Source organism: Musca autumnalis, unplaced genomic scaffold, assembly GCF_047663935.1.
Source record: "Musca autumnalis isolate F117 unplaced genomic scaffold, ASM4766393v1 scaffold_1, whole genome shotgun sequence".
Lineage (NCBI taxonomy): Eukaryota > Metazoa > Arthropoda > Insecta > Diptera > Muscidae > Musca > Musca autumnalis.
In genome coordinates, this window is record NW_027411644.1 from 281,994,770 (window position 1) to 282,051,124 (window position 56,355).

Sequence of the window (56,355 nt, forward strand, 5' to 3'; positions counted from 1 at the left end):
TGGATTTCGTAAATGTAAACCAAGCACTAGATCGAAATTGGATCGGCCTTCTAAAGGCCTGCGTACATAAGCTGCCTTGCCTGCTTACCTTGCTTACTTCTGATAAAAGAATAAAAAAGAAAAGGGCAACCCAGTTCGAAATTTCCTCGGCCTTCTTTATTCTTTTATTTTTATTATGTCAAAAATGAAGCAGGAAAGCAAGGCAATCAGGCAGAGCAGCTTATGTACGCAGGCCTTTATTCTTTTATTTTTATTACGTCATAAATGAAGCAGGCGAGGCAGCTTATATACCCAGGCCTTTCTTGCAAAAGAGAAAAAACTCCTTACTCTCTGAGAAAGTTTTTACTGGGAAAGTAGCCAGATAGACCTAATGTGGATGGTGCTTGTCGTAAGGTTGGAGAACACACCAACTGTTCCGTGGTAAAAATCGCTACAGCCACATACGCACCATAGGTCTGTAGCGATTTTTACCTAAAACGGTTGATTTTCCTGCTTAAGCAGTGGTTTTTGTACGTCAAAAATCACCACAAGTAGCGGGAAAACCACCAACATGGCACCCCTGAACACACATGTGTTTTCTTGAAAAATGCTTGTCTGTCACAGGAATCGTTCGTAATAAAATGTATACATTCTTCTAAAAATTTACGAACCATTCGCCTTTATCTAAAAGCTTTCGTTTATTTCGAAAAGGATTTTATATTTCAGAGTTTTTATGGAAAGGTGAAAAAAGTAAATGTCAAATGTTATGGTTAACAACAATTTCACAAATTGAAAGGAAATCAATGATTCTTTGTCGTTATTAATTCAAATATCAGTAGTGCGATTCTCTAACTCATTTTTTGAGTTACCGACAAATGTCGGTAAAATTAAAATGCTTATAATTTTTTTAGTTAACGATATTTTTCGGTAACTTAGCGACCAATAAAAAGTAGTCGTAAAGTTCTACCGATAGCAACAGTGTTGTCAACTTTTATTTGAACTTTTCATTCATAATTTTACGTTTTAATGTTACCGATTTTTGTCGGTAACTCGAAAAATGAGTTACAGAATTCCACTACAGGGTAGAACAAAATAAGGTAACAGCAATACCCAGCTGATTGAACTTGGCTGTAATGTTAAGGCCTAGGAACATAAGCAGCCTCGCCCGCTTGCTTCTGATAAAAGCAAGCAGGCGAGGCAGCTTATGTACCCAGGCCTTTAGTGTCAAATTTCATACGACATTTTATATTTTTATTTCTATTGTCGATGTATATAAGGGACAACGTGTCGCGCTCATTAACACCGCTTCATTAAACTGAATTTTATCATACTAACCATCAGACAAATAAATTCAAGTATCCAGTCATTAAGAATTAATCACCTTTCATTGATCTGAATCTCTTCATACTACCTCATGATTAACAACAAGCATCTATCATGCATGAATTATCAATCTCCATTGAATTGCAACTCATCATACTAACCCTGCGTTTACAAATGACAGGACAGTTGACTTCTTGTACTTCATGTATTGATTGTCAAAATCCCACAACTTGCCTGTGTGACGTAGGCGTCCGGACAACTGCAACAACATTTGTAAAATTTTGAATGAAAATCATCGATTTATTTTTGTTTTCCGTTCTCATATTTTGTTTTTGTTCATGTTCTTTTGTTTTCAACACATTTCAATTATTATCTCACTTATTTTTACAAAAATGCCAAAATGTTGTCTTCCTTGCTGTCTGTGAAGAAATGATGGACAGCTGAGAGACAAACGACCAATGTATGTATGTGTTAGTAAATCAGAGTTGCATTTGAAGACAAACTGTCTGGTGTAAACGCCTAGTAATAACTACCCGAAGACAACAACAATCATCTAACTAATAGCTATATTACATTACGTGTATTTCATGTGTATGTTTTGCATTTTTTTACATCGACATGTTGTACACATAGTGTGATCCATATAAAAAATTTCATCTATCGAAATGATGTGTGAACCCATGTGTAACTTTTTCGTTTTAGAGCCCTTCCTATTTTTGTATGTACAATAAATAGAAAACAGCTGATTTGTTTGTTTTGATGAAAGCAGAAATTTGCAGAATTTGCTGAAAGAAATAATTTCTTAAAGAAACTTGAATAAATCGATTTGATAAAGGATTTGTTTACATTTATAGGTTATGTCACACAAAAAACATATACTAGTGTAATAGCAAAAATTATAAATCATATGTAAAATTTCATTTTTCGCACACACAAAGAATTACACGAGGACAAACAAATTCAAAACATACACATGAAATACACGTAATGTAATATAGCTATAATGGGTACTTTACACGATATGTTTTTTACATATGAGTTGTCACTTTGCATATACATTTTGTATGGGAGAAGTGACAACTCATATGCAAAAAACATATCGTGTAAAGTACCCATAAGGAAGAATAATCATATGCATCGAACTGAAGCTCATCAAAGTAACCATCACATGGATAACAACAAGAATAATAATCTAGCACTGAATTTTGATCTCTCTTTTTGATTTATACCAAGGAATTACTCCGGATAAATAAACGTGTTCTTCACAGCAGAAGTTCACGTTGACGTCACTTGGCCACAGGCCTACAACATCACTTTAATTTACTATAGAAATCAACGCATGAGGAAAAACAAACAAGAGGAAAACATACAAACGTAGTTAGTCTACATATTATAACTTGGATCTTTACCATTAAATTTGCACCATTTTTGGCTTTATGGTGGTAGCGGTGTGATCTAAGAGTCGAAGAAGGAGTTAAAAGCCAAAAAAAAAAAACTTATTCACGAGCAAATTCTCGATCGAATTAATCACCTAAATGTGATCAGAAGATACATAATTCTAATAACTTTTCAAACAACTGCATGACCCTTTTTTGATTAAGCATTTTTCAATCTTCAGATGATCAAAATATGACAATAAATAGCGAAAAAATGGTCACATTTTAAACGCCTCATTGATTTATTTGTGATTGCTACACATTTGTTGTTGTATTTTAAATTGAACTCTTTTTTAATCTTTGTAGGGAGTCACTCTCGAGTCCCTTTCTGATCATACAAGTGACTAAATCAGTTTTTGATCACGAAAAGGAAATATTAAGAACTTTATTACATTAACACAAATTATGAAAATTCTCCATGGAATTCAATCGCAACCATGCGTGTTTCCTCCGCTCTCCATTTAATCCAAGCTGAACTGTTTTTGCTTCATCTGTCAAATGGGTTTGTTATTGTCTTCCTATCACCAGCTAAGATTTCGACATGTACTCCAAGAGCAATCCATTGGGAAATTTTCTTATCGTGAATTATAGCAAACATGTTCGCAATAATTTTATTTTATAACAAAATTTTGGAAATGTTAAACTTTTTGGAAATTTTATGCCGCTGCCTGTAGAGATGTACAAACTGATTTATGTACTTGTATGGATCTATAACTGCTAATAAAATGTAGCGAACGGAGTGCCTTTTTCACGACTCCGTTTGTTTGTGACGAATTGAGTGCCTTTTTCACGACTCCGTTTGAACTGCATCAAAACATGCCGTGAAAGAACTGGTCTACATTGCACTACTTCCAAATTATTTTGCTGGGATATTATTCAATCAGTACATGCACAGATTGTGTATATTGTTTTGAAGGATCACTGTTGTTCTTGCAGTTACTAATTGCAACATTCGTTCCATGACATCTATCATTATTGCATGTATTTTAGTTTGATGACTATCGGATATGTTCTGAGACACCCTTCACGCCTCAAGCATTTTGTTCGCCCCATTTACCTCCATTTTTTGCGAATTTCACCCTAGTCCGTCCATAAAATATTCGAAAAATGATCAAAATGCTTGAGGCGTGAATTGTGTCTCAGAACATACCCGTATAATTTTCGACTGTGACCACCCATTGATTAGGGAGTGCTAGAGGTCTATCTTCTCATTTTTAACAAAACAATATTTCACTCCCACTAATAATATTGACAATTTACAATTGAATCATATAACTGAAACGTTTATTATATTCGAATGACATTAAAATGGCGTGTAATAGGGTATAAAGACACCCTCCAAAGGGCTTCCAATGTATGTATGTATAAAACATTGAGTATATAATAGTGGAAAAATAATGTATTACAAAAACAACGAATTTTAACATAGAGACTTCTTTTGAAAACAAAAACAAATGTTTAAAAAATGCAAGGCAATGGATTGGAATAAAAAAATAAACGCCTAGACTAATTAAACAATTCCTAATAATTACTATGTACTGGTCGGCGTTCTCGCAGCTGTAACAATTCACGAGTTGAACTACGTTTAATATCGGTACGGAATAGAGCATTTTGTTTAAAATTATAACCACCGCTAGACTGGGAAAATTGTTGTTTTTTAAGAGCCGCTCGTGCAAAATGTGAGGATCGTGTGGCCCCTGGTATTTCTTCTTCAACAAACATTCCCGACTGGGTCCATTGTGGTTTGGGGAATGTTTTCTTTTCTTCAATATTTCGCTTACGTTTGCGATCTTTATTAGATGTTCCTCCTCCCATGGGAAATTGTGGTGTATCAAGTGCTGAAAATTCGATATTAAAACCATATGGTGTGGCTGGACTTTCATGGAATTCCATGCCATTACATGTAACAATGGTACGTTTGGTGGGTGTTAAAGGTTCAACACACACCTTTCCCGTTGGCAAATGTATAACTTTTGGTTTCTTCTTCTTTTCAGGTGTGCGTAATGTCTCAACGACATTACCAGCTGATGTGGTGTAATTGCGAAATTGTAGATGCTCATCATCGTGGGGAGCTGTAAAAAAAGATGGCAAATAAACATATTGACAAAAAATTAGAAATTGGTATCTCTCAATGTCCCGCCAAAAATACATACCCTTTTTCAATTTCTTTGATTTTCCCTTAATGTTTTCTGTTTTCATAATTGGTTTGCAATTATTATTGTTGTTTTCTTCTTGACTATCGTCTTCTTCAACCTGTAGGAAATACCATTTAAAAAAATATTTTTTTAAAGTTAATTTAACACAAACAAACTTACAACTTGTATTGGTTTGCCAATTATTATATTAGCAGAGGCTCGCAATGCTCTTGCCACAGCAGCTGCTCGTTTAACTTTATCTAAGGATAGAATAGAAAGAGAGACAAAATAAATACCACCCCTAGAACTCAAAGCCTTTGTCATACCAACCTTTTCTCTTGAAATCCCTGCTCAATGGAGCGAAAATACGTTCAGGTTTTTCATGTTTTGATTCTGGTGATGATGATGATACACGTTGCTTGGTCTTCTTCTTGTTCTTCTTGGGCATCCTAACCTTACTCTAAAAGATAAAAACAAAACAATAAAACCAGTAAGTAAGAAAGTATCAGCCGGTTTTGCCGTTAGAAATATAACCTCACTCTTTGGCTGGATGTTTTTATAACCTCCAATAAATATAGTATGGAGCAGGGTCTATACAAGGATGACGATTTTTGAAAAAGTTTCGTGGGCGCTGAAATCCTCAAGTTTTAAATTACATCTAGTTTGGTAAAAATTATAGCTAAAAATCGTCAAAATGCCGAAAAACGGGGGTTCCATTATATGGAGGCTATACCAAAACATGGACCTATGTGAACAATTTTTGGTGGAGAAGTTTCGGGACCTCAATGTCAAATCATAGCTTGGATCGGTCAAAAAATTTAGCTAAAATCCCCAAAAACCTTAAATCGGGTGGTACCATTGTATGGGGGCTATACCAAAACGTGAACCTATCATGAAAATTTTTTGTATAGAAGTTTTTTTGGTCATTGGGAACATCAAATGTCAAATTTCAGCTAATTCGGTAAACAAATGTAGCTAACATACTTTTAATTGGGAGGTACAGTTATATGGGGCCTATACCAAAACGTGGAACTATCTCCACCACTTTTTGGTGTAGAACTTTTTTGTCATCTTGAAACTCCAATTGCCAATTGGAGCCAATTTGTGAGGAAAATGTAGCTAAAATCCTCAAAATACCGAAAATCGCGGTTACCGTTATATTCCAAAACATGGACCTACATTGACGATTTTTGGTGGAGAATGTCAAATTAGCGCTAGTTCGGTCAAAGTTTTAGCTGAAATCCCCAAAAAACCTTAATTGCGAAGAACCGTTATATGGGGGCTATACCAAAACATGAACCTATGTTGACAATTTTTGGTGGAGAAGTTTCGTGACCACTGAAAACTTCAAGTGTCAATTTACAGCTAGTTCGGTTAAAATTGTAGCTATAATCCTCAAAATTCCGAAAATCGGGGGTACCGATATATGGGGGCTATTCCAAAACATGGACCTATATTGACGAATTTTGGTGGAAAGTTTCGGGATCACTCAAATGTCAAATTATCAATAGTTCGGTCAAAAATTTAGCTAAAATCCCCAAAAAAAAAACGTTAAATTGTGAAATACCGTTATATAGGGGCTATACAAAAACGTGGAACTATCTCCACCATTTCTGGTGTAGAAGTTTTTTGACCTATTGAAACTCCAAGTGCCAAATTGGAGCCAGTTTGGGCGGAAAATGTAGCTAAAATCTCCAAAATACCTTAAATCGGGAGGTACCGTAATATGAGGGCTATAAAAATACGTGGACTTTTTTTGATAATTTTAGTGGCGAAATTTCTTGGTCACTGGGAACCATCAATTGTCAAATTTCAAAAAAAAAAAAAAAAAAAAAAAAAAAAAAAAAAAAAACAATAATACCAACCTTTTTGTAGTTGAGTTTTGCTTCAAGTTTGGCACGATTGGCAGCTTCCAATATTTCATCACAACGATTCAAGATGCGCTTAATACTTGTGTCGCTCTTCTCTGCAGCTTCGCCGCCAGTTTTCTTTTTCTTCTCATGTGGTGTGGAACTGTGCTTAACTTTGGAGCTATTTGCTTTAGAACTGCTCAAATTCTCTAGAGAATCTACCAACAAACTGCTGTCAAGCGCCAACTTGGAGCGTTTGTGCAAGTGACGAACATCCAAATCAATGATGCTAGCATCAAGACCCTCGGAGGTGGCACAAAAACTTTTCGATAAACGTTTTCGTTTTGTTGATTGGTTTGATTCGGCTTTTCGCAATTCCAAACTATGGACAAATGATTGTGATGGATTGAATTCATTGCTGGAAAGGACAGCCAAACTTTTACGTTTGGGTTTTTTGGCTGGCATATTAATGCCCAGAGAAGAGTTACACAATTCCAGCTCTGGGTTAATTGGTAAGGCCAAAGATTGACGTCTGGTACGTACAAGAGGATTGCCCAAGGGCATGTGCTGGAAGTTTTCCAAGTAGCGTATATCCTCCGTGCTTAGGACACCACCCGTGGTATCATCAGTTTCCTCTTCATTGCCAGAAGATGATGAAGGATTTGTGGAAGCATTTGATTCTTCGGCACATGGTTTGGCTTCTATGACGGCAGTATCAACTTCACCACCGCTAATGCGCACTCCTATGGTAAATGAACGTTGCAATACTCTCTTCTGCAAAGAATCTTTCTTTTGTGGCTTAAAGTGGCCAAAGGAAAGACTTAAACCACGGTTATGGTGCTTAGCTTTGTTGGTGGCCGACGACTTTTTGTTGCTCTCATTTTCTTTGTCCTCATTATCAATTTCGGAATCATCATTGTCGCCTTCATCGGCCATTTCTTCATCGTTATCATCGGCATTAGTATCTTCATCATCATTGTCCTCCTCCCCATCGTCTTCTTCCTCGGATGTCACACGAATGCCATGAATACTTTCATTTTTGCCTTGGGCGTTTTCTGCCTCACTATCATCCTCCTCTTCCTCATTTTCTTCTTCTTCTTCGGCCTCAAGACGTTTTTTGTTAGAAACCTGTGAATTTTCTTTTTGGCGTTCTTCGTCTTCCTCTGAAGATTGTTGTTTATCGTGACTTACATCCTCCTCAGCCGTTTTATCAACTTCTGGTGAGGCCTCAACATCGGGATCTAAATCTCTTACCGATTTATTAAAACGATCTGATCGATTGAGCTTGCGCAGAATTTCTTTACGAGATTTGTTAATGTCAACATCATGGTCGGATGAAGATGATTCATCATCATTGCATTGCAAGCGCAAGGCGGAATCACTTAGTTTGGAGTTATTTAATGAATTCTTGTCAACATCTTCTTCATTGTCTTTGGTTGTGTTCTCAATATCTTTTTTGTTTAACTTTTCTTGTTTCTCTCCCTGCGCCTGTTCTTCCTCCTCCTCGTCGTCTGAAGAAGAGTCATCTGTTGGACGTTGTATGCGTTTATAGGTTTTCTTTTTATCGCGTTTTTTGCTCTCCTTGGCATGAACCTCAAGCTCCTCCTCATCTTCTTCTCCTTCGTCATCGCTATCAGTGTTGGCATCACTGTCCTCGGGTTCGTGTAGGCCGCCGCCATCTTCTTCTTCATCATCGGACACAATAAATGAATCATTTTCACTTTCCTCTTCTGCATCGCCATTATCTTCTTCATCGGTGGTGTGACTACCTATGGACTCACCATCAACAGGAATTTCATTTTCTAACATTTCACGTCTCTCCTCTGAATCCATTGAATCACCACTTTCATAGTCATCAACCACCATGGCTTCATCATCATGGAATGAATGTTTGCGGCGATATGGTGCTTCATTGTCTTCCTCCTCATCTTCATCCACTAAGGCCTCTTCTTCATCATCATCGTCTGCAGGAGCATCTTCATCATCGGAATTCCATTCTGATCGCTTAAGGTATTTTTGTTTTTTCTTTTTGGGGTTTTCCTGTGGAGATTCAACGACTTTTGTTTCCTTCTTTTCGGCCGTAATGGTATCAAGTTTGGCATTTGTTCCACTTATGTTGGTAACGCTAGGATTACACCACTTCAAGTTGGATTCCGATTCATCAACAACAGTGGAGGAGTTGAGAGAAGATGATTTCTTTTCTTTTGGCTCTTTTGAAGGAGTTGCAGTTTTCCGTATACTTGTGTTTGCCTTGGATGGTTTCGTGGAATTCTCTTCTTCCAATTTTTCTTCCTCTTCTTTGTGCTCCTGCTGCTGTTCATCTTCTGGTTGTTCCATTTCCACGTGCTCTTCTTCTTCAGTTTCCATTTCAACTTTGGGTTCAATAATTGCTTTTTCCTTTGTGGCCGAGAATGCCTTGTGTTTAGGTCCATCATCCAATTGTGGTTGGGTTTCTGGTATTTCCTCATCCTCACTTGCATCATCTACACTTACCACCGACTCATCATCACCACCACCATGAAAAGAGTTATCATCCGTTTCAATGAAACTCTTGCTCTTTGCACTTCCTGGTGTCTTGGGGTAAATACTTTTTTCACATTCATCATCTGAGCCTATAGAATTGAATGCAACTGATTTGGGTTTAGCCGAGCTTTGCATGGGTGTTGCAATTTGCACTTTTGACAAGGATTTGCGTTTTTTAGGAGAGGGGGTTTTGCAAACATCTTCTGCTTCTGGTTCATCCATATCCATGGGCTCATCTTCATTCGCATCAATTTGGCCTTTTTCAGAAACAATTTCATGATCATCTGGTAGTTCATCTTTAATGGAAACATTGATGGTGTTGTTTTTATCAACAGCTTTGTCTTTGTCATCCGTTTGAACATCATCTTCATGCATATCTGGAGCCTCTAGCTTAAGATCAACATCATCATTTTCGTCTGCCTCGTTGGCATCCTTGGAATTGTTGGCCTCTTCTTTTTCTATACCCGTAATCTGAGTTTCATTTACCATAATTATTGATTGATCCTCTTCTTCTTCGTTCATGTTTGTATCTTCGGAATTTATGTTCTGTTCTTTTGTAATATCTGTCTCTTGTGTTTCAGGAACCATAATTAACGATGGATCCTCTTCCTCTTCTTCGGGTGGCAAAACATTACATGATTTATCCAGCTTAGTCTTTATTGGGGAATCCTCCTGTGTTACTTCTAAGGGTTCAACAATTGTATTATTTTGCTCTGCTGCATTCTCTGGTGTTGAGGATTCCTCATTATTTGCTTCTGAGGATTCAACATTGGTATTATTTTGCTCATCTCCTTCGTTATTTTTTACTGAGGATCCCTCATTTGTTGGTTTAGAGGATTCATCACTTGGCACTTTTTCTTTGTTGGTTTCCATTTCTTTGGTTTCATCAATATCTTTTTTATCTGGTTTTTTGTTTGCTATTTCTTCGGAATCCGTAACATTTTTATCATTTTCTTTTTGCAAAGCTGATGGTTGTTCCTTCTCTCCTATAGCGGTTTCTTCAGTTCCAGTATTTTTGACAAATTCCATTTCATTTTCTTCCTTACCCTTTTCGGCATCTTCAGTTCCGGAAACTTCCATTTCGTTTTTGCCCTCGCCTTTGTCAGCTTCTTCAGTTTCGACAACTTCCATTTCATTTTGTTTTTCGCCCTCGTCTTTGCCGGTTCCGGTATTTTCAAGGACTTCCATTTTATTCTTCTCCTCGTCTTTTTCTGTTCCATTAGCTACTGGGGTTTCGCCGACTTCCATTTCTAATGGAGTAGCTTCCCCACTTTGCTTCTTTTCTTTATTTTCTGGTGGAACTGTTCCATCAGCTTGTTTCTTTTCTTTATTTTCAGACAGAGCTGTTTCCTCACTTAGCTTCTTTTCTTTATTTTCAGCCAGAGCTGCTTCCTCACTTTGCTTCTTTTCTTTATTTTCTTCTAGAGCTGTCTCCTCACTTTGCTCCTGCTGTTTGTTTTCTGACTTCTCGGATTTTTCTTTGTTTCTGTTGATGACAGCTGTTTCTTGCTTTTCAGCCAATGGATCAATATTTTCCTGTTGTTCAATATCAGTGGATTTTTTAGCTAATGTCATCTGCTTATCTTTTGGCACTGAAGCAGCTGAACTTTTTTGTGGTGTTGATTTGTTTTTAACACCACTCTTCTCGACAATCTCATTTTCCATTCTCACAACCGAAACCCTAAGGGATTTTCTTGTTGATGTTGGCACTCTTGACGCAGCACTTGTTGTGGGTTTCACTTGCGGTGGTGACTTTGATTTCGATCTTGTAACTCGACCTTGTGCTGTTTCTTGTTCCTCCGATAATGTATCAAAATTGGGAACTTTTGAGCCCATGGGTTGTAAGGGTCCATCATTTTCCACAGATGATGATGTGCTGCGACGCCGAGTTGTTCTCCTGGCTGGTGATGATGCGGTTTTAGCATCAGTTTCGGTTATCGTGGAGATGGCCGTACCACGTTTTGCTGGTGTTTTGACAGGAGTTGCAACACCCGATGTTGAATTTCGGCGTGTCATGCGTGGCTTTAAAGGCGAATCCGTTGACACCTCTAGTAAATGAAACAATATAAAAGTAAATATATAATATTCATGTGCTGTGGTACATAAGCATCACACACTAACACATACTTGCGCTTGCTGTGATTTTGCTTTGAACAGGAGTTCCAGGCCGGCTGGAGGAGTTATCACTATCGATAGATGTCAAACGTTTACGCAAAACACGGGTGCCTGTAGAAAATTAACAATAAAAATTGTGTTTTAACAATAAATTTGCAACAATTTAAGAAAATCTAGCCTATGATGGTTTTCATTTTAAACACAACGGTTCTTTTTTCACACACACACACAAACTTCTGCCAAAAATGTGCATTCCTTTGCAAAGAATAGCACCATTTCATGTTTCCATTTACTCACCTCGTCCTCCTGATTCTGTGGCGGTATCCATGGTAAAATATTTATTTCCAAACAAGGCTGTATTTATTTCGAAATTAGAAGACAATTATAATACTTTATTCAGTTCCAAATTGTTGCGAAATTCCAGATAAAATTGTTTCAAGCACGCCAAACAAACATCGAGCAATGTGTGTGCGAAATTCAAAAACCGAACATATCGAACACAGAGTCGAGACAATAGGGATTGTTAAGTTCGATTAATCGATTTTTTAGTTTCGAACAAGAACTAAAAATCGAAGTCTACTTTTGGTGACGGAGAAAATCCAAAAGTCGACTTTGAGGAGGAGTCACTAATAGTACATTTACATTGTACTAAATTTAGTAAAATCAGTGGATTAATTTTTGAAATGCATTATAGCTGCTTTACATTCGGCATCGTTTCGTGATTTCAAGCAAAATCAGACAAAAATTGCCATGATTTCGCATAAAAAATTTAACCCAGCGCCGAGAATTGTTTTGTGAGAAAATGTTTTAGGGTCTACTCATGAAATTTGAAACTTCGAAATTCTTTCATTGTAAACGTGTAAAAAAGGACCAACGACTATTCTGTATGCTTTATATTTACATTTTGATTCAAATTTGTTCTATTTTAGAGGATTTTCACAATGTATTTATATTTTTCCTGAGAAAATTTTTAGAACGACCCCATTATTGAATATTTTCTTTGACAATATATTTTCAATAACAACAATGATGTTTTCGTATATTTGTTAGTTGTTGTAATTCATGCATATACCTTATATAAATATGCCTTGGGACCTTCTTTCACAGCTATACCCAACCCATTTAGATATGACTTCATTAGCCGGATTTAGCACATTATCAGGTTTTATTTGCTAAATCCAGCCAAAATCTACCAGATTTCCTCCTATTGAGTGGATTTGTTTTAAATCTGGCATAAATCCTCGTATACAACTCTGTTTTTAGCAACATGTTGCTAGAAAATACAAAAGCTGGCACAAGAAACAAGGTAGATGCATCGGTGAATTGCTACACTAAAAATAATTTAAAATGTAAAAATTTGTAATAGCCTGTTTATATTGTTACGGAATTAGTGCCCGTAATTTTTACTCGTAGTTATCTATGAGTTCATAGATATCTCCCGTGTAAGCAAAATTTTATAATTTCAACTCATAGGTAACGTTATCGGGCCAAAAACGGCCGTGTTACTTACACCAAGGATTTTGCCTGGTTGGTCGTTGCCAATGTGTTAAAAATTGTAAAACACTTATATGTGGCAATGTTTTTACGAAATCATGAATGAAAATCACCAATGTTACCACTTGTTTTCAAAATTTACACGTCTCGGTAAATGGCACGTAGAAATTACCAAACGTGTAGGTAAAGATAACTAATAGGTAGCTACCTACCCGGTTACCTAGGGCTAGAAATTACGGGCATAGATTTAACTCATGGTACAATCATTTGGAAGGTAGGTCAGGTTCGAACAAATTGTGAAAAACAAGACCTGGGTGTATTTGCTTATTCTGTCAGAATTACCATGACTGAATATGCAACAGGTTGTACTGTTTATTTGATATTTTTGATCATTAATTAAAAACGCGAAAAATGAATGGAAGGCTAAGTTTTCTTTACAGAGTCAACTTCTGTATATGTTCAAGAGTTTGTTTCATCACAATCTTGTAACAAATATAAATAATAAATGTTGTAATAACAATTTCCATTTCGACTGAATTCTAATATGTATAAAATATTTTGTCATATTTTTCAAAACCATACACATACATACACTCTTTGTGTATACTAATTTGAAAGAATAAGCAAACCAATAGAAAAAATTGTAATCAGCTGTTTGCTATGCCCTACCTTGTAGTGATTCTACCATGATTTAACTAATCTCCGTGTAGACGTTGTTTTATTCCCCAGTACGATTTGTACCAAATAAAACAGGGTTCGTTTTAGATTACGTTTCTACAATGCTTTATTTACTTTATTACACTTATTCAGAACCGACTTTAATTACAAAGCACACAGCAAGTCTCTAGTTAGCACGCAGCTCTTATTTAACCGATCTGTTCAGTTCAACGCTTAAAACACAACTACTCCGTCATTGCCATTTCCCCGGTATTTATACCCCAAAGTCTCCCTGTTCTAGAGTCCTCCAGAACACATATGGCAACATCTCGAATCTGTGCAGCGAACACACAGACGCACATTCGCACTAAGCGAACAACCATACTCACATACATACATGGGGGAATACAATCGGACGACAAGCACAGTAATGACGTAACTACAACAACAAACAAGTGCAATAAAGAAGTAACAAACTAAACAATAATTACATGATTGTGGCAAAACAAAACAAAAGCACATTAATGAAAGGTAAAGAACATCTAGAATAATGAAGATAATTCTACATGATAATTGTTGTTGCTTAATTAGGCGTTTACACAAGACAGTCTGTCTGCAAATACAACTCTGATTTACTAATACATACATACATTTGTCGGCTGTCTCCCAGCTGTCTATCATTTTTTCACGGACAGTAGGGAAGACAAATTTTTGGCATTTTTGTACAAATAAGTGAGATAATAATTGAAATGTGTTGAAAACAAAAGAACATGAACAAAAACAAAACATGTGAACATAAATCAAAAAGAAATCGACGATTTTCATTCATAATTTTACAACTGTTTTTGCAGTTGTCTGGACGCCTACGTCACACAGACAAGTTTTGGGTTTTTGACAATCAATACATGTAGTCAACTGTCCTGTCATGTGTAAACGCAGGGTAAATAAAGTAACTGCGTAATAAAACTTTACGTTACAATTCAAATTTTTAAATTAACGGAAATTAAACTAAGCTAACTTAAACCTATCAGTTACATTCGTAACAATATTATAGGTTTTTGACGGGTTAACCTTCCTTATGAGGATTTAGTTGACGTATACCCAATGGAATTGACATTTAAAACCCAGTGGGTTTGTTAAATCCGTTTATATATAAACGTACTATAAACAAGGCGGAAAAATTAAATTTGTTTTGATGTACAAAGTTGATTTTAATCAACCAAGACTAATATTTATGATGTCTAAACGATAAAATAATTCGTTTATTTATTTGAGATGGGCAAACTGCGATAAAATAATAATATTTTATTTGCTCTTTAGTTAGCATTAGTAGCATAATGTGCTAACATTTTCAGTATTAAACAATACATTTGTAATTTGACGTATGTTTTTTGAGACGAATTCAATTTACAAAAAATTCTTTTGACGTTTCACATTCGTTCAGATGGGCTGATGCATCTTCCTTGGTAATTGTGCTATGAAGAAAAATCAGCTGACTGTCATTTAAATCCTCCAAAATGTATATCTAAATGCAATGAGATTTGTACTGGATTTATTAAATCCAGTCGAGGATTTATGGCTAGTCCAAGATCTATTTAACAGGTCACGTAAGTAGCACAACAACAACTCTATTTTGGCCGAAAATTCTTCAATATGTATAAATGTTTGTTTACGTTTTCATACAATTTATTCACAATAACAAAATATTTGACAGATTGAAACCAATCAGCTGGCCGTTTTACGCCACCTTATAATTTCATCATGTGGCTAGTCTAAATGAGCTGTAAACACCCCTTTACACCATGGGCCTAATGTAAATGGGGACTAATCAAACCGAAATGATGACGGAGTGTAAGACAATCACCCAGAAAAGATAGCCGGAAAACAGCGGCGTGTTTTTTTTTTGCATGTTACTTTGTAGTGTAATTTTTTCTCTCTCGATTTTTACACCAAATTAAATAATCGTTATCGTTTCCTTCCTACCAATTAGTCGATTTATAGATCTCTGCTATTGAGGTAACAAAAGAGAGACGACGAAGAAAAAATAAATAAATTATTTTGTATGAGATTTTGTTTGCTAAAAAATTGAATTAATTGCAATAAAAACGGCACGAAAGCGAAAAAGAACTCAACGAATACTTCACAAATGATAGTATGGCCACAGAGCAACGAATTTTAAAACCAGATGGTTATTTGGATGTCACTACCTCATCAAAATCGACCAATGCAAATTCTGAAAACACTGAAGCTGACGAAGAGGAAACCATTGAAACCCGCAGTATTGTATATCATCCCAATCTAAATGTGATATTGGTCTTTGACAGCATCAATCAGGTCAAAGTTCTCGATGTGCATTCTGGTGTTGTACTGCAAACATACCATTTAGGGAATGGTAAGTGTTTTTTTCATCACCTTTTTTTCGGTCGGTCGTCTGTTGTTCATACACGGTAGAGCAAGTGAAGAAGAATCTGAGAAAAAAGAAAGACCCTTTTCGTTGGGATGTGTCGTGTAAAGCCAGGAGGGGAACCGTGAGTCATAATGTGTGGTTGCAAGTAAAGTTAAAAATTGTTTTCTGTTTTGATCACGATTAAGCACGAGAAAAAAGAAAAACATTGTGAAATTACCTATATAGAAAAGAAAAAAAGTATTTTTTATTGGGTGTACAAACACACAAACCTCATGTGCTGCGAGGTGTCATACCGAAAAATCAGGTGCTATATCCTTAATGAAAACAAAAGTTGATTAATTGATTTTTATATATTTGTTAAGAATTTGTTGTTTATTTGTTACAATTTTTTTTTTTTGTTATTTACAGATACCAATCACAATGTCTATGGCTATTTTATGCCATTACAAGAAAAAATCTTATTGACGGATGGTCATGTCATTGGTTTCCGGGGCGATTACAATGGTGTTTTACTGCTGGATACTGTGCTACAAACACCAGTTCCAAACAATGAAGATCCAATACGTCTTGAAATGTTGCTATCGGAGGCAATCATATTCCAAACCTGTCTTAAAGAACTAGAACAGGATATCGAGTGTCCTTATGATTTGCAAAATGAGCTTATGGAAAAAATTAAAAATGCCCAAAGCAATTCAAAGAAAGGCATTAAGGCACAAAGGGTAAGAACATTTTGTTTATTTACTAAAGGTATTTTTTCGGCTTGAGTCTAGTTAAAACCCGGATCTTGGATTGCTTGGTAGCTAGCAAAGAGCTCTACTATGATCTCCAAGTCTTTTTGGCTACCAACGAAGTTTTAAAATTATCGCCTACGGACAAATTCGAAAAAAACAATGATTTATAAATCAAATTGTGGTCGCCTAAGAAAAAATAAAATTCTTTGTATTTCATAAGTTTGATAGACCATATCAAGAGGATTATTGAACTTGCCACTTACTAATTTTCTAATATTTTTTCTTTATTCCAGTGGAATACAATATGCCTACAGGTACCCTATTCGAGTCTAAAATTTGTGGCCAATAATTTGGTTATAATGCTGAAAAGGCTTGAACGCCATGTCCCAGCATTGGCCATTGCATCGGCCATAAATGAGAGGCTCATTGATTTGCTTGCCGGTGGACGGACACCCAATATCAGCTGGCATTGTAATAATTTCCAACGTGTCCTTATGCATTCGGAAGCAGTACGAAGGCAGACATTTGAAAAATGGCCCCACATGGATTATAAATGGGCATTGCCAGATCAAATGGCCCAGGCTGGTTTCTATCACCAGCCCTCGTCATCGGGTGAGGATCGAGCCATGTGCTTTACCTGCAATGTCTGCCTGGTGTGTTGGGAAAAAACCGATGAACCATGGAGTGAACATGAACGTCATTCACCAATGTGTCCTTTTGTTAAGGGTGAATATACACAAAATGTCCCCTTAGCTGTAACATACGCAACCAATCCGGCAGTGGTGGCTCCTGGCATATTGGGGTTTGATGTTATATCCAATAGCGATTATGCCAATGTCTTGGTAACAAGCTGTTCAGCAACTGGCGAAATAACAATCTGGAGCATTGAAAGACATTTGAAACAAATGTACACCTTTAATGTTTCATCGTTGATGAAGGATATTTTGGGAGGTAACAGCAATAGTAGTGGTGGTGGAATGTCAACAAGTTGTGATGTGTCCCATGAAGAAGCCGACACCAGTTATGAATGGACCCGCGTCACTGCAATTTGTGTCCTTCCCAATGCCAGAGCTCAAAGTAAAATTTATGCCATGAATTTAACACAAACTGGATCGGCATGTATGGGCAGTGGGGTGGCTGTAAGCGGTAATTTACCACCCCCCTCAGTAACACCCTGCACTTCGACGTCAACAATGCGAGCTGGCGTTGTCGAATCGAAGATTATTCTTGGTCTCAGCACACGTAAAACCACGGGAGAGCATTTACTCTCAATGGCTGTTTTAAATATAATTGAAAGTGATCGACCAAATGAACGAACTAAAACTGAAAGTGGTTTAAATGCCGGAGTAAGTGTAACTGGAGGAAGTGGCAGTGGAAATGTGGATAGTAAGCCGCCATCAGCTTCGAACAGCGTTAAAGGTAATTATGCTTGTTTATAATTATTTTTTCTTTAGCACTGGGTCCTTAATGTCTGCTTGGAAACCTTTTCATTTTCTGGAGCAAAAATATTCTATTGGTTGCTAGTTTATCCTTCGCCATGGAACCGAAAACTATGTAATTTTGGCATAACTTTCCTTTACCGACAGTATTCGAAAAAATATGAAATTATTACCACAGATAGTTCCCTTTAAGCTGATTCCAAGGCTGTATAACTTTTGTTGGGGAAATGTATACTTCCCGATATATGGGACTCTGAAGTTTCGAAAATTCCCTTGTTGAAAGGCCTGCTACTTGGAGAAAATTTTTAATTTAAAAGAAAATGTTGTTCCCGTTCCCGAGATTGGCTTCTGTCCATAGGAAAAAGTTTTAAATCCACGGTCGAAGGCAGGCTATTAAAAGAAACTTAAGATTTAAAAAAATTTGTCGAACTGCCGGTAAAGTAATTTTGGCTACTTTCCTAAGACGTTAATTTGAAATTTAAAATATTTGACTGCAGGTATTATGGGATTGAATGTGGTCTATATCCTCCTAGGTTTTCCTATATTTATTTTAAAATTCTCGATTTCACACAGAAATGGGTCGTCAAAGGCCAAATTCGGGAACGTATCGATTTATCGCAACTAAAATGTGTATCATTGAGATAAGCTTAACTAACTACAGCTAACAGTTGTGAATAATTCTGAACAATTCGAGAGGAGCCTGTAAAATGAATATGTCATCAATTGTAAGCCTAACCTCGGCTTATGTTCAGACTTAAACGAATAAAATGATGTACGATTCCGTACCGTTCTACTGCTGCTTAAGAAGCATATCCTTCCTAATCTAAAGTTTAGTGCCCTCACTCGACTTCTTAAGTATTCTGTCCCAGTTTGATTGGTAGGAAATTTTAAGACAACTCTTCCTACAGTGCTTTTAAACTTCTCCTATCCTCATTCGCAGCTCTTCGACTAACTTCAGTATTCTGTTCAGCTCCATAGAAGGATGGAGAAAAGGTATCCAGACTAACCTTCTCCCTCCTTCCATGTACATACATAGATGAATAGGAAACTGAAATTAGTCGGAAGTAAAAATTTAGATTCCTTCCTTCCTTATACTGACTGGCCGAGTGGTACGTTACTCTGTTCCGCCTAGTCTGAGATGAGGATTGACCCCGAGAATGACCCTCGATCATCAACTAATGACTTTTACTGATACACCCATTGGGATTAGACTTGTCTATGATTGCAACCCTCAGATTATTCGGGATCAACCGAGAAGAACTGGGTTTGCCATTAATCTTTCTAGCCTTTGCTGTCTCTTCAATAGTGATCTTCTCACTATCCATTATAGTCACCGAGGCATACCAAAACGACGGTTGTGACAGTGTCGACTTCTTTAGAGGTTGCTGCTTGACTGTAGACTTTTTGCATTTGAAGTAAAATTGACTTTTTAAATTTGAAATTTTAAAAAATATTTTTTGATTTGATTTTGATTGATTTACTTTAGGGAAGGGCAGAGAAGACTAGTTTCGTCCAACGCCACTTGGACTTATCAGTTCTCTTAGTTCTTTGTATTGAAACAAAGAACTCTTCTCCAATTTCACATTTATTGTTGAACTCGTGTAGTCATAAAATTGGGGAAGAGTTCTTTGTTTCAATACAAAGAATTAAGAGAACTGATGAGTCCAAGTGTCGTTGGACGAAACTAGTCTTCTCTGCCTTTCCCTAAAGCAAATCAATTTTAACTACACCCACATTTAAAAACTTGTTGTTTTTAAAATTTGAAAACAATTTTAATTCCTGACTTTGAAAAACGAAAAGTTCTAGGGCAGAGAAGGCATTCGACAGTCGATACGTCTGGAGAGCTGCTTAATCAACAGCGACACCAGGTAACGTAATTTGGTGACGGTGTGGGTTCGAATCCTTGGCTTTCCTTTTTCACTTACAAAAAATTTCCGATCATCAAGCTTAACTCTAAACGAGAAAATTAATAAAAATCATTAAAAATTATCTTCGCCCTAACAGGCAAAATTTCAAAAAAAAACCTAAAAAAATTTTTTTGATTTTTTTTTTAAATTTTAAATGGTGTAACTTATTTTTTAAATCAAACCTTGAAAAAATATTTTTTTATTTTGTGGAATTTGTAAAAAATAAATCGTGCAGTTAAAAATATTATTTTCGACACTGTGGAATTTTTAAAAAAAAATGTTTTTTTTATTATGGAATTAAAAAAATGTTTTTAAAAGATCACGGAATTATTTTTTATTTAGTAGCATTTTTAAAATATATTTCAATCAGTGACCCTTTTTAAATTTTGAATTTAAAAAAAATTTAATTATTGGAAATTTTTAAATCTTATAATTTTCAAAAAAAAAAAAAAAAATATATATATATATCTTTTTAAACTTTGAACTTTTTATTTTTTTAATATGAAATTTAAATTTCTGATTTTTAAAAACAAAATGTTTTTTCAAATTTTGGAAATTTCAAATTTAACGAATTTTTCAAAATTGAAACCGGGAGTCAAAAAATTAAATGTGTTTTTTTTTAATTTTGCAATTTAAAATAATGCCTTCCGTGTATTATAATTTAAAATAATATTAATAAGGCAAAAGTAAAAAAAATTAAAATAATATTGTTTAAATCGTGAAATAAAAGATATATTTTTTCATAATTGAATTTTAAATCTTTTTAACCGTTTATTTTTTTAAATTACAAAAAATTAAAAAATCCTATTTTAAAAATCAAGATTAAAAAAAAAAAAAAAATAAAATGGTTTCTTTTTATTTTCGGATTGAAAGCCAAATGAATAGAAACAGGAGATACTGATCAAAGGTCAACTAAAATCATGCGAACAGGATAACAAAAACTTAATTCAATGATTTAAAAAAAATATGTTTTTTCACAGACCCACTATTGTTCTGTCCGGTCTTGTTTGTACCTTTGTTCTTGTTGTTGTAGCAGCATAGAAACCTACGTCGAAGCATAGGTTTACACCTTTGTTGGATGGTTTATCTCTACCCACTAGCTTAGAAAGTGAGGTAGTTGAGGAGACTTCGTGTTGTAGGCTTCTTAGAAGTCTTTTTCGGAAGACTGATCTACCCACATTGGTCGAACACTTACCTTATGCATTGAGGAGGGGGATCTGATGGCTGCAACACCTTTTAAAACATCATTTTTGGGACTTTGTTGTCACCTCCACATTTTCCTTTGAGGTAGAGTGTTAACTGATGGCCTTGACACCAAAGTTGGGGCTGTGCCATAGTCCCCAAAACTATTCTGTCACTAGAAGAGGCGATTCCACCCACAGTCGTCATCTCCAAAGGGATCTCGAGAGGGATCACTCCTGCACTTGATGTGGGAATTTTGCTGATAGTATCTTCTAGGAAGTGGGTGCCACCGTGGTGCAATGGTACGCACGCCCGCCTTGCACGCAGAAGGTAGGTGGTTCGATTCCCCGGCCAGGCAACACCAAACATTTTTCAACGGTGGCAAAATACACCACAGTGAAATGTTGGCGACATTTTCTAAGTATTTCAGCCTTGAAAAACTTCTCCACAAGTGGTGTCTTAAGACACGCCGTTCGGACTCGGCGATAAACAGTAGGTCCCATATCATTGAGCTAAATATGAATCGGGGTGCACTCATTGATATGAGAGAAGTCTCCCTTGTCCCGTATGGGATGTTGTGGAACAATGTTTTGTTTTGTTGTTTTATCTTCTAGGAAGATGAGGATAGTTCCTTTCGAACTTAATTACAAACTTGGGGTGCGTTCTTTGTTCCTTACCAACTTGGCTTTTCGGGTTTATCCGACGCTAACAATGGAACAGGTTCGGTTCAGCCTCGTTACCAACGATTTGTTTTATATGCTGCTACAACAACAACGATTTGTGGTAAAGTATCCTGACTAGAGGTGGATACATGGATCACTGTTTTGTACATAGCTTCCTCCTATTTCGTCAATGATAGATTTTACCAAATTTCTTCACTGAAACTTTGGGGGTCTTTTCCGGTGGACGAGGTTGAGGAACATCCTCTGTCTATTTAAACTGTTGTTGTTGTAGCAGCTTCTACAAGTACATGTAAATCTTTACTTTATTGATTCGGCTCTGCCTCCAGCTCCAGGTTTAGAAAGGACGCCACCTGAATAGGATTCGTCCAAAGAGAGTCGGGTTGGCTGGGCAGTTAAACAGGTGCTGCGTAGTATGCGGACTGGTGCACATGCTGGGCAGATATTCTGTGTGCCATCAACCTTGGCCCAGTAAGAATTGAGGAGGCTGCATCGACCAGTAGTGGGGTTCTGTAACTCATTTTTGCTATTATCGATAATTGTCGGTAAAATGAAAATGCTTATAATTTCGATAATTAACGAAATTTTTCGGTAAGTTAACGATGAATAAAAAATAGTCGCTAGCCTCTACGGACACGAACAGTGATGCCAAATTTTCTTTCTGTTTGTAGTCATAATTCTGCGATTTAGTTTTACCGATTTTTGTTGGTAACAGCAAAAATGAGTTACAGAATCCCACTACAGATCTAAGTTGTGCCAACACGACTCTCGTTTGTCTTGGCAGCTTTTGTTCTTCTGCTGCCACGGCTGCCACGTCGAGGACGATATTCGCACTGTAGGCTGCCAGAGCCTCTGCAACCGCATCAGTGTGAATGTCTCTTAAACCTGCCTGGTATTCACGTTGATCTAGAGGTTCTCTTTTATATCTTTGGACCTCTCTCTCCAGATCTCGATAATCCTCCCTAACTTGCCTGGGGGTGATTTGGGTGGTCTTGCCTATAGCATCCAAGCAAATACTGCATCGTCAACATCCTGTTGTGTCGACGCACAGGAAGGATCTTGGTCTCCTCATGTAAATGGTCCACTGCAGACATGAGGTGACACCCTGTAGCTGCTCTCAGGGCAGCATTCTGGCAGTTTTGTAGTTTATCCCATTGAGTATAACATACGTTAGAAATCCACGCTAGCGCCGCATAGCTTACCACAGACCGACCTATGGTGTTGTGTGTGGTTAACAAGGTTTCTTTTTCCGCACCCCAAGTGGTAGGGACCTGAGGACCTTGTTCCTGTTTCTCAGCTAATCGCAGATAATTGTAGTATGCTGGGACGACTTATACATTCTATCGAATGTGACCCCTATGACTTTGGGGTAGTTTGAGGTCGGAATAATTGCACCGTCGACCTGCACATTCAGTGGGAGCTTCATTTGCCCCGTCCATGTGGTCAACAGTGTGGCTGTGTTGACTTAGTGGTGGATATTTTCATATTCCTCGCGTGAAAAAACTCTACAAGATCAATGAGATAGGCATTTAGCCTGTCACAAACGTTACCGATGTTGGGACCTGGCGCCATGAGTGTACAATCCGCGTACGTAAATAACTCAATGCCGTCGGGAGGGCGTGGAATTACAGAGAGGTAAAGGTTAAACAGTCCCGGAGATATCACCCCTCCTTGGGGAACTCCCTGCTTCACCCTACGGGGTTTGGAATTCCTGTCTCTGAATTCCACGTATGACTGGCGACCACACAAATAGTTGATGACCCAGCGTTTCAGACAAGGCCGGAGTTAGTATTCTCGATATCCTCGAACAGCCTAGCATGGCTGACCGTATCAAACGCTTTGGTCAGATCCAATGCTACCATCACTGTTCTGTGACATGGTTTGTCCTGGTTGAGTCCTCGTCCAATATATGTGGAAATGGCGTGCAGTGCTGTTGTGGTACAATGCTGCTTCCGGAATCCGTGTTGATGATCCGCAACTGAATAACACGTTCTGATGCTGGGGAGGAGTAATGCCTCGAGTATCTTTGCTACTGGCGATAGAAGTGAAATCGGCCTGTATTACTCACCTTTACTGGTATCTTTGCCAGGTTTCAGCAGTGGGACCACCCTGCCCATCTTCCAGGCATCGGGAACTATTAGGGTCGCTAGCGATAAGTTGAGGACCTTGCTTAAATACTCGGCTCCTGGGTCATCCAGCTGTTTTAGCATCACCATAGAAATTCCGTCAGGTCAAAGCGCTTTGCATCATTCATCGTAAATTGTGGCGGTTCTTCCTCGGCTGGAAGAGATCGCAAACGACGCAAAACACTTCTCTTCGCCCGGTCGCTATCCGGGTGCTCGATAAATTGGCAGCAGAAATAGCCAGGGCCTCGGATCTGTCGCAGCCACGCCGTTAAACATGACACATGTCCGATCGTCTCCCCTACCAGGGTTCGATAGCGCCTTAACCGTTGTCCACAATTTATTACAGCCGACTCCAATGTTGCAGCACTTCAGATGTTCTAGCCACTTTTTCCGCTTGTGTTCACCGACTAATCTATTGACTTCCATTGTCAGTTCCCTGACTCTGGGGTCGTTAGGGTTCTTGCGGCGAAGCTCATCACGCTCATTAGCAAATCCCGTAGCCTCTGCTGGGAAATTGGGTCTTATTTCAGGTATTCGACCAGCAGGAATAAAGCGAGCGGCTGCAGCAGTGATGATGTCTCTGAATTTCATCTCTGCTACCCGAACATCGGAGGGATTGGGCAGTTCTCTGAAACGTTGATTAGAGAACTCTCTGAAACCTTGCCAATCCGCTTTCCCATGATTAATGAAAGTGCGGCGTTCACAGGTTAGGAAGTCTGGTTGTCTGTTTATGGAGATGAGGATTGAGGGACGGTCTGACTCAAGGGAAATGACGGGTTGCCATGTCACGTCATTCGTCAGACCGGGTGATACGATGGATATGTCAGGCGAACTGTGGCAGTCTCCTCTAATCCTGGTGGGTGCGTCCTCGTTCGCAGTGCAGAATGTGGAGCTATCTATTTGCTCAGCCAGATCTGGTCAGATTTCTCTGATCATTCCCTAGAGCTGAATGCCATAACTCATGATGCGCATTGAAGTCCCCTAGGACCAGCCGGTTATCACCTCGCAACAGAAATCTGATGTTAGGCAAATAACGCTGGGCACAGCTATTGACCGGCGGGATATACACATTCAGCAGTTCTATCTCGGCGGTTCCACACCTTACCGCTACCCCCATACACTCCATGTATGGGTCCCTAGAGTCTAGCTCAGGCGAGATAGGTCTGTACTGGCAAGACTGGTGCAGTAGGAATGCAAGCCCTCCACCCTCACTTCTCGTACGATCCTGGCGAAGAACGTCACAACTCCGAAGACTGCTGTTGTTGCTCAGCTTCGTTTCCTGGATCGCCGCGACCATAACATTTTTTCGACTCATAAAGTTCACGATCTCATTGATCTTGGTTCTAAGACCATCGCAGTTAAACTGCAGGAATGTCACATCCTCAGGAACTGGGACAGCAATACGCGGTGTTAATAGCTGCGGCTGATACTGCTGTCGGGGAGATTGCGGGGGAGTTTCATAATCCGATGATGTTGATGGTGAAGACTCACTGGAGTTCATGTTGGTGCAGCACGAAGCAATATAAACCCTGTCATAATACTCCCAGGGTTTATATTGGGAGTATTATGACCCTGTCATAATACTCCCTCGACGGCCCTATGTTCCAGTCGGAATTAAAAGGACTATATATATATATATATACATATAATACTCCCTCAGGAAGGTCAAGTCTGAACAGTTCCTGAAATGCACCCATCCTCGGCACCCGTTACATCTCAATGACACCGACCTATGGTGGATGAGACGTTGACAAACGGTGCAAAACCATGGTCCGGGGTTACTTTCAATCCCGGCACGGACCAAAAAAATCCGGAGCAGGCATTCCGGGACATGCCGCTCCCAAAATAAAAATAAAGACGAATACGAATAAGTTGTTGCTGAGGAGACGGCCCCTGGCCGAGAAGATGATTCCTCGGGTTAATCCGGTACATAGAACCGGCCGTCGCAGGAATAATTCGAATTACAAATGGAATAATTCCAATTTCAATTGGAATAATTCGAATTACAAATAGAATAATTTGAATTTCAAACAGAATAATTCGAATTACAAATAGAATAATTCGAATTTCAAAAGGAATAATTCGAATTACAAATGGGATAATTTGCAATAATTCGAATTACAAATGGAATATTTCGAATTACAAATAGAATAATTCGAATTACCAATAAAATAATTCGAATTATAAATGGAATATTCGAATTACAATTGGAATTCTCGAATTACAAATAAAATAGACTAATCCAATTACAAATGAAATTTTACGAATTACAACTGGAATGTTTCGAATTACATGTGAAAATGGTGTAGGCCTTAATCTGCATCTAATTACATTTTTAACGTTTGTGGAGGAGTTACAAAAAGAAGTGGAACTTAGATTTACTACATCCTACCCGAGATAAGGGACCCGAAAGCTCCTATTTCGTTAAAAATTTTATATGGAGAAATTTTAGAAAAAAATGTACTTTCCAGCTAGAACTTAGTATGTACTCATGGTGGAGGATATAACAGATTCGATCCAGTGGAATGATGTACCGCCCTTACGACTTGCTTTTGTGTTAAATGAGTCATTGTTTGATTCGAAATCAAAAAAATATGCCGCTTATTGGAAGTTTATATAAAGTTTTTCCACAAAGAAAAACTTTAAATCCAAATTGGGAAGATTGTTCAGATTAACATCCCTGACAATGTTTTTGAAACTTCCATATATTTATATATCTTTTATTATGTATCATTATCCTCATCCATTGTCGTCTACGCCGAATCATAATATACAGCAAGCGGCGATCCTTCTTCTTCTTCATCATCAAGCAACAATAACAACAACAATAATAATAATGAAACTCATCTTAATAAGAAATATCATGATGAACGTGATGACACCAAAACTCAATGTTCAATTTTTGACAAATATTTAGATGGACTTGATAGCAATGGATTTGTCGCCGATATAGTACCAGCCACAACACCCGAGGTAGTTGTTCCCGCAACATCAGCTGATAAATCGGATTCCGTGTTGGATTTTAATGATGCCTATCTAGAGGCTGAATTTAAGAAAATGGCTGAACAATTTAACGATTTGAATAGCCTATTTGATTATGAATACGGACAACCGGTGGAAAACAACTCATTGTCTGGTGTAGGAGGAGGTGGTAGCGGTGGACCAAGTGTTAATGCTGATGACATTGAAATGGACGCCAGTTATTTCAAGGAAAGTTTATTGACAGCTGCCAAGAATGTTCAAAAGACGAAGACAGTCATGAACAACGACAGCACGGTAAAGACCAACAATTCCCCTAATCCCGAGACTGGTGGTGGTGGGGGAGGTGGCGGTAATGGGGCAACACCAAAGCCCAGTGTCAGTGAAGATATTGATTGTATCGTGGAAAGTTGTTGCATACTCAAGCGCAGTAATGCCCTGAAGGGAGACTTCCAATTGTCCTCCGAGGATGAGCTGGTTGAAATTGCAGAAATCTTACCAACCAATAGCAACTGCAATCAATTACTGGTTAAATTGGTCAAGACCAAGGTGCCGGTGACGCGAAGCAACAAGAATCAAATGATCATAACAGATGTCATAAACACTGAAAGCGGTAATGATGAACACGAAGATGATGATGATGACTATGCCATGAACGAAGAAGAACCAACCATTGGTGGCCAGTTATTGCTCTTCGATTGTCTCAATGGGGTCATACCGAATGAACACAAAATAGCCATGACCTTTTCACGTCAAAATTATCCCAAACAAATTTGTATGCTGCCAAATTTCCAAACAATCCAGATCGGCTCCGAATCATCATCGGTGACAACAAATTGTGGAGCTTTTTGTGTGGTTTGTGCCGATGGCTCAATTGAGATTATCTCATTGGCAGATTTTCAACGTATCAGTACCATCAAGGAGGAGAAACATCATTTCACATCGGTGGCCTATTGTCGTAGTTTGGAGAGGTTGTGTTGTTGTACACGTCGTGGTTCATTGATATTTTACTCTTTGAATGATGCCGATAATGAGTCGGGAGATGAAATGATTGATATCGAAGAGGAGGCTTGTCCAACTGCGTTGAGTGGTGGGGGAATTGGGCGTTGCGTTACGGATGGAGTAAGACCACAAAAGGGTGGGGAACAACAAGGAGCAGAAGGCCTCCCCAGCATGGATGATTTACTTCGGTATACAACACCAACTACCACCAGCAGTGGTTTTACCACTTCCATAAAAGTAGATTGTGGTTCGGGTATTGCGGGCTCTGTTTCTCAAGCTTCACCCTCACCTTCATCGACATCCATGAATTCAGCAACAACATCCAATCTTTTGGCCTATCGCAGTGGAGAGCTAACGCTAGACGATTTGCGTACCCTCTACTCGCTGACACAATTTGATGACAAAGTTGTTCCATATACAGCCGAGGTGCCTAGTTGTTGGAATGATTTGGTACAAGCGCAAAAGCAAAGAAAACAATCCCAACACACATGGCGTTTACACAATGATGCGTAAGTATTAGAATTTATTTATGTAGGGAGAATTTCGTAAACATTTTTTTTTTGCATTTCATTCCAGGACCACTTGGGATGAACACATCATTGAAATAAATCTATTGCTAGCTGCAACTTTGGGTCACATTGACTTGAAATTTTCCCTGTACCAGCAGTGCCATAATCCGGCTGCCATTCAAGTAACATTGCTGAAACAGAATACCAGTGGTTTTGGTTATCGCATGAAGGGACCACATTCCAGTTTTAAACATTCATCAGCTGATGTGGGTGGCGGTTCAGGTGATCAACCCTCCAGCAGCACTGAAGGTGGGTTAAAAATTTCTGTTTTATTAAAACAAAAATTGTGCAAATTATTTTAATTGTTTTTGTTTTTTTTTTTTTTTTAGGAAACAATGAAAATCCCGTATTGAATGAGGAATTTTTACAAACGCACAATGCTGAAATTTTGGCTGGCCCCATTGAATTATCATCGTGCATAGATTTGTGTGATCAGGGTGGCACTGTTATTTTAACATCGCCAAAGCTTTTCAAAACACGCACCCGTAATTTTTTGCTACACATCAAAACAATGGGTGATCCGGCCAAGGATGGCCAGTGTAAAACAAGAGGTATGTTATTTGTTTTGTGTACCCTCAAATATAATGGAGGGTCTACATACATTTTTATTGAAGGTAGAACTTTAATTTATGTCGGATAGTAAATTTTGGTAGAGTAAGAATTGAGGCTTCATATCACGGATCTAGTTGTGCTAAAGTCATTCTTTTTTGCCTTGAAACTTATTAAAAAAATGCTGATTTAGAAGTAGGACCAATCTCACTAAATCACATTGATATTTCCTGACCGAAGATCCAATCCTGCTTCAGGCAACTTCTTCCTTCTCTTCACGGATTTTCGACTTATTGATTCGGAATTCCCCATCGAGAACAAAGTAACCCCAGAGCATGCTTCGTTCCGTTTATCATCCACCATAGGTAGGTGACTGTGAGATGCAACGGCGATAGTTTACGTTGGATGGTTGATGAGATGGTGAATTTTATGATTTGAAGAAGGATGGATGCGCCGATTCGAGAAATGAAATAGAAAACACCTGCAGTCTTCGGAGCAGTGGTGGATACAACGTGCTTCGTTTCTGTCTTGCGAGAAATGGATGCGATGCACTTGCACAAGTTTGTCCAGTACAGACCTATCTCGCTTAAGATTGACTCTAGTAACCTATACTTGGAGTGTATGTGAGTAGCGGTCAAGTGTTGAAACGCTGAGATAGAACTGCTGAATGTGTATATCCCGCCGATGTAGCATCTTGGCCCTTTGTTATTCACCTAACATCAGAAAGGTGATAGCCGGTTGGTCCTAGGGGGTTCCAATGCGCATCATAAGCAATGGCATTCATCCGAAGATCACAGAATAACGCTGGCAGAGCAGATATATAGCTAGAGACATTGCACCGAGAACGAGGACGTTTACGCCAGGATTAGAGCATCCCTTGTCTGACGAATGACGTGATTTGGCGGTTGGACCATCTCCAGGACCATAAGCTAGTGACCCCAGACTCAGAAAGAAGGGGCTAGAGCAACTGAAGTGCTGCAACTTTGGACTCGGTAGCAGCAAATTATGGACAAATGTTAAGACGTTTTGGAACCCTGCGAAAAAACGTGATGGGACTTCTGTCAAGGTTCTGAGAAATCCGAAAAGGTGCACGGGATATTTTAGCCGACAAATTGTTTAGCAACCCGAAAGCAACAGTACCACCCAGTTTACGGCGCAAACGAGGCCTCAACAGGCCGGACCACAGAACAGCATTTGACCGCTCTAAAGCTTTTGACACAGCCATTCTAAGCTGTTCCATGGTGTTGAATGTACTGACCCACCGCTTTGTTTCAAACTATATGTGTCAAGTTCACAGTTAATGAAATATTGTTAACTACATACGCGATAGGTAGACCTGTGGTAAGGTATGTTGCGCCAGTATGGTATGCCAACGTAAGTGGTACGCAATGGAAGAATACACAAACCTGGCAGAATGCAGCCCTGAGAACTGCAACAGGATGTCTCCATTTACATGAGGAGGCACATCAAAATGTTGTCGATGTAGTATTTGCTTGGGAGCTATAGCCCAAATCATCCAAATCATAATCTTGTGGAGAAGTACCCCAGTCCAGGCATATCAGGAAAAATCTCCATGATCTAGAGAGAGATTCAAATATATGCAGGTATATAAAAGGGAACCTTTGGAGCAACAGGTCTGAGTAATATTCATAATGATGCCTTCACGGAGGCTATTAGAGCGGATGGTATAAATACCGTCCTCGGCGATCAGCCATCACCCTCCATGGCGGCACACCAAAAAGATCTGCCCTAACAAACGATAGATTAATAATGTGTCGCAGAACATCTGCGAAAACGGGCCTCATGATGCGCTGCACCTGTTAAACTTCCCAGCCAAACCAACCCAACTAACTCCCATATCGTTATGGATAAAGTCTATGTAGGTGTCATCATTTTAAACTTGGAGTTGGAAGCAAAAACCGTTAAATAAAAATAATAAAAGCGAGTACATGTATTTTAGCTACTACAACAACAAGAGAGATTTCAAAAATTGATTAAAATTTCTAAATATTTTCGTTGTTTATTCCCCCTTTTCAGGATGTGATTGGTTACATGAAATCTCAATTTATGTACGTGGCGTAAAGGCCCAGTCGCACATTCCCAATGAACGTCTTCAACGCATTGCCATGTTGGAGAGTAATCAACTGCTCGATAATCTCTTCAAAATAATAAGCAATGAAAAGTCCTCAATGTTGGCACGAAATTATGCCCTCGATATATTAACATGGATATGTTGTATACGTTTGAAACGTTTCCGTTCACCAAAATCCGAACGGCAAAAGGGACAACCCATCTTGGCCCAACAACTTGAGTGTATATGCCAAGCAGAAAAGTATTTGGAGAATACCTTACGTTATTGTATCATACACAGTAATCGGAGTATGGCTCATAAATGTGTTAAACTAATGCTGATGTTGACAGAGTAAGTGGGAATGAAGGACGTTTTGCTGAGAGTTACGAAGGCTACGAATGTAATTGTTTTATATTTTCAGTGGTTTTTGTAATTTACCAGCCAATAGTAAAGGATCTTCCAAGCTGGATGTGGCATTGCGAAATGCCATTGCTACCACCTTTAATGAATTGCCATTTGCCAAACATGCCAGTGTCGTACGTTGGTATGTTATGTTAGCCTGTATAACATCAACGAATAAAACCTACAATGGGATATCGGAAATGTGTGTTAAACTATTGGTGGATATATCGGAGGAGATAAAAAGACGTTGGGATCCATATGGTGCATTAATTGGAACAAGGTAAATTACAGGGAACTTGAATAGTGATGCAAGGGATGCTAATACTTTAATTGTAACTATTATTTAAGATTTGGCCTCTATGGTTTCCCCTTTGAACCGGATATCTTTGACTATGACCTACCAAATGTAAACAAGAATAATGTCAACTTTTCTTCAACCTTAATGAATATTATACGAAACAATGCTGGTCTGGTACAAGCGGCCGGCATTGACATCAAGAAATTGTGTTCCATAGGTAATGTTTTTTTAAATTCAATGCATGAATCACCCTCGTTAATTTGTAATGTTCTGTCTTGCCCCCCAGATGGTGTTGATTTTCGCACTTTTCCCCACTTGATAAAATGTAAAAGTGTTAGCAATCAATTACGCGGCCTATTAGAAGTAGAACAGTTACATTTCAATTGTGCTGCCACATCGGAAGCTACACGTATCGACAATATGGATACGGTGTCATCTAGCGCCAGTACATCTAATGTCAATATGGATGATTTGCTAATAGCCCCTATGGTGGTTGAAACTGTCGATCAAATGTATTCGGATAAAGTAAGTTTGAGAGATTATTTTCTTCGTATATACTGAATAATAATGTTTTGAATATATTCTTAATTTTCTCCCTCTCTCTCTCTCTCTCTTCTTAGATGAATGATATTCTTAATAATGTCAAAAACAAGGCCAATAACTTGGTTGACAAAACAAAACTGGAGAAGAAAATGGATGGCTCTGAAAGTACTTATTTGAAACCCAATGGCATAGGACGTAAGTAAATGCACTGTTTATATTTCTAGAATAATTTTAATGAGTTATTAATGGAATCCTAACAATTATCAGCGATATCCTACAAACATTCCAGATGATCAACGGGAGGGATATTTCTACAATATCAATGAGTGCAACTCTATTATATTTTAACTTAATGATATGGGGCAACTTTTATAGTCAAATTCGAAGGGTTTTTTGAAGAGTAATACGATACCAGTTGTAAAAAAATATACAGACGAAATATGGCTCTCAATTTGCAGACGTATTTGTTCAGCCACCGCCAAAATATGACGTCTTATCAGTGTACGAAACTCATGATCTTTTGAGTGCAAGGCGGGCATGCTCACCATTCCTTGGTATCCTTTGATAATCTTCTAATTATTCTGCTTTTCTAATTTTCAACATCATGTTTTATGTCCATTGCATTTCCGTCTTGAAGTTTTGCAATTCACTTCTGTGGAAACTGCCATGAGACCACAGTTATCATTACCACTGTTGTTGTAACCCCTACTTGCTAAGTTGTATCGGTGTTTGAATCAAAAATAAGAAAACGGACCGCTACCACTGGATGTGTTCATAGTGACTCTAGTGGCAAGTCTGTAGTATTTGCAGGTCATGCGAAATGATGTCGTGTACGAACGTTGCCTGCCTGCGTTGCCTTCAGCTCATTTTGTAAATCATCATGTGAGGGTTCTTTGGGGGATTTGGTTGAATTATTTGGTCGAAAATAAAATCTTTTTGAGACGTCTCTTTCTGAGAGGGTTCTGGTGCAACTTGCATTAATGTTGGTTTGGTTTTAGTATGCCAGAAAAATGTCATCCGCAAACATAAAGGTATCACATCGTTAGAACTTGTGTGAATTGGCAAGTCATTTACACGATGTTAAGACGGTAGCTGTGGACTTTGGGACAGATCATTTTAGATTAGGATTTTCGAAGGTCTTTAAGAATGGGGAGATCAATTGATTGGGATCATCGATACGCAAAAGTTGAAAAGTAAGGGGAATGGTACGTACCCCCACTTGGGTTGTCCCTTGTTTGTTTTTTCTGGGAGGAGATTTGTGTCCTCGCAATTCGACATAAGACTGTCTACAGGTCATGTAGTTTCCATGACGTCCCTCAAGATAATGGTATACTTTCGACAAGTCTAGCGCCACTAATACAGTTCCTTGGTGTGGTCTTTTGCTGTCTAGTCCTTCTGTGATCCTAGTGGTAACTTCATTGGTGGATGTCGTCGTGCTCCCATATATCTCGTATGGATCGTTGAATGGTCCTACTTTCAACTCCATGGTTAAAATTGGCGCCAAATGGATAGGATGAGTCCAAAACGAAATGACAGTTAGATAAGTTGTTGTTGTTGTTGTAGCAACGCATATATGTTCGTTCGTGTATTATTTCAGTTATCAAGTTCCTCTGTATCCAGACTCAAGAATTCTGCAACCTGGACTGGTTGCGTCCATAAAGAATGAGGAGACAGGTGAGTGGGGTTAGCTGGGCAGTTGAATAAATGCAGAGTATCGTGTGGTCCCAATCCACATGCTGGGCATATGTTGGGTATCGTCAATTCTGGCCCAATACGAATTGAGGCGGCTGCATCGTCCGGATCTTAACTGAGCTAAAACCACTCGTGTTTGCCTTGGCAGCTGTCGTTCTTCTGCTGCGATGGATGGGGGATGGTTTCCAAGTACGGCATTCACACTGTATCTTCGTACTGCTTGCGCAACCATGTTGGTGTGAATGCGATTCAAGCCTGCCTGATAGGCTCGTTGATCTAGCGGTTCTCTTTTATACCTTTGGACCTCTCTCTCTAGATCATGAAGGTCTCTCCTGACGTGCCTGGGTTAGATAAGTAGGTTTGTCTGCCTGTTGAATAGCTCCAGAGCACCGTTGTTGCTTGCATGGTAAATGTTCTACGTTGTACCAAATAGGAATTGGTTCGACTGCAACAACTTGAACTTTGTCGAGGTGGCTGTTGTTCGTCCGCTGGCATGGATTGTGGGTGATATCCGTGTACTATATTCATATGATTATGTTGTTCGTCCGCTGGCACGGATGGTGAGTGATATCCGTGTACGGTATTCATACCATTCGCTCTTACAGCCTCCGCGACTCAAACCTGCTTGATATGCCTGTCGATCTAGATATTCTCTTTTATATATTCGTACCTTTCTTTACATCATGAAGATATTTCCTGACATGACAGGGCGGTGAGTTCCTCCTATTCACTAGATGTCGATTTGGATGTTTTTATGCCGACGTATCGACAAAATATTAACCTCCTATTGCAGTTCTCAGGGCTGGCGTCCCACAGCTTACCACAATACTGGCCTATCGCGTTGAATCGGGGTAACAAAGTATCTGCTCCCCGAGTGCGGCCGACAGGGGACTTGAGGACCTTATTCTTACTTTTCATCTTCTCGCGGATTGTTGTAGCATTTGCGTATATATCACCCCTCCTTGGGAAACTCCCTGCTTCACTCTAGAGGATTTGGACTTCTTGGAATGCTTTTCAGGGATGGAAGCAAGAGGGGCAAGAGGGAGATCGAACAGCAAAATTTTACCAAGTGATCTGGGATTACCAACTGAGTAACTAATAACTCCATGACTGTTATCGGGTATCACAAGTCTGTTGTATCGACTTCAATGGATGTGGCAGAGATCGTTGCAATTATCGTTCATCGAGCTGTATCGCGTTGTCAGAGATATAAGGATGAATAAAAAGGCGTCAGAAAAGTAAGGGGATATTATTCAAGCCATCATCAATGGAAAAATAACGTTGCTTGGGAAGTCATAATTTTTCTGGACTCAGAACCCCTTGTCTTCGTATTCAGAGATCTCAAGTTCATTTCCTCTGAAGGCGAACTTCTCTAAACCATTGAAAAGCGGATTGCCTTTACATAGTTTGCTAGCAGTAGGGTAGACGCCGTCCTTTGCAAGTTAAGATTTGAATGAGATAGGAAATATATCGGTAGGCACATTTATATAGAACGAATACCACTTCGAAATTCTTTTTGAGATTCAAAACTTCTCAATTAAAATATAAAAGAATTACAACAAATTTTAAAAAAATTATCAATTTCAATATATTTTAATTTTATAATTACAGCCACTGTTGTTATCAAAAACGACACCTTTGAAGCTGAAGACAGCTCATCTAAAATAAAAACCAATTCCGCCAGTGGTAGCAGCGGTAGTGGCAGTGGTGGATCTTCATTGCCTAAATTTAAATTCATATGTGAATATATTGATCAACAATTGGGTTCGAATGTAAAAACATCAGCTGAAGCTGCCGATAACAAAGATGATAGTGAACAACCGGCTGGAGAAAAATCAACGAATGCTGTTACTGGTGGTGACTGCGCTGCTGGTGATAATTTGAATGTAAACTCTTCATCTTCCAATGTATTCCCATGGCACAAACTATTGTCGCCACCATCCAAACAAATGATTGTTATCGATCGTATGCATTCGGGTGCTCGTCGATTTGTGGTATTGGATTTTGGTTCCCCAATCCTCTTGACGGATCTAATTATACCAGCCTGTGATGAATTGGCTTCGTTGCACATTGATATATGGTGTTTTGATGAGGAGACCGATTGTGTTCGCTTGGTGGTGGCCCCCGATATTGGAACAAAAACCTTGGTGCTTAGTGATATACAACCACCACCCATTTGTCGTTATATGAAAATAACTATTATGGGTCGTATTGGTATGTCATCGACCAAATGTAAAATACCATTGGGATCATTCTTTGGACATGTTATCATCTTGGAATCCGATGGTTATGGTGATATGTTTATGAAATATATGGGTCATAAACCACAAAATATACAAGCACAAATTAAGGCCTTGTATTCGTTACACGAAGATGTTCATTGTCGCTATAGCTTGGCCAGTTGTAAGCTCTTGGAGCTGCTAACGCCGCTGCTTAATTCAGATGTTTCAAATGTTGCTCACATGCAGGCCTTTATTAATAAACAGCGCAGTGAAGATGATACCAATGCAACAATGGAGGGTGGAAGGATTACATCTATTTATGAGGTAATGGGTTTTGGAAACAATGTTACAAGAAGATTTGTAAATTAATCAAATTTTTGTTTATAGGAATGCATTGTTCTGCAGCATGAAATCAATGTTATACGTAATGTCATCAATCGTTTAGAGTCTTCACTGCAACAACAAACTGCAGCAGGTGACAACAATGAATCGATAATGGATAACTCAAATGCTCTGCGCACAGCATCTCGTGATAAATTACGAGTTTTGGGCCAAGCTTTGATAGAAATTCTATTGAATTTCTCCATAGAGTACAGTTTAAAGGTAGGTTTTATATTTTATATTTAAAAAAGGTTTGATAATTCTCATTCCACGTTTTAGGATATGATGGCAATGCAACAGCTGTTCACAGTGGATGTTGCAAACATGCTTTTCAACTCATTTGTTGTGTATGGAGATGCGCACATACAATTGGCAACCTGTTCCCTGTTGGTTCGCATGTGTTGTGTTCAAAGTTGGTGGGGTGATTTCTTGGCCAACATTTTCTGCACCTTATTCTCATCGCAAAATAGTAAAATATTTCCACAGGATAGGTAAGTTGATTGGTCGAAAAGAAGCATAATCTTTATCAATATTCAGTAGCTTTGTAACAATTGTCGAACTGTTTTTGTTTTCATTTATTTTGTGGAAATCTTTTGCATATGGGAGGCCTGGCCCTTAGATCGGCCACAGATTGTCTATTCAGTAGTTGTCAACAGTCGTGCAGTTGTTTGCCCCCAATATGAGCCTTACCTTCCACCGAGGTCACAATTGCAAATTTAACATATTTTTGTGCCTATGAAAACTGAATATGACACCACCTCAGCTCGGCCCATGGCACAATAATATCATTCTACTATGGCTCGGCCGGCCATAGATTTGTTAATTTTACAATTGACAATAATTTAAGAATATTGTTACTGGATTCTGTTTCTCCCTATATAAATAATGTAGAAATTTTATAAAATAATCTATTTTTGCTTTCTTTCAGAATCTTCTTTTTGCTAACCTATTTGGGTAGACGCAGTATATCCATGGGCAATTGTCGTTCCATTGTTATTGATGCAATCCTAAAGACATTGGCCAAACAATTGGCACCAATTTCGCCACGTTACCAAGAAGCTACTGCCTCTGGCTTGAATATGGCCGATGCTGAGACATCATCTATCGGCAGTTTATGTACCAAATCTGATTTACAACTTATAACATGGCTGTTGCTATTCCTGTCGGTTTGTTTGGACGATAGGAAAGACAAATGTAAGAAATATCCACATAGGTTTAATGGTAAGAATAGTTTAGCTAACAATTCACATCTCACAGCTGCCAATCGTTGGGACTTTATGAGTTGTGAAACTGATTTTGCCAAGACACGAGGACAATCCTCAAATAGTTCGGGCAAACAATTGAGATGCTTTAAGAAGCGTATTATTCAACAGAATAAATACAGCGTACAACCCTATGCCGATTGGGGCAAGAAAATCTATATGATCCAAAATGAGGTAGGTGTGAGTTTGTGGGGGGTTTTCTTAGCGAAAATTCCCCGCGATAAATAAGAAAGTGAGAAAACTCACGGGGAAGAATAACCCCCTGTATTTTTTTTTAACGAAAAGTCCATATTTTAATTATGAATTTTATTTAGCACCCTGGTATATTTATGGAGATTACTGGCAAACCAAAATCTTCGAGTAAGAGCAGCAAAAGTAGTATGCTACCCAAGCCCAGCAAGGAAACCCCACAGGAGCCTGAAAACAATTTCGATAAAGGTCTCAAGAATATACGTTTGAACAATATATTGATTGTGATACGTGGTCTAATTGCACTACTGCTAGAAATGGATTTCACCTGTAATATGGATCAATTTTTATTGACATGCAAGGTACGGCGAAGGTGGCTAATCAATGTAAACCTTAGGGGCCATTAACTATGTGTGTCAATTTTAGGTCATAGCCCGTTTGGTGTCTGCTTGTCGCCCAGCAGTCCAATTATCCAAAATTATTACCATAAATCAATTGGAACATTTGATACGCATGGCCGTGTGGAATGATCAGCAGCAACCATGGGCTGTCCATGCCATAACTTGTCTATTGCAGGTAAGTATTTTAATTTAGGTCATTCAGCCTTATTCGGAACATAAATATCCCATAAATTTTGACACTCCCTGTCGCTTCAACTTAAAGGAGAGAGTGAGAAAGCTCACGGGGATTAACTCTGCTAATCAACATTAATTAACTTAAATATAATTTTTAATCTCTTAAGGACCTTTTGGATGCTGATCGCCATTATAAGGACAATGATGCAACACCCACAAATGATGGACAACGGACACTGGATAGTTTCCAAGAAACAAAAGATCTTTTTGCCGATTATACATGTGAGTTATAGTTATTTGCTTAATTGCCTCCTGCTTGGTTATGGTTTAACTTATAATGCTTACTGTGTTTTGTAATTAGCACTCTACATGTCCCAAAATATGGGTACCTCACAATCAACGAGTAGCGGCGAGATTCCCTATTCGGACGGTGAGAGAGTCTTAACTAATAACATTTCATTTTGCCATTAAACATGCGAAATAATTATTTTCATTTAATATTAACTTTCAGCTGTAAAATATCCCTACCTTCCATCGTTAATTGAATGTGAGGATACTGAATTTGATGATATATTAAATGACATTGATGTCATGGAGCGCAGTAAATCATCGTCATCGGTTACCAAAAAAGATAACAGCAATATGAACAAAAACACCGTCAACTATTTTTGCAAATCAATATCCAGTGCTATGGATTCACGTCTCGACATTGGCCTCGATTTGAATGTTGAAACTGATTTGAGACGAATAACAATGGTCTCATCTTTGGACATGTATTCATCATTGCCACAAATAGCAGCAAGCGAATTTAAAACAACATCCCCTGAAGTTGCTGTGTGGCCGGATTATATAACCGACATGTGGTCGGGACCGGAATATAATTGCGGTGTCAACACCTATACCATGTTTAAGAATGTATTTGATTGCATATTGGCCGATTTACATTTGGAGGTAAGTGGGAAAATATAAGGATTATGTTTTTTGTGTAGACAGTGTTAGTTGGGACTGTCAGTGGAATAATTTGGCCCACTGTTTATGATACCGTCTCCACAAACGGCTACCAAAACTTCTTCTTGTCACCTAGGAAAATTATTATTGTTATTTAAATCAGGGTTCTGTACATTTAGGTCAACCACTCCTGTTACTGTTGGTATTTAGTTATCGGCTGACTGATTCTGTTAACATTGCTTTTAATGATAATTTATTTTTAACCTTTTCTTATTTGCAGGAAACATGGGTTCATCTGGAACAAGTCTTGCAAATGTGGCTAACATTAAATGGAGAATTGGCCGATAAGCCCTACAGTGCTGGTATATCAAATGCCGACGTACCAAAAATTCCATTCGGAGCAAACGCAATACAGGGTCTACTCTTGGCATTGGCCTGGTATAATGATGTGAAACTTCGAACATGGTGTTTGGGTTTCCAATGCCTTCTATTGGCATGTAATTCACAAACATTTGGCCAGGAAGATGCCGATCGTACCAGAATCAATGAGGTCATTGTAAACGATGAGAATTTTGAGAAAATGCTACTGCGTTTCTTCTCTGGCTATGGCATGAGTTCGGTTATTATAACAAATCGTTGTGTAAGTTGAAAAACCAATGAAACCAATATAAAACATTCTTCTAATTTGAGCTATTGTATCTTTCGTTCCTTTAGGCTGGTCCCACCATATGCAAACATTTACACGAACTTTTACATTGGCTGCATCGCAAGGGCGAATCCACAGATGGTGTAATATCCTGCAAGCGTAAATTGAAAGATACCCTTTTGCATGTAATACTGCAACTTGTCCAACCAGGCGGTGCTATAAGCAATCAACAGGGTCCCATTGATGCCCAAAGTCAATTGGTGCGTGATCTATTGATAATGCCCAATGATAAGGCTGATTTAAATATCTCCTTGAACATAATCGAATGTGTTTGTAAGTAACGGTGATGGCACTCCTTTTTTTCTTCGGATTTATCTTAAATTTTAATATATTTTCAGCATTTTTGGTTTTCAATAACATTTCCAATGGTGATAAAATACAATGTCAACGAACATCGGACACAAATAATACCGGCAATTCGTTTAGTAGCTTGTTTGCCAATGTATTGGGTTCGGATCATTCAAAACAAAATTGTCCCATTTCGGATAGTTCATTGATTATAAGCCTGTTAAGGTTATGTTCATCGCTAATACAAACTGAACTGCCAAGACAATTGACTGTGAGTTGGGAAATGTTTTACACTATGTTTCAAATAACTAATTTGCTTTTCGATTTTTGCAGGATGTTACCATACCCGAAGAAGAAGAACTTACCACCAGCATATGCCAAACAGATGAAACTAAAGCTGAACAATTAAATATTGAGGGACATCGTGTTAAGACTCCCTGCATTGCAGATACAGGTAATAGAACAGTTAATATGGACATGTGTGAGGAGTTTTAATTACATTCTGTTTTATTTTTCTTTAGTTTTACGCCACTTCCCAACCATGAAACGTTTGTTGGGCTCTCTTTCCCATTGTTCCAGTTCGTCGTTTACCTTAATGTCTTCATCAGATCTGTATGGTACTCACCCAGCTATCTCAACATTCTTACTTGATGAACCACAAACTGCCGCTGATGCTGTCTTCAATATGTTGCTAACATTGTGCGAAAAGGCTTCAAGTTCTCGCCTAATTGTGGCACCCATATGCCAATATTTGGAAGCATGTAAGTATAGAATCGTAACGTTTAGTAGGGAACGGGTTGTGCGTAAACAGCTTGATCGGATCAGACAGGCTTAACAAGACAAATATTTTGAAATAGTCACTCAATACAATTTATCACTTTTTATATCTTCCTCCATTGTATGGAAGCTATATTAAGTTTGTTTTTCTGTTTGTAACAAATCGAACTAATCATTTTCGACCATATAGATTATATATATTTTTGGTCAGGATAAAATTCTAACACGGCCATATCCATCCGTCTGTTTTAATTACTCTAACGTCCGCAATAATTGAGATAGAACGCTAAAATTTTGTCTTTTTGTCGTGAGTATATTTTTTCCATAGACAGGTCACATGTCGAAGATGGGCTATATAGGTCCATTTTTTTGGTATAGCCCCCATATAACGGTAACGCCGGATTTAAGATATTTTGAGGATTTTAACTACAATTTTTGAAATTTGTCATTTGAGGTTCCCAATGACCACTAAGAATTGCTAAGATAGATTCAGGTTTGGGTATATACGGTATTTTGAGGCTTTTAACTGCATTTTCTGAAATCTGACATTTGAGGTTTCCAATGGCCAAGAAAATTCTTCACTAAAATAGTCCAGATAGGCCCACGTTTTGGTATATATAATTGTTCCACCCATCCCATAAGGGACAAGGAAGACTTCTCTCATATCAATGAGTGCACCTCGATTCATATTAGCTCAATGATATGGGACCTACAGTTTATCGCCGAGTCCGAACGGCGTGTCTAAGACACCACTTTTGTAGAGAAGTTTTTCACGGCTGAAATACTCAGGAAATGTCGCCAACATTACTGAGGGGTATCTTGTCACCGTTGAAAAGTGTTTGTGAGCAAACACCACGGTGGCACCCACGTTTTGATATAGCCCCCATATAACGGCACCTTCCGATTTAAGATATTATGAGGAGTTTAGCTACATTTTTCGCCCAAATTGGCTCCAATTTGGCACTTGGAGTTTTAAGAGGTTTTGGTTTTTTTTTGCACCAAAAATCGTAAACATAGATCCATGAATTGGTATAGCCCCCATATAACGGTACCACCCGATTTTCGATATTTTGGAGATTTTAGCTAAAATTTTTGACCGAAGTAGTTGAAATTTGACATGCTGTCCACATAGGTCCATGTTTTGTTTTGTCCCCATATAAAGCTACCAACAGATTGAAGAAATTTTTAGATACATTTTTTTACCTAATTTAGTCAATTGGTGTATCCGTGGTCGAACAATTTTTGCACCTAATAGGAAACTAATTATTCCATTTTTGTTCAGAATATTTTATCGTATAAAACGTTCGGCCCGGCCGAACTTAATGTGTTTTATTCTCATCCGCTTAAACTACATGAATTTTATAATGTATTTTGAATTTTTTTAGGTACTTCCCAACGCAGCACTCTGCCCCGACTCCATTTGTCAGAGCCTCTCTTATGGTACATATCCAAAGTTTTGTATCTCTCGTCATCGGTACATTTATTTACACAATTGGGTGGTATTGAAATCATTTGTAAAAATTTAGTTAAACTAAATAAAATTCTGATAAATGTACAGCCAGGATTGGTGAGTAACATATCCATCCACTCACTTTTTGTAGTCCTCCATAATTCTTAAGAAACAAATTCACATCTCTTTTTTCTCAGATATCCATGATTATGCAACACATGACCAGAAATGCAAAACTTAAGTTGGTATCACATGCCTGTTCGAATGGCAATAGTAAAAAATCTAGCTCCAGTAGCAGTCAAAATCATCGCTACCTGCAGGATGGTCTGATAAATTTTGCGCCCTTCTGTACAATTTCGGCTGAAAATGATACGGCGCAATCGGCAGATATTCTCATCATGAATCCAGTTGCCTCACATCGACGCCCTAGGACGCCAGCATGGAGCTATATGTTCTATCCAAATGAATCACATGCTGATCTAACAATTACCTTACCCACCGCCATTTTACTGCGAGAGGTACAATTGCAACCACATGCCCCCACATTGGCATCATGTCCATCTGCTGTGGCATTAGAAATATCGAGAGATTTTGGTTTGGGTCCCGTGCCAGTTGGTCCACCCTTAACGACAACGGGCATGACATGTATACGCTTAAAACTTGCCAAACCGGAAATAGCCACAAGTATTGTTTTGAGATTGTACAGGTATGAAATTCATACAAATATCCTTTGCAATAGATTTACGAATTTTGTTCTCTTTCAGACCTAAAGACAGTCCCAGCATTGGTCTCACCCAAATAGCCGTCTTGGGCAACACCATTTTTAGCAATAACAGTGGTGGACTGGTCTCCAGTTCAAATTGCAGCACATCGGCGCATTCATTTGACCAGGCCATGGATGATGACTCTTTTGCCAAGACAAGTGTTGGTTGGGTACGTATTTTGTCTCGCTGCTATAGTGTGGCATCGAAAGTATCGTCGGCTTCAAAATTGGCTGCTGATGTTATTGGTGCCTCAGCGGCTTATCCAGGATTTTTGGATGCCTGTTGCTCCCTAATGAATATAATGCCCATGATACCAAATGCGGCGGTCCAAAATCTCAGTTCAATTTTACTCACATTGGGAGCCTATAGCAAAGATTTGTGTTTGCAACTGATACGAACATTGTTGTGGAATACCAGTCCACAAAGTAAGTCCTCTCTCTGCATTATATAATACTCTTCCCATTGAAATATTAACATTGTGCATTTGGATTTTTTTTTTGTAGTTTACAAACTTTCCAATGAAAGTATATGCGATCTATTGTACGATTTGTGTACCACCAAAGATACCTATGTTATGGACAAGGTTAAGGTCCTCCTGGAATGGATAGATAATTTGCGTCAAAACTTTAGCAGCAATGCTACGGCCCGTTGCAATAATCCTCAAAGTGGTTTTGTCAAGTGTATTGCCTCCATATTGTGGCACATTTTTGAAGATAACAGTGTAACAAATTTGGCGGAGCTTATAACGGAAAATGTGTTTGAAGCTTGTATGCATTGGATAGATCGTTTGGAGAATGAAGAACCCCTGAAAGTGGCATTTGATTCATTGCTTTGTTCATTGTGCTACATACAACCAAAGTTCTTTAATCACATGTTGATGAGATTGAATGTAAAGATTGCCCATACTGCCACAGGGACTGGGGCAGATGGTGGTGGTGATGGTAGTGGCACAACAGATTCCGGCGCCAATGTCGCCGATTCCAGTAAATGTGGTCTAACCGATGATAATAAAGAAATGAGTGGTAAGGTATGGTATGCCAATGTGGCCAGCGACAATTTATCCACATTATTCCAACATCCATCGTACTTGGCCACAATTGCATTGGCCTGTCAATCATCCAATGCTGTTTTCCAACTTGTGGATTCTGGTTTGCCAAAACTGTTGGCCTATGCCTTATATGAATATTGCAACACTCTATTGTATCAAGATGTGGAGATGCACCAAGTGGAGGACACTCGCAGATCTAGTTCGCCACCGCCTCCTTTAGATGAATCTGGCCAAAACGAAGTTGCTGGTCCAGCTTCTTCTGTTGCCACTTCTCTATCCACCGGCTGTATGACTGATGCTGACAAGGTTGCAGGCGACCATCAACTGGATGAAATGCAAACCGATCAAAATGAAAATCGCTCTTCACAACCTCAATTGATGTCCTTTGAATTAGTGCCTAAAATTTTGGACTTTTTCTCTGATTGTTGTAGTGAGGGTCACATGCGTGACTGGTTGGGCACCCAACAGGGTTCAATATTTTGGAAACCATTGCTGAAATTGCTATGCAATCATCGACCCATTGATTTCATTTCACCAGAGCATTGTGGTTTCAAGGAACCTACACAACAGGCCTTTATACGCATTGAGAGGGCCACTATTAACTTCTTTTCACATGTAACGGCTTGCCATCCGAACAATCAGAATATTTTAACAATGCTCCTCATCGAGGTTATACGAGAGCCTTCATCTTCATTGGCCGCCAAGAGTGGCAACAATGCTGATGGTAGTAATAAACAGACCATATCTGGTTTTACACGGCAACTTGTACTGCAATTGTTATTGGAGAATGAACGCATATTGGTATCGGTGCGTAGTAAACAAGCACTGCAGAAAAAGGATCCTCATGCCACGTTTATGGCAATGGCATCGAATTTACAAAGTTCAACATCCACCAACAACTACACCACACCGAGTAGTAGTGTAAACATTTCCTTGGTCAATCATCATCCGGCGAAACGTATTAACACTCATCATTTGCTGTTTTCGGTTAGTGCGAATACCAAGTGTCAGGAAATTATACAGAATTGCCTCTCTGGTAAGTTGCTACCCCTCCCTCTCTCTCTCAGGAAAGAGGTCCCCTTTTAATGTTATTTTTCTACTTTAGAAAATCGCCGATCGGACAGTGGAGTTGTAACAACATCAATGGTCTCTGGATCTAATCTACCCAACAGCACCAGCTGTGATATACTTAAAGAAGATAGTGACAAGAATCAAAATGATCCCTATAAGGATATATCAATAAATTTCAATGGACTAGAGAATGGCATGGAATTTTTAAGTGTTGCTGCCGGTGTCACGGCTAAAGATAAACGTATCAAAGATGCTAAAAATCAAGTAGCTGCCAATAAGGAAAACAAGGAAATGGTAGCAAACTTTTCAAGTAAGTTGTTCGTTCATCCCCTTTCCATCCCAAGCAGAACAAAATTGAGTTAAGATTTTCTTGTTTTTCGTTTCTTTTAGAACTTGTCAATTTGGAGGACATTTTAACACCCACCAATACCGCCGCCACAACATCCAGCAACTATGTTCAGCTTATACAACGTGATTTCCCGGATATACAAATTGGCAGTGATACCACAATATCCCAGTTATTATCTGCTTTGCAAAGCAAAGGCTATTCATTGGCTAAGCCATGTTTAAGTTTGGAATTGGTAAGTTGTGTTTCCTTATACATTTCCTTATAGTTTGCATATGAGGGGTTGTGTTCTAGACTCATCCATGTGAGAGACTACCTTAGGGACTATGTTTCTTCATGCTGCGTGAACAAGGTCCCCAATGCTTGAACTCAACATTTCTATTTCAAACATTACATTTAAGAGGTGGAATAAACACAAACTTAAACATTTTATCATATTTTATTTTACAGATCTCTGGAAAAGGTGGCTCCCACAACGAAGGTGGTGGCGGTGGTGAAGAAAGTTGCACGATTAAAGCTTCCTCTGTGGAACCATTACCCTCACCATTACAACGTTTCTCCAGTCGTGGTGGTCTGTCGTTGTTGGCGCAATATTTACCCACAGTTTATCCAGAGATCACATCACGTAAACATCAAAATAATGCACCCGAAAAAGAGAAAAGTCCACCCATGAATGATTGGGTTAAGCTGGAACCAAATGATGATATCTATGAAGATTTGGAGGATCCATTGTCAGAACCAACAACCAAACAGGCCACTATTACGGCTGTGCCACAACATTCGTTGGCAGCATTTGGTCTATTTTTGCGTCTTCCTGCCTATTCAGATGTTTTGCTTCGTGATAAATTGCGGGCTCAGTGTCTGTTGCGTTTGGTTTTGGGTGTTACCGGAGATGGTGAAGGAAGTGAGTAGTAAAATGTTACAATATTTAAGGGAATGGTAAATGAATATTTTCTTTGTCCAGATGATATTTACAGTCTTTCCTTAGCTCCCACATTGCCAACATTGCCTTTTGAAGTTTTCCGCCAGCTTTTGGATAGTTCCCCACTGACAACCGATGATGGTATGTTGCTGAGGCGCATGGTTATTGAAGTTGGGGCCATGCATTTGATTTTGAATTGTTTGAGTATTTTTACTCATCATTCGCCGGTTTATCCATTGGGAAGTTGCCAGAATGAGGTATGGTTAATTGCAATGACTTCCAAGAAAAAAAACTAGTTTTGTTTTTACATTTTAGACCACAAATGGCAATGGCAACAGTATCAAACCAGCCATGAATTTAGGTGAAGATGCCTCAATGGCCACGTCAGATGATAAGGGCCACATGTATTGGGCCAAAGGCACAGGATTTGGTACTGGCTCCACCACCCAGTCTTGGAATGTTGAACAAGCTTTATTGCGTCAGAAAAGTGAGGAGGAACATGTCACAGTTTTGTTACAGGTAACGTTAAGCAAAGAAACACAACAATTAACTATTGCTTACCCCATGTGGAACTCTAATTTGCAGGTCCTTGCCAGTTATATAAATCCCGGTGATCGCATTCCAACACCCGAAGAAATGCCCTATCACGAAATGATGAAGGCCTCAAATGAACTTCCAAATGAATTTCTAACTCTACTCAAGCAGTCGTGTCTCATTCCAGCGCTTAGTTCCTATTTACGCAATGATTCCGTACTTGATATAACCCGACACATTCCATTATATCGAGCCATATTGCAGTTATTAAGATCCATATCGTTGTCACAGGAATTGGTAACATTGTTACAACCACAAAATATGGGCGAAAGTTCACCCTCAATATCGGAACTTTTAAGCAATATGAAAACCTGTGTGGATACCTATGCCAAACGCTTGAAGTGAGTAATAATCTTTAAACATTTAAAACTTCATTTCCCAACAATTTGTTACTCTTCCCCTTCAGATTAAATAAAAAATCCAACATTAAGGGTCAAACCCAACAGGTCACCGTGAATATTGATGATGGCGATGACGAAGGCTTAGCCTTGTTAATACCCGATATTCAAGAGACCACAGTGCTGGTACAAAAAACAACCCAAAGATCAGGACAACAACAACAAAATCAAGGTGGCAGCGTCACAAATGAATTAGGCCAAGTAATGGATTTTGAGCGGCCACTGCAAAGTAAATCGGTGGAGGAACGTTATTTGGAGGTTATGAAAAAGTTACAATTCGATACCTATGACATGATTGTTGAGGCCGAAAGTAATGGTTATCGTTTTGTGGTCTCACATCATTTTGAGAAAATGGTGCGCATGGCTGGCGATCGTTATCATCCATCGCGGGTAAAACGTTTGGCCCAGGAAGCTGTCACCCTATCCACCAGTCTGCCGTTGTCGTTTAGTAGTTCGGTATTTGTACGCTGTGACACAGATCGTCTTGATGTTATGAAGGTATGCTGGATGGAGAAAAGAGAGATTTATTTCCATAAATTTGATTTTGACCAATTTTTCTTATTTCTTAAAGGTCCTTATAACAGGCCCTGCCGACACTCCATATGCCAATGGTTGCTTTGAATTTGATGTGTTCTTCCCACCCGACTATCCAAATTTACCAATGCTGATTAATTTGGAAACAACCGGTCGTCATTCGGTTCGCTTCAATCCGAATTTGTACAATGATGGTAAAGTGTGCTTATCCGTATTGAATACATGGCATGGTCGTCCCGAAGAGAAATGGAATGCTCAAACATCTAGTTTTCTACAAGTTTTGGTATCCATACAATCATTGATACTGGTGCCGGAACCCTACTTCAATGAACCCGGGTTTGAGCGTAGTCGTGGTACACCAAGTGGCACCCATTCATCGCGTGAATATAATAGCAATATTTATCAGGCTTGTGTTCGTTGGGCAATGTTGGAGCAAATACGAAATCCTAGTCCATGTTTTAAAGATGTAAGTACAAGCATTTTTTTAATATTTATTTGTTGTATTTCCTCCAGCAGTTGAAGGAAGATTTCGTGTGATACCGCCCGGAAACTTGATCGATGTTCGATTGAAAAGAATTTGAAGCACAGCTTCATGTTGTCAGCTTGGACGTTTTAACACCGACCACCGCCCACAAATTTGATTTTATTGTTAGGGGTCGAATCTCTAATTTTCTGTGCACTTTTTATCTAATCTCGGGGTCATCTTAATTAGAAGGTCGACATTTACATAGAGGGGTGATTTTTTGTTGTAATAGCATATGTTTGCGGGTCTGCTGGGCTTGTTTTTGTGACAGTATTTGATATGTTTGCATGTACGCTTTTCTGCTTATTCTGGTTCTGGGTCTATCTCCTGTATTCTGGGAGATGTTTTGCACGGTGTCATCAATCCTTGCCTATAGGAACTTTGGACTCCTCTTTCTAGATAATGAGGATAGCTCCTGACATGACTGGATGGGGGTTCTATCCATTATATTGTTATTGGGACAGCTCTCGCGGTGACACCCTAGTAAATACTGCAAAGAAAGCATGCCATTATGTTGCTGTACTGGAAGAATCTTTATCTCGTCATGTAGATGACTCACTGAATACATAAGGAGACGCCCTGTTTCAGTTCTCAGGTTGGCTTTCTGGCAGGTTTGAATACTTTTCCATACCAACCTATTGTGTTATACATATGCGGTCAGCAGTTTTCTTTATCTGAACCCCAAGCGCTACCGGCTAGTAACTTGAGGGCCAGGTTTCTACATCTTAGCGTGTCGCAGATAGCTGTCGAATGTGATCCCTAGAATCTTGGGGTAGAATCTGCTATTCTGCCAGCAGATATATAGCGAGCGACTGCAGCAGTGATGATGTCCTGGAACGTCCTTTTTCTACGCAAGAAGGGTTGGCCAATTCACCGAAGTGGTGATTGGCGAAGTCTCGAAACACTAGTGATGTCACTCCAAGATAGTGACAGGGCTTGATAGAGTTGGTACTCAACAGTGGCGTGTACACTCCAAGGCAACTCAAATTGGATGTTGTTGTTGTAGCAGCATAGAAACCTACGTGAAGCAAAGGTTTGATGCTGGGTTGGCAGCCACTGGCCGAAGCACTATGGTCTCGGGTTAATCAGGTACGAAAGAACCCGCTGCCGTGGGATTGAATTGGATATTGTAGGATTTGATGGCGTAAAGAGCCGGGGACTAACGATTACCTTCAGGTCGTCTATGAAGTCTCCCTTCAGTTCGTCTATAAATACGCTCTTTAGGTTGTTTATCAAGACTCCATTGAGGTCGTCTATAAAGAATCCCTTCAAGTCGTCTATGAAGACTCGCTTCGGGACGTCTATAAAGACCCCTTTTTGGTCGTCTTATAAAGACTCCATTTTGGTCTATAAAACTCCAAGTCTTCTATAAAGACTCCCTTCAAGTCGTCTATAAAGACTCCCTCAAGTCGTCTATAAAGACTCCCTTCAAGTCGTCTATAAAGACTCGCTTATAATCGATCGACCCTTCAGGTCGTCTTCAAAGATTTACTTCATGTTTCCCGCATTTATAAATTTGTACTTCTCTTCTGCCTCCAGGTCATCCACACACACTTCTGGTTGAAACGCAATGAAATTTGTGCCCAAATCGAAAACTGGATTGAGGAACTGTGTAAACCTCAGTATAATGAACGCAGTAGCCGTACGATTTCCTTCAATTCCATGGTATTGCGTCGACAATATCGTCATTTGCGCGAAGAATTGGCAAAACTCAAGGTGCCCGAAGGCCTGGAGGACTTGGATGAACCCTTTAATCCAAATGTAACGCTGCCTGCAATGACTGAAAGTGCCAACACCAACACCAGCAGCATTAATAGCAGTAGTGGCGCTGCAGGCAAGCCACAAACCGATAGTTCCGCTATATCCACAACCAGCACTAATGCCAGCAGTTCAAGTGCCAGTGCCATTGCGGAAACGAAGTCTAATGAAGGCTCTGAAGAGACCACCGTTGAATCGTTAAGTTCCCAGCTGTGTAGTGGTAGTGCACCGTTAGCACCGCTTGAAATCAATACCAGTCAACCGTACATTAGCTGTGCCATGGATGAGGATAGTGATTCGCCAGCTGTTCTACCACAATCTACTCTGCCGGCGGCGGCCACAGCTAAAGTGGTGACCGTAGATGAACAAACCAATGAACCAGATGGCGGGGATGTTGATGATGATGAAGAGGAGGAGGTAGAAGGTGATCAAGATGGAGATGATATCAATGTGCCTGAAGATGGCGATGGTATGGATGCCAATGATTATAAATGTGTTGGTGAACTAATGGAACAGTTATTCTTTGCTGGATCCGATAACACAATGCACTATGATGATTGAAGAGCTGGAATGAACGATCAACACAGTACCACTTCCAAACGACACACACACACACACGTAACATAATTGATGAGAAGCATCCTCACGACACATTACTATTGTGCATTATTGCTCTGCCTTCTGTTTTATTGTGAATACTATGCAAACACAAACATACATTATTCTATTTTCTAAAGGATTCGTCGACTAGTAGCGCATACAAACAAACACACCCACGTACATTACATACGTAAAATCAGCAACAGCAAATAAATATATACGAGTATAACATGCTTAGAAATTATTTTGTATTTGTAGTACTTTTGTAGTACTCTCCATACTCTCAGCATGTTTTGTTCTTCTTTTCTTTTTATAACTTAATTACTATTACATATTATTATTATTATTACTATTTTTATTTCATTTATAATTTTTAAATAGTGTTTTTTACATCCCCCTACAAAAACAAAAAACAAATATTAAAAACAAAAGGAAATATATATAAATATTTAATAAAAATCCAATTGGAACTCTATGGCGATCGGTGATCGTGTTGAAGAGAACACTTGCTAAAGAACAATTAATGGCTGCATATTTATTATTATACAAACATACATGCATACATGGTATATACAACATGAACAAGAACTTCTATACTTCACCACCACCACCACCCCCTACTTACTACTCCTCCCACATAATTATCTCCTCCTCTATCACGCAATATAATCTGCATAATTGTTTTCTTAGCCACAAAAACAACAACCATACATATATACAAACACATACATATATCGACAACCTCTTTCTCATTGCATAATTTATGCCAAGACTTAAAAAAATCAGTGCCCTGACACTGTTTATAATAAAATTAATAACTCTATACAAATAATAATGAAAAGAAATAAAATGGCTAATTATTATTAACAAAATATTATACAACAATTTCAATTCTTTTGATAAAAAATAGTTTTAAGGTGGTATATTCATTCATAAGAGATAAGAAGGTATTTTATGTTATATCATTCTTTACTTGGGGTGGTCGTATATGTTGGAAAGAATACGGTAAGTTCCAGCTGGCAGCTTTATTTGAAAGCTAGAATTGATTCAGCAGTTTATATCTCTTTTGTCTTCGCTTTGAGTTATCGGATGTTTTGAGAAGAGAAGGAGGTTGTCACAAGTGACACATGCAATCTTCTGATTCTGGACGGTTGAAATGTTCTACGAACTCTATGCCAGATCGTCAATAAATGGTAATCCTATTACAACGGTATAATGTTATTTTCGCAGAAGTCCTTCCATGTAATGGTAACGTTAATGTAAATATTGAAGCATTGGAGGTTTGGATATGTCAGTGGGGGTATTATGTCTATAAAAACTCCTTTTGAGGTCGTCCATGAAGACTACATTCAGATAATCTCATAATCAGGTCGTCCATAAATACTGGTCTGGGGGGTTACTCTGTATTGCGATGCGTTTGGTATTTTGTCAACGCAAGATATTTGCGATTTTGGCATATGTTTTTGTATTACAGATTGCGGCGGTGCCAGAAAGGAAAAAAGGAACAAAAATAATGGCGAAAGGAGATACTAAAACGTATTAGAGACGCCTTTAATTTCCTTACGCATCGCATTTTTCTAACGCATCGCAATAGAGAGTAACCCCCCTGTAGTCGGAAGTCGAGCCAAAAATACCTCGACTCGGATCAATACAAATCATAAGGACTTCACGCGGTAAAAATTATAAGCAATTTATGACTTGATTTTAAAATGGATGTAAGGATAAAAGATCTGTGTTCTGAATTTTTATTTGAAAAATATTACGAAGTTTTCTGGCAAAGAAAGGGTGGTTCTATAAAAGCGTTTAGCTCGAAAACTAATAAACAGATTTTCATATATTTTTATGGGCTTAACAAAATAAGTCCTTCATCGATCGATTTTGTAAAAATTATAGATTGTACGGACAGAAAATTTAAAATTTCAATTTCGATAAAATTGATCGATGTATCTCTAGATTCTGATGTCCTTACTAGATTTTTATCGAATCATCTAGTAACTAAGATTTTATCTAATGTTTGTTTTGTTTTGGTTGAAGTTTCAATCTCATTTTATAGTTTTTAAGTGTGGAGTATTACCTCAATGCCTTAAACTTCATCATTACTTTCTGTTACAGAGAAACGAAACGACAGTGTTGCACAATTTTACTGATCGCTACCAATATTATGATTTTATCCCGGCGAAGGGAACTATTAATTGGCATTTCAGCTTTTGGAAATTATGCCTTTTTTTTATCGAAAAACCCAACTCTTTAAGTGTCTAGTATTCTCAAATTAATGAGAATCATACTCACTTTTCGGCTTTCCCAAAAAACATCAGAACAAAAATATTTGCAAACAACTATCAGCACGTATCAACTAAGAACTCATCGAGTTCTGTAAGTTGACGATAACATCACCTGTGAGTAATTTTTGTTGGAATTTATTTAAAATTCCCCTGCGCATACCATCCGCTGTTTTTTGTTTTTTTAGTTTTGGTTGAAGTTTCAATCTTATTTGATTGTTTTTAAGTCTGGAGCATTCATCATTAATTTCTGTTACACTACGTTTACATTTACGAAATCCACTCGATTTCAACTGTCAAATCCATAGGTTAAACGTCAAATGAAATCCAATGGATTTCAGATGAGATTTCATTTGACGTTTGAGATACGGAATTGACAGTTGAAATCGAGTGGATTTCGTAAATGTAAACTTAGCATTACATAGAGTAATGTTTTTCAAAATTATATCTGGACAGTTGGTGTTTATATCAAGAGGTGGTGGCACTATCATTTCTGTTGAGCCAAGGCTAAGAAGAGGCATCGGGATAGTTATTCAGAGTTTCCATGAAGTTGTCTCGTCATCTTACTATTATTTCGTCAGTATTCGAAAGGATAGTTCCATCTTTAGATTTTATTGGCCGGTCTGATGAAATATTCTTTCCAATAAGTTTCTTTGCAAGTTTGGTATCATTTTTATTCGCTGCGTCGTACGCTAAAACTGCAAGTTTGTCTATGATTATTCGTATGTTCTTTCTACAACTATTCCGCACTTCTTTGTTGTTCAGTTGTTATTGTTTCTCCAATTTTACACGCCGATCAGGGTATTGATCATAATTGTTTTTAATTTTTTTAGATTGCTCCTTTCAATTAGGGTCTACGTAGAGGTAGTTATTCATTTTCGTTTTTATACACTCAGCCTCATCGAAATAATGGTTTTAGACCCCAAGTATGTTTGTACGATATCCGTTTCAAACAATTTTGAGTCGATCTAGCAATGTCCGTCCATCTGTCTGTCTGCCTGGTGCGCACGATAACTCTCGAACGGATCAATCGATTCAAATTTTGGGTATCGAAATATTTTGCCCAGATTTGATTTAAGTTCGATGCTGGGCCATATCGGTCCACTCCTTCAGGTACCTCCCCCACAAAAGTTAAAAAATGTTCGGAAAAATTGTCCGCACGATAACTCTTTAAGGGAGTAACCGAATTAGTCCATACTTTGCACATCGTGACATTTCTACCAGACATAGATGAGGTTCCTATTGGTCCCCTCTTAAGGGTACCTCCCACACAAAATTTTGCTTAAGTGCAGTTTAAGGCCTGCTCTCGAATCGCTTTGATTATTGTTGCAGCCACTTGTATTCACTACCCCCATTACGACGATATAATTTTTTTCAGGAGCAAGTCCATACTTTCTCAGAAATCAACACGAAAACTGCAAAACCCATATAATACCATGTGTCGTAGTTGGAGCGCACGATAACTCTCGAACGGATCAACATATTTGGTTCAAATTTTGGTTCTTTCAATATTTTGTCCAAACTTAGTTTAAGTTCGAATATAGATCATATCAGTCCACTCCTTCCGGTACCTCCCCCACAAAGGTTCAGCGTTTTTCGCCAAGATTGTGGCCATGATAACTCTAGGAGGGAGTAACCGAATTGAGCCAAACTTTGCTATTGGTAATATTACTTTCAGGCATAGATCGGGTTCTAATATGGACTATATCGGTCCACTCATTTGGGTACCTCCCACACAAAATTGGGAAAAAGTATAGTTTAACAACTCCTCTCTGATCTTATTAATTTGTGATGCAGCAGGTTGCACTTGCGGCCCCTTTTACGACGTTGTAATTTTTTTTTTCGTAGGGCAAGTCCATACTTCCTAAGATTATGACCCAAAAAGGTCCAGCAAATCCTACCGTTACCACCTAAACTGGCTAATGTGTAAAATAACCCTTTAAGAGAGAAATCGATTTAGCTCAAACTTAAATTGTAATATATTTAAATTCAGAAAATTAAGTACAAGATTTTTATTTATATAGTGTGTAAGGAAAATATCCATAGACTAATAAAGAAAAAAAAATTATTTCCTACAGATCGGATCACTCCTACGGGTACACCCTACCCAAAGTTTGGAAAAAATGCACTCGACTTGGATCATTCTGAATTTTGTTACAACATGTAGCTTTTTGCGGCCCCTTCCATCCTGGAAAATTTTCCCAGCAGCTAAAAAACCTACAGAAGTATTGTGTTAACTTTTTTTCTTCGGGTACGTGGCTGAGGGTATATCTCTGTCGGCTCAGCTGACTGATACTTTCTTACTTGTTCTTTTCGGTATTGGCCTATATACATACATATGCATATATATAGATTGTTCTCGTTTATCTGTATCCAGATCTCTTCGATTCTCTATCGGTTTCAGGATATTGATCCGCAAATTTATTTATTTAATTCGTTACAGCTTGTTGATAATGAGACTCAGAGAGTTTAGCAACGTTGAATTTTTCAGATGGACATGTTTGGTGGATTTTTTTGTAGTACCACTAGTATGAGTTGATGATCGGATCAAATATCTGCACTTCGTTTAACTCGAACATCACACTGATTGTGTTTCCATTTGCGACTCATACAGAAATGGTTTTCTGTTTT

The 56,355-nt window shown here is 38.5% G+C and overlaps 2 protein-coding genes and 1 long non-coding RNA gene across 5 annotated transcripts; 2 read left to right on the forward strand and 1 right to left on the reverse strand.

The window, feature by feature from the left end:
- Positions 1 to 3,993: 3,993 nt before the first annotated feature.
- Positions 3,994 to 11,892, reverse strand: sle (slender lobes). The gene is made up of 7 exons (XM_073961444.1): positions 11,659 to 11,892; positions 11,374 to 11,472; positions 6,739 to 11,294; positions 5,204 to 5,333; positions 5,054 to 5,133; positions 4,892 to 4,991; positions 3,994 to 4,810 (listed from the first exon to the last, which is right to left on the reverse strand). Exons 1-7 carry the CDS (start codon positions 11,687 to 11,689, stop codon positions 4,260 to 4,262), a joined length of 5,547 nt encoding a protein of 1,848 aa, XP_073817545.1. The 5' UTR covers positions 11,690 to 11,892; the 3' UTR covers positions 3,994 to 4,259.
- LOC141389619 (uncharacterized) lies at positions 4,513 to 5,186 on the forward strand. The gene is made up of 2 exons (XR_012409130.1): positions 4,513 to 4,650; positions 4,733 to 5,186. It is a non-coding gene; the product is annotated as an uncharacterized lncRNA (long non-coding RNA).
- A 3,539-nt stretch (positions 11,893 to 15,431) lies between the features above and the next one.
- On the forward strand, positions 15,432 to 52,317 carry Bruce (BIR repeat containing ubiquitin-conjugating enzyme). Of its 3 annotated transcripts, none has more exons than XM_073961445.1 (39): positions 15,432 to 15,904; positions 16,328 to 16,638; positions 16,944 to 18,069; positions 26,761 to 28,474; positions 28,542 to 28,783; positions 28,864 to 29,085; positions 31,121 to 31,505; positions 31,576 to 31,836; positions 31,905 to 32,071; positions 32,141 to 32,379; positions 32,475 to 32,592; positions 35,701 to 36,635; positions 36,699 to 36,914; positions 36,972 to 37,183; positions 37,621 to 37,886; positions 37,950 to 38,128; positions 38,269 to 38,505; positions 38,570 to 38,719; positions 38,886 to 39,000; positions 39,080 to 39,148; positions 39,230 to 39,669; positions 39,947 to 40,306; positions 40,381 to 40,645; positions 40,711 to 40,931; positions 40,994 to 41,114; positions 41,182 to 41,421; positions 42,823 to 43,004; positions 43,085 to 43,593; positions 43,652 to 44,076; positions 44,155 to 45,735; positions 45,805 to 46,080; positions 46,161 to 46,351; positions 46,567 to 47,020; positions 47,081 to 47,295; positions 47,354 to 47,557; positions 47,624 to 47,973; positions 48,039 to 48,528; positions 48,602 to 49,030; positions 50,627 to 52,317. In XM_073961445.1, exons 1-39 carry the CDS (start codon positions 15,667 to 15,669, stop codon positions 51,404 to 51,406), a joined length of 15,135 nt encoding a protein of 5,044 aa, XP_073817546.1. In that variant the 5' UTR covers positions 15,432 to 15,666; the 3' UTR covers positions 51,407 to 52,317. The 3 variants fall into 3 exon arrangements, with proteins under 3 accessions (XP_073817546.1, XP_073817547.1, XP_073817548.1); XM_073961446.1 differs by having other exon boundaries at positions 47,105 to 47,295; XM_073961447.1 differs by lacking the exon at positions 39,080 to 39,148.
- The last annotated feature ends 4,038 nt before the right edge of the window (positions 52,318 to 56,355 follow it).

What these genes read in the sequence shown, in the direction of transcription:
- Bruce (XM_073961445.1), top strand. Translation starts at nt 15,667, where the DNA reads ATGGCCACAGAGCAACGAATTTTAAAACCAGATGGTTATTTGGATGTC. An exon ending in TGGCCGATTTACATTTGGAG is followed by an intron (nt 39,670 to 39,946) that starts GTAAGTGGGAAA and finishes TCTTATTTGCAG; the next exon opens with GAAACATGGGTTCATCTGGA. An exon ending in ACCTATGCCAAACGCTTGAA is followed by an intron (nt 47,974 to 48,038) that starts GTGAGTAATAAT and finishes CTTCCCCTTCAG; the next exon opens with ATTAAATAAAAAATCCAACA.
- sle (XM_073961444.1), bottom strand. Translation starts at nt 11,689, where the DNA reads ATGGATACCGCCACAGAATCAGGAGGACGAG. An exon ending in CAGGGATTTCAAGAGAAAAG is followed by an intron (nt 5,134 to 5,203) that starts GTTGGTATGACA and finishes TTCTATCCTTAG; the next exon opens with ATAAAGTTAAACGAGCAGCT. An exon ending in TTGGCAAACCAATACAAGTT is followed by an intron (nt 4,992 to 5,053) that starts GTAAGTTTGTTT and finishes TATTTCCTACAG; the next exon opens with GTTGAAGAAGACGATAGTCA.